Genomic DNA, 71,640 nt, shown 5'->3' with positions numbered 1-71,640 from the left:
TCCAAAAAAAAAAAAGGGGTGGGGCATGAGCGTTCCTGGATTTCACCTTGAAATATGTGCGTAAATAACTTACACATGCAGGCGCACGCCGGAGCCCCCGCTGCGTAACTTTACTTCTGCGCTGCAGGGCGTGTAAGTCGTAAAACAAAAAAAATCTAAACAGATCGGCGGGCCTTTAAGGGTCGGGGTTAACAGGGGAAAAAGTTGGCAATTAAACTAGGGGGGGGGTTGGAAGGACTGGAAATGAACTGGGAAAATTGGTACTGGCGTGGGGGAGCGCGCCTTTTAAAATCCCCCCCACTTACACGGTAGAAGTGGCATTTGCGTGCACAGGCACGTGCCCACTTAAAATTGAGTGCACGTGTGCGTGCGGTCAAGCTGTTCTGTAACGTGGCCGCATCCCTGCACACGCGTGCACCCCTGCGCTTGTTTACAAGTTACCATCCCTGATTGTAAACCCTCTGAGCACAGGGAAATAAACACCCACAGTACTGAATGTAATCCACTTTGAAGTGCCTGGAAGGCAGAATATAAATCAGAAAAGTAATAATAATAATCTTGTCTCTAAAACTCCCCAAACAGAAGCTGAGCCCTGTTGCTTCTGCCTGCGAGCCCTCAGTATAACTTGCAGTGCTGCATTCGCTTGGGATTTTTCTGGGATGCAAGAAAGCCCTGAGGAATGTATTTAGGGAGGTGTTTCCTATGCCGATATGGTAAAGCAATCCTTAGTAAATTAAGATTTAATTAGCAGCTCATCACTGGGGAGTTAATCATGACAGGTGCCAACCTGTGGCTCAGACATAGCATTGTATGCAGCAGCAGGAGAGACTTGAGCTGGTGGTGGAGCTCGGCGGAGGAAGAGACGGCCAGCTGCCGCTACGGCCATAACCCCTTGCTGGGGCAGGACCGGGGTAAGGGCGTCAGGTTCCTTTGCCAAACCTTCAATCTTGCGCCCTCCTGCTTACGCACCTGCCTGTCAGTGGCAGCCCTGCCATTGCATCCCCCTCTCCTGCCCCGCGTGGCATTCACCTCTCACCATCTGCATCCCCCTCCCTTTGACCCTGTCCATAGTACTCAGCATCTCTCGCTGTCCCCCTGCCCAGCCTCTCTTTTTCTCTCCCCTCCCAGCATCCTCCCTTTTCACGACAACATCAGCCCAATCTCAATCCTTTTTGCAGTGCCCGGAGTCCTCTCTTTCTCTACAAGCCACTCTCACCCATCCAGCACCCTCTCTCCACAACTCCTCCCCCCCCCCCCCAATCTTCCTCTTTGCCACCACCCGGCACATCTCCTCAGCATCCATTTCCTTCCCTCGTGTGTTGCCGTGCGTTAAAAGTGTGCAGGTAGCACCCGTCACATTTTGGCACTGTAGGCGACACCTCGTTTTCCTAATGAAAGACCCGGCCTTGCTTGGAAAGAGATTTTCCTTGCCTTCTAGCCTTTCCCGCCATCTGAGGAGGCAGGATTATAAAGTGCTGGAAGAATGAAGCATGCAGAAAGCATGGCAGGTGTGCACCATACTGTAGCAGCAGAGGTGCCGGAATAATATGGGGCAGATCTTAAAACATACGCGCGTCCCGGGGCTTTGCGCGCACCGGCGGCCTATGCAACATAGGCGCGCCGGCGCACAAGTCCCCTGCGTGCGTAAATCTGGCTGGATTTACGCGCGCAGGGCTTTTAAAATTTACCTCTATGTGTTTAGAAGACATAACAGTATGTGTTAAACTTTCTCACTGTTTCATGATTCCCATCATTGTGGAGCCATTGCAAGAAAATCTGCATGTTGCCATTTTAATGATTGCCAGAAATATCTCCTAGTTTTTGGTTTGATAAATCCAATCTAGGAATTCAGAAGAGCGTATACAAAGGAAACAAACAAAAACAGGATTTTTAAAACCAGAAACTGCCCATACACATCCTTTTTTCTTTTATTCTTAAGCTGAGATGCTCTGTAGTCCTCAAACATATAACTGGAGCTCTTGCATGTACAACGTTTATAAAAGCATTACCATAAAGGAGATTGAGAATAGTCTCTCTCAAGCTGGTCCTGGAGTATCGGGTTTTCAGGATATCCACGATGAATATGCATGAGCTTCTATAGATTCTGTCTCATGCATATTCACTGTGGATATCCTGAAAGCAAGGCTTGCTAGGACCGGTTTGAGTAACACTGATTTAGATACCATACTTCATGATTTTGTCTAATTACATACAATATAATTGCTAATCATAGTTTATCACTTTTCTATGTAGATTGCACTACAAGAATTTATTTCCTATAATACATAATCATTAAGACTTGGAAATGAATCTTCTGCAAGAGAAGCTCATCTCCTCGTGACTGCTGCTTCATTTCCTTACTGCACCTCCGCCGCGTCTTCCCAAAATTAGCCAGGTGCTTCTTTCCCTAGCTAGCCTCGGAGTAGCCGCGCTCTGCGATTCTGTCAGCCATGACTTATGAGGTTACTCTCACCTAGGCTCCAGAAAAATTCCCAGCGCTGTCTAATATTTTCTTCTTGAAGCTGAGATTACACGAAAAGCAATCATTTTCATGTAAAATGAACTGCATTGCTCTAGCCGTAAGCTAATGTTCGGTCTCAGATGATAGCTCTGAGCTCACTTTGAAGAACCGCAGAGAAAGTTGTAGGCAATCATTGTATCTCGCTGCACGTATCTGGCATTCCAACAGCACAGGCTCTGTCTATGCCATCACAGGCGCTTGTCTTTGTCTTAAAAAAAAAAAAAAAGCTTTTATTTTTGTTTAATTCTTTACCATTTGGTTCATTAGGATCCTCTCTGAAAATAAAAGGAATGGTATTGCTTTGCTCCTTCCGTTCCTCCTTTGCATTCGTGTCGAGGATCTGAAACCCTGAAAAACCCTTGGTATGTTTGTAAAGCTCTCCCCCCTTCTAGGTACAACCTTAAGCTACGGGGACACTCGATACCAGGGCTCAGTCTTGTAAAACCCTGCATGGATCCTTTGATAAGAGGAAGGATTCCCTTCAGGGCCCAAGGTGTTTTAATGGCTTAGCACTAAGGAGATGCTTGACCCACGGTGTTGGGGCTCCAAAAATTAAAGGCTTTACTAAAACAGTTCAGATCAGAAAATGGCAATTGATTCAACCCTTTCAGTATTGAAAATCCAAAAGCAGGTGCTGAGATTTCACAAGGGGGTTGGTAATCCACGCTGAGACACCCTCACTCCTTCTCCTGGGGTTGAAGTTTCCCTTGATGCTGGGCTCCCTGTCTCCAGAGGACCCTCTTGCGGTAGCTGAATCTTTCTCCTGCACACCTCTCTCCTTCTCCTGTTTGCACTCCTTGCTCGGATCAGCGGAGGGGCAGCCCACTCCTTTCTCTGTTCTTCTCTCTATACTGCTGGTTACCAGGCATCTGACACTCATGTCCGCCGCCCCTGAGAAGATCTTTATTCAGAGAACTCAGATTAGGTTCTTCTCTCCCCCCCCCCCCCCCCCCACACACACACAGAAAAGCAAACCTTTTTATTCTCTCGGAGTGGAGGATACCCTCCACCTCACCCACTGCTGGATGCTTCAGGAACAACTGCTTATAGTGCAGTATCAGAAGCACCACCACTGGGCCTGTGCTCACTAAAGGATGCTGGAGGTACTGGGAATGGAAGGCAGGTTTTCCCCAGTGATGTAGTGAGGGGACCAATGCATTTCTGCACCTCCTCCATGCCCCCACCATTACCAATCTTGGGGACCCCCAACCAATTGCCGAGCTCAAAACGTTTAGTCACCCCTACTCTAGCTCACTCACACTGATGCTGTAGCCTCCCGCCAATTTCTTCTATCTGTACCGACAAGACAGTGATCAATTTTAGATCTAATTCTCAGTGGATGACAGGATTTGGTGAGAGAGGTAACGGTGGTGGTGGTGCCGCTTGGCAATAGTGATCATAATATGATCAAATTTGAATTAATGACTGGAAGGGGGACAGTAAGCAACTCCACGGCTCTCGTGCTAAACTTTCAAAAGGGAAACTTTGATAAAATGAGAAAAATTGTAAAAAAAAACTGAAAGGAGCAGTTACAAAGGTAAAAAGTGTGCAAGAGGCGTGGTCATTGTTAAAAAATACCATCCTAGAAGCACAGTCCAGATGTATTCCACACATTAAGAAAGGTGGAAAGAAGGCAAAATGATTACTGGCATGGTTAAAAGGGGAGGTGAAAGAGGCTATTTTAGCCAAAAGATCTTCATTCAAAAATTGGAAGAAGGATCCAACAGAAGAAAATAGGATAAAGCATAAACATTGGCAAGTTAAATGTAAGACATTGATAAGACAGGCTAAGAGAGAATTTGAAAAGAAGTTGGGCATAGAAGCAAAATCTCACAGTAAAAACTTTTTAAAATATATCCGAAGCAGAAAGCCTGTGAGGTTATTTACTTTTTCGGATAGTAGAAGGACTAGGGGGCACTCCATGAAGTTAGCATGGGGCACATTTAAAACTAATCGGAGAAAGTTCTTCTTTACTCAACGCACAATTAAACTCTGGAATTTGTTGCCAGAGGATGTGGTTAGTGCAGTTAGTATAGCTGTGTTTAAAGAAGGATTGGATAAGTTCTTGGAGGAGAAGGCCATTACCTGCTATTTAGTTCACTTAGGGCCGGATTTTAAATGCCCTGCGCGCTGGCGCACCTATTTTGCATAGGCCACTGGCGCGCACAGCCCCGGGATGCACGTAAGTCCCGGGGCTTCGTAAAAGGGGCGGGGAGGGGGCGTGTCCGGGGACAGGACCGGGGTCAGGGGGCGGTTCGGGGCGGGACCGGGGGCGTGACATCGGCCCGGGGGTGTGGGCGAGGCCTCCGGACCAGCCCCCGGGTCGGGTGATGGAGCGCCAGCAGCCCACTGGCGTGCGCAGATTTACGCCTGCTTTCAGCGTGTTCAGAAAACGTGTGCCCAGTTTGGAGATACGTTTTTTACACGCTGATATTGCATCGGCCCGAAAGAGAGGTGTCAGCTCTGCACTAATTGCTGGACAGGGTCACCTCCATGTCTGCGCTGTAATCTTCCCACAAAGAAAGTGACCGCATCCTTATCTGCAGAGCATCCCTGCCAACAGGTGCGCGCAACCTCCACACCGACTACAGCTTAAACCTTCGCTGTCTGAGAAAAAATATTATCTGATCCAAGCATATTGTTCAGCTTGCAGCCCGTTAACCTGCATTAATGCGGCCGAGAAATGTAAAGCGAGGCCTTTAAAAAGAGGAGGTCCCCTATCACTGGATCCACCTGCTGTGACCGAGCACCCTTCTGGTCTACAGAGTGTTATGTTTCATAGATTAAAACCCTGATTCAAACCTGTGACATTATTAGGACAAATAGAAGGAGTCCTTTTTCTAATCACAATGAATTCTGATCAATAATAGTTGAGAAGTCAATAAGTTCTCAAACACTGCAGCTGTGCCACAAAATCACTGCTTACCCACATAAAAATGTCTTTGAAACGTGACTTCCCATTCTTAAACGGTAGAAAGACAGTGAACCAGATGGGATTAATTAAGCGGAGGGGCAGGCTTTGTTGAGCAAAGCTGTAAGGAATTAGTTTGCCTAATTGGTGATTTAAGTAAAAATTAAATCTTAGAACAAAGGAATCTGAAAGAATATTATTGACCTGTAACTTCGTTCTAGAGACCCGAGGCAGCACATGTATCATTTGCCCAAAAGATTTTCCAAAAGCAAACCGTTCTCAGACCTGAAGTAAATGCTCCCTTGCTATCTGATCAAAAGTTTTTTTCAGCATTTAATGAGATTGCTATAACTGTAACCTCTACCTCTTTAGCTTTATACGGAATATTACAAAAAACCCTTGAATTATCTGTGGAGTAACAACAGATAATGCAAGCCTGACTGATCATGTAGATTAAGCCTCCTACGACTTTGCTTAATCTTTCGGCAAATATCTTCAAATTCCTTCCTGGAGTCCACATTGATTAATAAACTAATAGAGGTAGGGCCTGTAATTTTGAGAAGCAGTGGGTCTCCTCCTGGCTTCTCTGATACAATAATCACGGTCCCGTCAAAGGCACCTTCAGTTTTACTCCGAGTGGGACTTGATATGGGAATCAGATTGCTATTAAAGACGATAAAATTCCACCATAAAATCTTCCAGTCTCTGTGACTTACTGTACAAGGAGTTAGAGATTTCATGGCTTTTGAAATTCTCTCTCTGTAATTGTAGAGTCCAATTTACTTTTTACCTTCAGATTTAACTGGGGCCAATCCAGCATATTAAGAAATGCATTCATATCCTCAGTATTACATATTTATGATTGACACAGATCAGAATAACACTCCATAAACTCATGGGCAATTTCATTGTCCCTTTAAATTAACTTATTGTGTGATGATTGTACAAACCTGATTTATCTCCTTATTCCTTTTTGCTTAGGGAAGGTAATTTTAGAACAGCTCACAGCAGACTTTAGCCTGAATTTTCAAAGCGGACTTATGTGAAATCAGGTTTCACATGTCCTGCTACTCCGAGTTGATTTTCAACAGGGTTTTACACACGTGAAATGCTTTAAAATCAAGTCCTTCATTATTATGCTGAGTGATTACTTTTATTACTCTCTGAATACTTTTTGCAATTAAATTGGTTTTACTGCTTGTAGTCAACCACTTATTGACTATGAATGGTATTATAAGGTGTTATAATGTGTTATAAGAGCAGCTGGGTCAGACCAAGGTCCATTGAGCCCAGCATCCTGGTCACAAGTACCCAGCAGATCCATTTCTTGTTACTCCAAGGGGTAAGTGGTGGCTTTCCAAAATTCTTTCCTGTTGATGTGTTTGTTCATTATTGGTCGCACTAGACATGTGCCTAATGCAATATTGGGATTAGCACGTCCAAAACACGTGTCCATACTGGCACGTAGCTAGAAGTGCTCAACACATGAGCATGATGTGCTGCACGAATGTCGGTAAATAAAAGTTAATAAATAAAAATAAATAAATAAACACATGCAAATGCCATGTTGATGAGGCTGCTAGTACCTCCAATGTAAAAAAAAAAAAAATGTGCAGCCAGCACACACGTTTTAACCCTCAAAAAGTAACACTAGCCCAGAGCTGGTGTTACGTTTTGAGGCACCCCAAGCCATGCTCAGAAAAGCAAAAATTACAGCTTTTCTTTGGCTCCTCCTACTTCATATTGTTGCGATACTAAGAAGGAGGGATCACAGAAAGCTGCAACATGACAGTGGCTGTGGCTGTGCACAGGTTAGGAAAATGAACGCTCAGAAAATTGAATGTCTGTTTTCCTTACCTGGATACAGCCACTTCTCCTAGGCGCTCGATGCCATGGTGTTGTAAACTTGGTGAATAGTGGACTCTTGGTTGCTCCAAGAGGTGGTACCTTCCACAGGCCAAGTCCTGTGGGGGCTTGCAGCGTTAGGCTACTCTCAGCAGTAAGTGGAGACAGAAGAACGGAAGCTTTATTGAACTGCAATGGTGCTGTCCGAGAGGCGGACAGTGCCAGTAGATCTGTGGTATTTCCAGAAGGTTCCAGACAGACTCTGGAAGTAGAAGGCTCTCACCCAAGCTGTAGATGTAGGTCTGATGGTGGTCTGCGGAGCGGAGTGACCTGTGAACCTGGTAAGGTGAAGCAGAATGAGAGTTGGGAGCGTTGATATACTCACAGGGTATAAATGGTAGCAGTGATGGTAACTTCCTCAGGATAGTTGGGTCGATAGAAAGGCCCGAGAGCCGAGGTGCAGGATACCCAGCGAGGTAGGCCCTCGAGGAGTGAGTACCTAGGATGGTCCGTAAGGGTACCTGAGAAGAGAGAAGACAAGACCCTGAGGAGCGGGTGTCCAGAAGGTTAAGCGAGGCAACCCCGGAGGGTTGATGAAAGCAGAGAGAGGCCCCCGAGGAGCGGGTACCTGAAGCTTCCAGGAATCAGCGAGACAACCCCGAAGTGTAGGAAAAAGTTCCAAGCAAACAGCTTAGAGGAGGTTAGAGTAGCTAGACCGAGATCCTTGCTAACTCGTTGAAGAATAGCAGGAAAAGGGTTTAAATATCCCTCCCTGGATGATGTCATCTGGAGGGCTGGCCCAGGCTTCCCGCCCTGGGCCCTTTAAATTCTTCTTGTGTGGCGCGCGCTAGCAGGCGTCAGGGGTAGAGCCCGAAGTCGGCGGCGGCGCTCTTGCCGTGAGTCAAGACCTGCAGCCTCCGAGCAGGCAGGAGGAGCAACGCGGTGTGCTGCGGGCGGCTCCAGCGGCCCGCAGTGGGTCGAGACATCGGCGGCAAGGGAGGTAAGTGCAGTCGGTCGCGGCATCCGTGTCCGACCGGCGTAACACATGGACGCGCTAGGACTAGCACGCCAGCTCATTTGAGTATTAAATTGAGCGCCCAAGAATGGGGATGTGCGCGCATTCAAACGTCGGAAGCGAGTTTTTTTGCACGCATGATATTGCAACGGCCCCTCTGTTTTACCACCACCTACACATTGGCCCTAGAAACCGAGACAAACGCCTCAAAGCACTGAGTCTTTCCAACAAAAATGATACGACTACAAACCTTCTCTTCAGGAAAATTACATTGGCACTTAAAATACCCACAGAGGAAATAGAAAAAGAGGAAAACCACCAAGCAAGGATTCTTGTAGTAGTAACATCCAAGCTATATGGCCATCGCTACTGGAGAAGGACTTGCCATCCATGCATCTCCAGCAAGGTTCCATGTTTCTAGGTGGTTTCTACATTTCAGCTTGTACTATTGCTAGCTTGCAAAGCATTACCTGCAGCTGCAGTCTCGCTGCTAGGAGGAGTTACTTGTGTGGAGCATTTTCCTAGTTTTCTTTTGAACTACTTTTAAAATTATTTTGTTCATCTGCAGATTCATGCCTTTATTTAACTTGGACATTTTTAACAGTTGATTCCTTGAATTCCTACTTCATTTTTTAACCATATTTTAGTAAGCTTCTATCAAACATCCCTTGTCTAGGAAGAAGCCAAAATGAATGCATGTGCCAGTTTGCTTTTAAGACAGAGATTATAGATGGTGTTAGTAATTCCAGCGTTTCATTCTCTCAGGGGCCAATCCTGTCCTCTTGTGAAAGAGCCGGGCTTTCAGTACCATTGTAACGCTGACGCTTCTGCCCCCAGTAACCACTTGCTTTGACTTTGTGCAGGTCCCGCACGTTTAACGGAATGTGCTGAATATCCAAAAGGATTATTGAGGGGGTGGAAAAAAAAACCAAGTCACAGGGCATTTGCATTTAAAGACAGTATTTTTTCAATAGCATCTTTTCCTTGAGGAAATGCACTCATTACCCTAAACAAAGCTTTGGATAATGGAAATGACATCCTGTTAAGTTTGGGGTAGCTGACCCTGAAATGTGAAAATTGCTGGAGTTACACATATTTGTGTAATCCGTCACATTTCATATCTATCTACAAAATGGCACACAAAATAATTCACAACTTCCTTGGCCTGTTTCTTGCAGTCATCATAGCTCAGATGATTGCACATGGGCATGAGACTTGAGAATGCTTTACTTTTATCACTTACAAACAATTCCGGTCATTTTGTAACAACGCGGGTGACTTGTGCAACAGCTACCCGCCTAAGTTACACCAGTATTCAAAGTGAATTTATATGCATAAATATGCATAAGAACATCCACAAAGTAATCTGTGCAAGGTTTCACCTGCTCTCTGCAGAGCATAACATGTGCGGATGTTTTCTAAAATCAAAAGCATGTACATGAATCCCAGTTCCGCCCCCTCACCCCCTGCCTCCCCGGAATGCCTAGGTCCTTTTGCATGCATAAAAATAATCAGGTCACCCACATACTGCAGAATTTGATAACAAACCCTTGATGTGCATATACCCGTGTTTTATGCGTGTAACTGACTTTAAAAGTGACCCCTTTAAAAACACAAATATTCTTTACTAAAGCCGATGATTGACTTTTTTATGTACAAGGCCCCACCCTATGGAACCAATTGCCATGGCATTTAAAAAGAGAAAATGTACTAACCAAATTTAGGAAAATGTTGAAGGCATAGTTGTTTCAACAAGCTTTTAATCTACAGCAACTGCCTATAAAATAGCAGAAAGCGGTGTGATTTTTTTTTATTGTACTGTAACGGTACAAGAGCAATATGTCTCTTGTTTATGGAGTGGTGAACAATTTGATTTTTGATGATTTTATAGCATGTATCATCTAGTATCTATTGTCTATCATGTTTTATATATTTTAACTATGTATTATTTTGATTTTAATTGTGGATATTCTCTTTGTAAGAGCCACCTAGAAATGTTAATAGGTGATATATACATTTTAAATAAATAAATGTTGTTTAGAGAGACTTTTTGGTCTGCTTTATGATATTCTGGTAATAAATACTCAGTTTACCGGTTAAGAACATTTTGATTTTTAGAAAAGGAAGACAGAGTCAGTGCAGATAATCCAACATATGGCGTTCAGCTTTGTTTATACACAGATTTCTACCGTTGTTGCAGGTATAATTGTATGAAAGCTCATGCAGGTGCAAAGTTTGTGGGAACTCTGTACCTGCAGGCAGTTTCCAAAGGGAAGGGTAGTTTTCATTTGAAAAACAGCTCCGAGGTGCACAAGCATAAAGTATCCATGGACTTTGTACCTACATGGCCTGTCTGGAAATTGCCCCTTTAATGTCTCCTCTTTATATTCAGCCAACGCTACAAAACCACAAGTACCGCTTGATCCGCAGATAATAAAGGTATAACAACAACACTTTACAGGATCAAAATATGTGTAATGAACTGGTATCATAAGGTGGTATAAACAGCCTATGTATGTGAACGCAGTGTCACCAGAGGTTTAATCATATGCCAGGCTATGTCTCACTTTCATGATTATTTTCTTTTGTCTTTGGCTTTTGCTTTTTTATGCAATTAAAATATAGAACAGTTCAAATCTGTTTTTGTTTTAAAAAAATGCACCTCGTTTTTATATTCATCAAACAGCATCCTGAGCTGACATGGACAAGCCAGAAAATGCATAGCTAGGAATGAATGGAAGCCTCAGCTGATGACTGCATTTGGAATTTATAGCTCTACTTTTACTAGAAATATTTCTGTTCCGCATATTATGAGAAAGACTTCAAAATCCCAAACACTTTCAGACTGGAATCAGAACCTGGAACTGGAAGATAATATCCCTCTGTTCCCTGACTCCCTTTGACCACTTTAACTAAACAATCCTCCTTCATTTATTGGCTTGAAAGAAGCCCCTAATTAACACGGGTAGCTGGTTAATTGCTACTGTTGTGTTTAACGACTCTCAGGCTGTCTCTGTGATGGGTAATGTGTACCGCCTGTTGATGCTGGTGTTTTCGCCAAGGGGCTGTTGTACTAAAGTGCCCTGAATTTCACACAAAAGTTGTGATTTTGCTGGGACTCATACACACACAAACCTGGTAGAAAGCGTATACACAGACGTTTTCCACAGGCAAGGCAAAAAGTGGCCCCCAAAGGCCCTTTTGCACATATTTTAGGGCCGCAAACATACTTAATGAGCTACTTTGCATGAGTTTGCATCCCAGCAGTGCATTCATTTGATTTTGCATACAATTTTGCAAGTAGAAACTTATGCTTGTGAGTTCACTACACAAGAAGTCAAAAAATAAAGCAGCATCTGCTTTGCATGCAAAAAGGGAGAATTGTGCACCTGAGCCCAGCTTAGGCACAAACGTTGTTATTTTTACTTGCAAAATCGAGTTTGTGAAATTTGCCACATTTTTGTACATTCCCCCCCCCCCCCCAAGAAACCAATGAAAATAAAGATAGTAACTTTTCAATAGGTCAATAGGTTATGTGAAAAGGGAGTAAATTCTGAACTACAATTACCCTTTAAAAGGACTTTAATCTCTTCCTGCATTTTACAAGACCCTCTGCTATAGTTTGCTTATGGACTGGAAACAGAGGAACATGTGCTTGAAGGGAAAGAGGAAACCAGCATCACATTGGTTTTATCAACTTATTTTTGAAACTTGGCACCGCAAGAGAAAACGGACCGAATGCTGGGTTGGATTTTGTGATTTTGGGGTAGAGACAAGAGAGGAGCCTGGATGGGTAAGGGGAACTCTGGAAAGAGAGAGGTGTTGGGACAGGTGAGGCTGGTGAGCAGAGAGGGAGAGAGAATTATGAGCAGGGAGCGGGTGGGGAGAGAGAGAGCGAGCGAGGATGCTGGGCACAGCGAAAGGGAGCTAGGTTGGGCTGATGCTGGTGTGCTGAGTAGGAGTTAAAGAGGGGGAGGGGGAGATGAGAGAAGCAATGCCTGATGGAGGGATAGCGAGAAGGGATGGGGGACAAAGGTAAGGGGATGCAGGACATTGCAGAGGGCGAGGCTGAGTGGGCGATGTGTGTGAGGAGGTTGCCCCAGTACCCGTGCCCCAACCCTGCTTCCATGGCAGCCCCCTCCGCATTGGACGCAGATCCTAAAGGTTTTAAAAGAAAACCATGAAGTAGAATACTTCCTTTCACTGTGCTCCAGCTGCTTTGCTTTTAAATAAACCCTTGCACACTATAAGAGAATTTCACTGGCTTTGCTATTACGTGCGTTCAGGCATGTAGATGTAACAAACAGTTTTTGATAGTGAAGAGTGATCTTTATTTTGAGATTTCTTCCAGGAAGCTGTTATGGTTTCGCAGTCACTAATGACCGTTCCGTCCCCTGATTTCCATCCATGTAAAAAACACTCTGACAGTCATGCAATCCCAGAATCCCTCCAAAGCATTATGACCTGTTCTATTTATATTCCTGAAAGAGATTCTTGTTCGTGTAAAAGCCCCTGATCAGAAGCTTGAAGCACTTTCTGTCCGTTTTAAGGTTGACAACAGTCTTGCTTTTGTTGAACCATTCTGACAATGACTTACAGATGCCAGGAGCACTGGAAAAGTTTGTCGCTGGAGAATGCTTGACCACCAGCTGCGTTCCTCTGGCACCTAAGGATTGGGGAGCGGGGAGGCGGTGGGAATAAAGAGCTCAATGAGAGGAAATCCTGTTTGAAACAACAATTGGAATTACTTGAAAAAAAAAAAATATCAGAACAAGGGGACTTAAAAATGAACAGCTGGTCATTAAAGACAAGGCTGGACGTATCTCGAGACTCTGTTCATGTCTTCCAAGTCCTGTTTGCACAGTTAGGTAGGCCTTTCTTTGGCTCAGAGGCTGGTGAGAGGGCAGAGGGTAAAGTCTAGTCAAGCAATGTTTGTAAAAGGGGGTTACCCCTGCTCCCAGAAGTGCCACTGCACTGTTACAGTGCGCCTCACTTGTGGCCACTAGGCAGCTATGGCAAAAGAAGAGGCAGGGCTGGTGCAAGAATATTTGGCACCTGCGATCATGCCCCCCCCCCCCACCCTCACCAACTCACCTGTTGGTGGCAGCTCCAACCCTTCTATAGCAGTAGTAGATCTGATTCAGAACCCCTTTATGCCAAGCGCTGGCATGATCTTGCTGCTCCCCAAATGTTGGCGCTCTAGGTGACCGCCTAATTTGCCTAATGGAAGCACCGGTCCTAGGAAGGAGATATTTGAACAGGCAGCAAGAAGGAAGATCATCATTCACATGGCACATCAGAATTTGAGCCCATTCATGAATTAGCATATGGGTTGTATAGGCCTTGCATATGTGCTGTGTTATAATCATCCTCAGTGCGAGCTTTGGGGGTGGGAGAGTGGTGAGAATTGACTCTCCATAAAAGACAATCTAATTTGTATACAGGGCTGGCTTTTGGGTAGGATGAGAAGGGCAGTCATCCAGGCTGCCATGTGACAAGGGGAATTGCCAGCTTTAGGTTACCATTAACACTCTTCCTGTGGTGTGTGTATTCACAGCAGAGCAGGGTCCTTCAAGTAGCCATGCATGCCACACCACAGGCTGTGCACACCCAGATCTAAACTTTGCCCTGTTGGGAGAGTAAGAAAAGCAGTAGAAGCCTGTGCCACTGTTTTTTTTTGGCCCTGCGAACATGTTCAGAACTTGTGGACTGGAACTTCCTGTTTGCTAATCTCATACATATAGGAGTTGCCTGCCCTCAAGGGTTCCTTCCCATCTGTGTTGGCCCTATGAGCATGTTCAAGACTTGCAAGTCGGCCCTTACTATATACTGATCTCATACTCTGTCACTAAATAGGGAGGAGGAAGGAGGAAGGGGCAGATGCAGTAGTAGCAGCTAGTGGGGTGGGGGGAGGCAGGCGGGAGATGCTATAAGGGAGGAGGCAGATGCTAGGGATGGGGTAGGGCGTTAAGAGCCTGGGGAGTGGATGCTGGGGGATGGGGGAAGTAAGAGATGGGAGTAGATACTGAGGGAGGGGGAGAATGCTAGGGATGAGAGGGGTTTAAGAGGCAAGGGGGATGATACTAAGGATAAGGGGGTTAAGAGACAGAAGAGAAGATGCTGGAAGAGGTAAGAGGCAGGGGACAGGAAGCTGGGGGAAAGGGATAATAATCAGTGGGGTGGATACTGGAGGAGGGAATAAGGAGGGGGGGCTGCTGCTAGGGGAGGAGGGATCCTGTCCCCACTAGTCACTTGTAAGGAAAGCTTGCATGCACCTCTATCCCTGCCTATTCATGCCAAGGACTAGGGGCGGGGATCAGTTTTGGGACACAGGGGGACGGGATCGCCAAATGATTTTCACCTAGGGTACCATTTGCCTTAGAGCTGGCCCTGCCAGCCTGAGAAACCCTATGGGCAAAGCAGCAGTGGCTTTACGATGAATGCGATGCTTGGCCTTCCTGCTCACAGCATATGCTAAAACCATATCCTTTGCTGACCATAGAATAACCTAGAGCAGGGGTTCTCTACCCAGCGCTCAGGACACCCCCAGTCTGGTTTCCAAAATATCCTCAATGAATATGCATGAGATTTTTTTTTCACTTTATATTTATTGAAATTTCACAATTATCAAGCATATAAACTTGTAGAAATGATTAACAATGATAAATTAATGAAAGAATACATCCCTTATTGAGCACAACTCAAATCCCATGTAATATAAGGAAAAAGGAGAGATCCAAGATGAAAGAGGAGTGGTATATATTAATATAATAAGCTACTAAGAAAAATTGGAAATAAGAGGGAACAGCTGATACTGAAAATATTCAAATGCCGATAAATAATAGATCATAATTATGCAGAATTAGCCGGAGGATGGGCATCCAAGTAAGGACGTAAATGGACTGGATCAAAATATACATGTTTAAAATACAAGGTGGATAACAACACATTGACAGGGAAATTGCAAAATACATTTTGCACCAAGTACCAAGACCTGAGAACGCATTGTAAGAAATTTTTTCCGACATTCCTGACGTGTAATTTCAGGATATATCCAGATTCGCTGACCAAAGAAAAGGGACAATCTATAGCGGAAACACATCTCTATCTTGAGAAAAAAAACCAAAGGAAATAAAGAGAGTCCCATGTCTAGAAATTGCATCCTTGAGGCCCAGACAAAATGTATTCTGTGTAGTAAAATAGGTCGAAGGAAAACCAAACATTGAAGATTCCAAAAATTGGGTCAGGTCCAAATCCGGCTCTTGAGCTTGGTCAGCCAAGTTCAAATCTAAAGACTTTGGCATTTAAGTAGGCATTGCTTCAGTAGGTATTTTCGAAACCTCGGATGTGTATTTTTTAAACATATCAATAGGAGAAATTAAATTGGATTGAGGAAAATTCAATATCCAGAGGTTTAAATAGCAAATGGAATTTTCAATATTTTCCAATTTTCTAGAATGAAAAAAATCAGATTTGACCAGCGTCTCTTGGACTTGTTGAAAAGAAATAGCTTGCTGTTCCAATGCAGAGATTTTCTGAGAATGAGAAGCCATTGTTTCAAGTACTTGTTTTTGTTACGGCCACAACGGGAGAGCCCTCGCCAGAAGCCGCCAATCCAGGGTTAGAATACCCACATAGCGGCGAGAGTTCACCCAAGTTCGCCAGCAGTGGGGGAAGAGGTGGACTCGTCAGGGCTCCGGGGCTGAAAGTGACTTCCAACTGCTCCGTGGCTCAAGATGCCAAGGACGCCACCCGGAGAAACATCAGGCGCAGGAGAAAAGAAGCCCTCAATGGTGAACTGAGAAGGGTCAGATCTAGGGGTGGCTGGGACCAGATCCCTGATCTTTGCCTTTCACTTGGTATGAGGCATGGAAGAAAAGGATTGAGGAAAATGAAGAGCTCCAAAAAAACGTGCCTCTCGTCAAACAGCCATCTTGGATCAGCCCCCAATATGCATGAGTTCGATTTGCATATTCAGTTTGCATAACCTGAAAATCAGACTGGCTGGGTGTGTCCTGAGGAATGGTTTGAGAACCTCAGAGAACCATCCTTTTTGGCTGCCTCAAGTTACTTTTTCTTACCATTATTTGTATTTGATTCAATTACAACCATTTGCCATCTTTGAGCCAATACAGGCTCAGGAGCTGCAGGGGTGCAGCCATGTTCCCGGGATGCTGCACGGTGCTGCAGGCACTTCAGACTAGAGGTGAGGGGCACTACATCCCTTTTACGCAGGACACTCTTCATACCCTTTTTCCACGTTCCCCCTCTTAAAGTGCTGCCATCATCAATGCATTTTTTTTTCTGATGGAGTGGGTCAGTCTTTAAAAATGGAGACAACAGAGATTGCAGAAATATCTTCCTTGTCTTAACTTTGACTTTCATGCCATCTTTGCTTATCCAAATACATTTTTATTTATCAGTTTCTTCTACTAACCAAGCCAACGTCACTGATGGAAGACGAGCTGTATTCCTTTCCTTTCATGCATCACTGCTACCAGTAAACATCCTGCTGTCGGCAGGCTTTGCCTGCAGCTGGTGATACAAGGAGAAAGAATATGGTTATGTTTTCCTTAGCTATATTAGCTGTGCAGAGTACCCACATTGAACAAAAGGGTTAGCTAGTAAACTAAGTGAAAGACACAGAAGAGGAAACGTATTGCTGTATACAGATTTTGTTGCCAGCTGGCTTTGCAGGAAAGTGTGTGTTTCTTTCTTGGCCTGTGATTTCAGGCTTGACAAGTACCAGGAAAATGTGTCTTCCCTTTCTGGCAATGCTTCAAGTCCCTGTAGAGTGTATGAGGGAGTCATGTTCCCCCACAGCATCTCCCTGCTAGGCTCTGCATGCCAAATGCATGATGCCGAAAAGCATGCCCCCATGTCATAGCTTCTGGAAGCAGGCCCCAAAGCCATGGCACTCCCAAGCAGATCTCAGTGCTGTGCCACCTGGAAACCACAGGGCTGGTGGTGGTAGCTTGCAGCTTATCTGTTTTTCACAGATTTTGTTGATCATGGACCATCATGTGGGCTTGGCATTCTTGGCAGGATGTTGCGGAGGTCTGCTCTTGCCTTCTGCAAGCTCTCAGCACCTGGGTCTTTCCAAGGGCTCTTCCACCCAGGTGCTGGCTTCCAGGATCTGACAGAACCCCCACAGTGCCAAGCATCAAATCCTGAAACGTAAACATTCACAGTCCTGCGAGAGGGGGCCCCAGCCACACATCTACTAGCTGCCCCAAGAATGTACGTGTATGGGGTCCATGCCTCCTCGAGAGTGCTGTAGGCCAGTGGTCCCCAACCCTGTCCTGGGGGCCTACCAGCCAGTCGAGTTTTCAGGATATCCACAATGAATATGCATGAGAGAAAATTTGCATGTTATGGAGGCAGTGCATGCAAATTTTCTCTCATGCATATTCATTGTGGATATCTTGAAAACCCGACTGGCTGGTGAACCCCTGGGACAGGGTTGGGGACCACTGCTGTAGGCCATACAGAACGGGGAAAGAGAATAAAAATGGGGGGAAATCCAGGTATGAATGAGTGAAGGCTCATGTTGGAGCAAGTTCTAGCTGAACAGGAAGCTCAAAGTAACAGGAGGAAGCTGCCAACAACAGCAGCATTAATTATTTTCTGAGTGATTTTATTGTAGCTTCCATCCTGCGCAGTGTTCCTGGGATGTCTTTAGTTTAGTGCTGGGATTGTCTCACTGTACCCTCCTCTAGTTCAAGGATTAGCCCCCTGAGAGGCGGCCTGCAGTCTGATCTGGCACACATAATGTGACGCTGCCGGAGGAAGAGCGTGGACAGCAAAGGAGCACCTGATCCTCCTGGTCCGCGCATTTGCACTTGCTTACTGTGTTGATCTGTGGTCTAAACAAACTGTAAAAAAAAAAAAAAGTGAGAGAAAATGCAAAAGAAATAAATACATTTACAGATATTTTTCCAGTGGCCCTATTTATTGGATCCTCTCAAAAGGAATGTAGCCACAGCAATAGTAATGCAAAATCCAGAAGCATGGTCCGTGTCAAGTCTGAAATAATGTGCCTGCTCTGTTCTTGGAAACCAAGAGGGGAAGTTATGTGATTTCAGTGTCCTGAACTCACATACGGGCCGATACAGTAAAACGCGCGGGAGAGCCGGCGAGCGCCCGCTCTCCCGAAGCGCGCCCAGGCCGCTCTCCTGGGCGCGCGATCAGTCAGTAAGCAAGAGCATGCAAATGAGGGCCCACGGTAAAAAGGAGGCGCTAGGGATGCTAGTGCGTCCCTAGCGCCTCCTTATTGACAGAAGCGGCGGCTGTCGGCGGGTTTGACAGCAGATGCTTAATTTTACCGGCGTCGGTTGTCGAACCCGCTGACAGCCACGGGTTCGGAAAACGGACGCCGGCAAAATTGAGCGTCCGTCTTCCAATCCGCGGGCCGATTTTTTTTTTTTTTTAAGAATTCTCTTTTTTTTTATTTTTGGGGCCTCTGACTTAATATCGCTATGATATTAAGTCGGAGGGTGTACAGAAAAGCAGTTTTTTCTGCTTTTCTGTACATTTTCCCGGTGCCGGCCGAAATTAAATTGTGCGGCTTGGCTGCACATTTTACTTTCTGAATCGTGCAGGAATAACTAATAGGCTCATCAACATGCATTTGCATGTTGCGGGCGCTATTAGTTTCGGGAGGGTTGGCCGCGTGTTTTCCACGCGCTATTACCCCTTACTGTATAAGGGGTAAAAATAGCGCGTGGAAAACGCGCGTCCAAATGGGGGCTAACGGTGCGCTGGGCCTGAGCACACTTTACTGTATCGGCCCGATAATTCCTGGAGTGTCAGAGAAGAACATTGTCATGATCCCTCTTACATGCTTCGGGTCATAGGCTGTTCATTTCAGCCTACCCATGCTGTCTGCAATGATGCTTCAGGAAACTAAAAACCTTCTGTCTTCAGCAAACTACTGCAGTAGCAAATAAGTGCCCCGCTGCTTAAGAAGCCCACCTGAACAGGAGAGCACGTGCTGTTATCATACAAGTCTTGTCACTGAACTCGTAATTAATGTGAAAATGCAAGGCATTACCGACAAAACTCCACTTTCAGTAATGACTCGCAGCATTTTGAGTGAAGGCAGAGAAAAAAAAACAAAACATTTGTTCACTCTTGTTGTCTTCCAGCTCTGAAATGGATGTTCAATGTATTTAAGTTTGCATTTACTATGATAATAAATTAAGCCATAAGTACAAAAAAAAAAATCCTCTGCATATAATTTTCAGCTTTTTGTGCTGTCAAAAAAAGTCCCCTTCTTGTTGTTACAGCTCAGTAGATAAATGCTGCACGTGATGGCTTTTTCTAATGTTGCATTTCTGGGTTTTTTTTGTCCTCGTCCTTGTAGTTTTATTGTTCGGCTTTGGGGCCCAGACGCGCGTCCTGCGCTCGCTTTCATTGGGCCGAGCGGTGCTCCGAGGGGAGCCCGGTTTCCTCCCGGTGGATAGCAACAGACACTGGTGGCTCCAGAGATGACTGGAAAAATGTGCCTGCGCAAACATTAGGCAATACTCAGTCATCAGATCATTATCTGAAGGATTTTTTTTAAACTCACTAGCAGAAATTATGCTGCTGGCTGGCTGTGGCTTTCTTATCGCTCCAGCACATCCTTTGTCCCCCTTCACGCTACCACTGTAATGCATTTTATATTCACCGCTAGTTTCTGGCAAATGTCAGCTCTTCTTCTGAACTGCTGCTCGTTTTGATCCAAGGAAGGGAGGGTTAACTCCCGAAAGCCAGTCAAGAAATGTATTATGTCAGTCCTAATAAAAAGGTTTGTTTCTTCTCTTGATCTTTAAATCTGAAAACAAAGACCAAGGATCGAATAAGATGAGACAATCTTGCCAAAACCCTGTGTTGATGTGAGTTCTTTCTTCGGATAGAGCTGCAGACAGCGGTAGAGGCTCACCTTATGAGGGCTTCACAACTGGCGGGCTTGCTTGGATTCAAAGCACAGGGCTTTGAACAAATCTTATTGAACCCTGCAGCCGCAAGTGCACGGCAGCGGCAGAATGCTTTAAAAAAAAAAAAGTGCAGAGACGCAGAGCCGTGAAGCTGAAGCACTCGCTTCGATTCCTCTGTCCTTCATGGTGTGACCTTGAGGCCGTAAGCCTCGGCGGGGGCAGATGCTGTTACCATGTGAATTATCTGCGAGAAACAATAAGCATTATTAGTATTGCAGCCAGCATGATCTCAAGTTTCAGCATTGGAAATGGCCCACAAGTCTGAAGGGTTTACCATGCTGGACTCGGACTTCGTCGCTGCAGGCGCACGATGAAAGAAAACAAAACTGCTTTTTTTCTTTTTTTTTTTTAAGCATCTGTCTCCATTTGTTCGCATTTAGGAATAAAACTGATTTCTAGAGTATCAGGAGAAGGTGCATTATTTATTTATTCTCTTTGAAGGCGGTGAGCAGGTGATTAAACGAGCTCTCTTGCATTACAGTAAGGACTCGGCGGGCTCGCTGCTCCAAAGTTCAAGGCAGTTTCCAAGAATACAAACATAATTAATACAAAAAAAAAATAAAAATTCAAAGAACACAAAATAAATACATACTTAAAAATAAGACGTAAAAGTATAAAAATCAAACCAAAACAATTAAATCAAATCTCTCAGTGAAAATAAGACTATATCATCACAGTCAAAAATAAATTCCCAAGGTGCTATTGCATCTTGATATAAATTAAACACAGTTTCAAGAGTGCTATTATGCATTTCAAATAGATACAGTAAGTCTTCAATAGTTTTCTGAAGCTCTTTGTGCATGCTCTCTGTCTGAGATGTTCTGGTAAGGTTATTCTCTTGTTACTTTCAGAGAGCACGCCATCTTCAATAATGGCACTGTGAGGAGCGTAGCTTAAAAGGGCTGTGAGTGTCGATGGAACATATTTCTTTAATAAGGCAGCAACCCATGGTGAGTCCAAATTCTTCAGAAATTTATGGATTGTCATAGCTATTGTATAGGTAATGTAGCCAATAAAATCTCTGAAGAACTGGCCTAATATGTTGCTTTTGGTCCATACCAGCTAGCAGATAAGTGGCAGTGTTTTGAGCAATCTGTAAGGGTCTCAGTGTTGAGGCAGGGACACCAAGGTATAACATATTACAGTAGTCAAAGCTTGAAAAATAGCTTGGCTTGCAAAATTATCCAAAACAACAACTCTGAGTAAAAGCCTTAGGTGTTGCAAGATTTTTATTTGGAACGTCTTAGTAACTGAATTGATCTGTGGTCTCATTGACACTTTAGAATCTAAGAGGACTCCCAGAAACCAGTGTCCCTCAAATAGAAAAGTAGATGGCTTCCTTTATCCTGTGAAGGTTCACATTCCAGGATCATTATTTCAGTTTTCTCTACATTTAGAGCCAGTTTTTTGTGACATAACCAAACTCTAATTGTCATCAGATAGAGGGAAACCATTTGAAATGTGGCTAGCCACGAAAATGAAATAGGTAGATAAAACTGGATATCATCTGTATATATCCCGTAATGCACACCTAAACAGGAAAACAGTCTTCAGATTGTGACAAGGCAGATACTGAAGAGGAGGGCCAATACCGTGGATCCTTGTGGCACCCTAGTATCAAAATTGTGCCAGGCAGATGTAGAAAAGCCAATCTGAATCTGTTGTTGCCGTTGAGAAAGGTTTGATTTAATCCATTCTAGAGCTTTCCTGGCAATCCCATGCTCCTGTAGGCGATTGAGTAATTACATTTCCTTGCTTCAGTAAACTGGAAAACCTTTCATTTTTACTGAACTGCAGAGGATCTAATTAAATAAGCTCCAATTTGGAGGAAGAAAGGCTCTTGCAGTTAGAGCACTTGCTCATGCATTATTTAACATGTTGGTCATGAGTTTAAGATTCACTTTTGCTAGTGATACTCTACATGACCTTGGGTAAGTCGCATCATGACCTGAGACTTTCCTGCTTTCTTCTCTCCAGTCTCCACCCAACTAACTCTTCATTACCCTAGTCCAGCCCCAGCCAGGTCTGCTTCCACGTTACTTCAGAACGTGCTACTGTAATTATACGATTCGTTCTCTTTGATGCCAAAGTTGCAAAATGAGCATCTTTGGATCTGAGTTGATATTGTGTTTTCATATCTAAGGATTTGTTTCATGAACACCTTAAAATACATACTGGAATCAAAGTCATAATGAACGGAGGGACAAAGCAAGCATTTGGCAGGATAATCCCTGATGATGAATGAGAAATCTACTAAGCATGAGCTCTTTGCCCTGCAAATTCCCATTTCATTGTATGCCAGTGGGAGATAAAGGTGTTTTTCTTCCTTTATCCCTAAAATGCTCCTCATTTTACCTTTCACATACTGGCAAATCTTCTAAAATTAAAACTATTCTACATGGTATTTTGGAAGGGGAAATTTTGGAAGGGGTATTTTGGAAGGGGAAATTTATCCTGGAAACTGTGTGAGTAGACAGGAAACCAAACCCTGTACAGTATGGCAGAAGAATGCAGGAAGGCAGGGAGCAACCACAGAGGATTTTTAATTGAGAAGAAATGAAGGGAAGCTGGAGATGAGGGATGTGCATTTGTTTTGTTTTATTACTTTTCATGAAAAGTAACCACATTTTTATGCATGTAAAATCATATTTATTGACTCTGTGTGTTGTGTTTGGCGGCCTACCACCCTTACCACCAGGCCGGGCCAGCCCTATCTGCCTCCTGACACCGCACCAGCTTTCGGGGACGTGGCCACCTGCCGTGCCTGCATCTAGGCTCTCATCCACTTCCTGGCGTCAGGCCCTCCTTGGAGTGCAACAAGAGGCTGTGCCCGACTACTCTCCTCTTCATGGCAGGACGCCACTAGATCCACAAGGTGTGCTCCCTTCCCTTAAGGCACATGCATGATGACTGGCCTAAATTTAAATTGAAAGGACCAGCAGCGGGAAACCTCTGGAGGCGCCCCTGATGATATCATCCAACCAACCCTACAAAGGGCTGAGACGGAGAACCCTCCAGTGCCTTGGCCATAGGTTGTCTCACCTTGAGAAGTGCTTTGCCACCGTGTTCCTGACTCTTGTTTCTGGCTCCTGTTCCTGCCATGTGTCCCTGAGCTCCTGTGTCTGTTCTCGTTCCTGTTTGGCAGTCCAGTTCCTCTTGAGTTCTTGTCTTTCTGGTCAATCTTTTTTATCTGTCTTCAGTGTCTCCTGCTCCCGTGGTTCCCGTCCTTCTCTTCTTCTTTCTCTGTTCCCTTGGTTTGGACTTCTGGCTTGACCTCAGACCAGCTCTGACTCTGCCTTGGACTGGATTTCTGGCTTGACCCTCGGACTGGACCTCGACACTACTTGATCTCCGTCTGCCTTTGACCACCACCTTCTTTCCGACTCCAATTGAATTCCACCTGCCTTTATCACTGCCTGAACTTGACTGTGTCTGCCTGCTGCCTGCCCGATTGCTGCTTGCCCCCGACTTTGCTTCTTTCTCCATGCTGTCCTAGAACATCTTCATCGCGCCGGATCATCACCTTCACAGAGGCCTGCATGTAAGACCAGCCAGTCCTGGCACCCAAAGGCTCAACCTAAGGGGAATGTGGGCTGGTATTGGTGAAGCTCCAGTTGGGCTTCTGCTCCAGCCAGCTTCGCCTGCCAACTGTGGGGATCTGCAGGGCTCCTCCCTGCAGGCTGCACCAATTCCACCTCAGTCCAAGGGTCCACACCCAGAACAGTGTGCATATGCCCGAAAAAATGCATTTTACAAGTGTAACAAAATGAAACTAAATAAATGTTAAAACGTAGCGAAAGGAGATCCCTAAGAATATCGAAATAAAACGATCAACTGTGGTGCATAGCATTGAAAAAGGAAGCTATGCTATGCTATGAAAATATGAAGTTATACCTCCTACTGTATAGCATTATGCAGAAATAGAAAGCCAACATTGTACACTATAAGGAGATAGAGCACCACACAGTAAGACGATGGCAAAAAACTGCCATTTGGCCCATCCAGTCTGCCCAATTATCCTGTCCACGGGTATTAAGGATATATCCCCGCTGCCAGCCACAGAAGCTTGGCTGCTTGTAGGATGTCACTTCTTATCCGAGTCAGGTTTTGTTGTTTTTTTTTTTCTTTTCCTTGGGTCTCCACCAATCCAGGCAGTTGAGTGTACAAGTTCCACGCCCAGTTCAACACTCATCACCCCCATTGCCATCCCACTTCCAAGCCTTGCAACCACAGCTGTCGAAATGGGGTGGGCCATATGGGCCACGGCCCGACCAACTTTGAGGAGGGCAGCATACATTTTCTCCAGTGCCCAAGTGAATCCAACACTATAATCACCCGTACAAGAGTGGGGCAGGTGTGCGAGTGGCTCTGAAGTGCTGAAAAAGTGCAAAATGCCTAATGCATTTTGATTATCTATACTGTCTATTTTTTGTTCTTCTATTGTAGTCGTTTCTTGGTTTTAGTTAATCATTGCTAATTTAAGGTGGATTATTGCTATAGTATTTTGTTCTTAACTATGAGGTAAGTATTGTGCTTTTTGTGCATTTTGGTAGGTAGCTGGATAAACTTATCTGGCTTAACTTAAGCCCATATATTCAGCGATGCGGTCACGCCACTCAATATATCTGGGTTGTCTTAAAGTTAGCCGAATATGCCCTCACCCTGCTCGCCACTTAGCTGGCTAATTATTTAGCTGGCTACCTATCAGTTCAGCAGAGTCGGATATTCAGCTGCTGCTGCTGCTTAGCCAGGTAAGTCCTAACTCATCTAGCTAAGCAGCTCTGAATAAGTTACACAGGGCTGTTTATTGACCTAAACAGATTGTCTGTTGTCACACCTTAATGTTTTTATCTGCCTATTGTGCTCTGTGCATTGCTCAGATTGTTATCCTCACCGAGCACCACTGTGAGGAAGTTATCTATAAACTGAAATAATAAATAAGAGTGTCTGTAGGAAAATGCTTAATATAAAGGCACTATAGTCTATTTAAAATGCTTCCGAGTCCCACAAGAAAAAATGTAATGGAGCAGCTGGCAGCATTTTTGGGAAGTTCCTTTTAATGAAATAGATTTCAGTACAGAATAAGCACAGCCTGAGAAATATGCAGCTCAGGCAGGAACAGTGTCTGTCCATGACCATTGTTTAGAAACTGCAAATCATGGAGCGTCATTCGCAGAGTCTGCAGCCCTGTGCAACTCCCAGTCCCCACTCCCATCCAACTGCTCTTGACAGAAGGGACCCTGAAGGAGCAACAGGAAACCCGGCACAAACGGCCCCGGCCAGAAAGGAAGGAAAGCAGGGTGTTTCCACGGCTCTTCCCCGCATTACGTGCACAACTACTTCTCAGTGCTTTGAAAATGAGTCTGCCCTTATCACAGAGCGGGGCAGGGCGCCGAGTAGCTGGAAGGGCTCACTCTGCACCCTGGGTGAGGCTTCGGTGTGCACTGCTGGATGTCAAAGCATGGGCCATGCGCTCCTCCACGGCAGCCCCTGGCACCTTCAGAGGAGAACGCGGCCTGCGCCCGGCATGAGGCCAGTGCACGGAAATATGACGGGAGAAAAAGTCCATGAGGCGGGGGCTTCCCAAACCTGTCATGGGGACCCCACAGCCAGTCGGGTTTCAGGAGATAAATTTGCATACCCCGAGTCTCCGTGGCATGCAAATACTTCTCTCCTATCTTGAAAACCCGACTGGCTGTGGGGTGCCCGGGGCAGGCTTGGTCTGCGTAGCCTGCCCATCCATACCAGCTAATTCAGCTTTGCCATCCCTACACCCCCGCTGAGAGATCCTCTGTGTTTATCCCTTGCTTCCTTGAATTCAGGCCCTGTCCGTGCCCCCACCACCTGCACGGGGAGTGCAGGCGGGTGTGGAGCATCTGGTCCTGAAAGAAGCTGGAATCTTTATAGGCCTCCCGCCTGTTCATCAGGGCAAGAAAATCAAAAGATTTTGCAGCACATCTGAGCTTTTCACCTCTGAAGAAGGGACCTGTGCGACCCTGAAAGCAACTTTTACCTCTCTCTGCTCTTCCTATATAATACAAGTCATACCCCGTAACTACACATTTTAAAGCAGCAGGGCTAGATTTACCCCCAAAAATACCCCCCCCCCCCCATTTATTTCTGTAGTGCTGTCAAGGGACGGATAATTTATGCTGCTACAAAGATCCTGCCCCAAAGAGCTTAGGATCTCAGCCTCGGCACAGGAAGACCGAGTGACTAGGCGTTGGAACGAAGGGCGCTGGAGCGCCACCCGGAGGGCGCAGGCGTTCATCGTTCATGGGTCAAAGACAGTGTTTCCACTCGAAAAATTGTTCCAGCTCTCCAAGATGTGTGGTGGACAGGACTCAGAGACTGGAAGGCCCTGCTTTCACCGCTGCACTTCCAACTCCAGCTTTCGCCATAGCCCCTTCGGTCTTCAGTTTCATCTCACGATGAAGGGGAACCACAGATCAGGTCATTTCGAAGGTTTCTGTGCCACTTTCTTGTATTCTTTCATCCATTTGCTTTTGGGCCCAGCGGTTTCCTCCTGCTGCTCAGCGGCGGCTTCCATCGGGCAACGGTGCTGGGAGCCTTGCTGCACTATTTTATAGCCCCCTCCCAAATCACTCAGCCCGGCCATTGTGGCAACCTTCTGGAACCCTGGAAATCCGGGCCTCTAAGTCCGGCCATTAAGGGTCACTGTTCCAGGATGACCGTGACCTGCTCCCCCCCCCCCCCCCCAACAGAGGCTGTGAACGCTGCCTCCGCGGGGCTCATCATCCTGCAGTCCCTACCCCAGACTTTGGAAGATGCCCCCCTTCTGTTGCCGCCGTCTCTGCCTCCTCCCTCCGGGTCCTCGGCTTCCGTGGAAATCCTCAAAGTGCAGCGAGGGGGGGGGGGGGAGTCAGCCTGCGCTCACAGACCCTGCCCTCCCCCCTCTAGGCTTCCATGCGGAGGAGGGGAGGGGAGGGGCAGGGCCTGGAGCGCTCGGTGCGCTGCAGCTGAGCTCTGGGCGCGTGCCGCACATTATCTTGGGAGGTTTGAGGGTGAGATGTGGGCAGCCTGGCAAAGTCCGTCCCTTCCGAGGGTACCACGAGTATCCAGCATCTGCTTACACAGATGTCCCTTTACGTATGCTCCACCCTCCCAGCTAACATTTCCCAACCGATTGTGCAGAGCACTTAGCGGCCCTCGTGTGCTGGAGAAACCTGCTATTCTGGGATAACCTTTTGCTGGCCAAATAATATGAAATTATACAAAATGATTTCTGTGCCTGATCATTTCAGATCACACAGTCACTTTTTTTTTTTTTTTAATATTCCACCTATCGTGACACTTCCCCAAAAGTCAATACCTTTAAACATTTGTAGGCATAGAAGGGCCCCCATCTCTACCCATATGGACTCAGTGGCTGAATGTAGCTAAAACTGCTGTAATTGAAACATTCAGTTGGTGTGAAAGGGGCCACATTTCAGTCTGGTTTGAGTTCCAAGAATACGCTGTTTCCCTGGAGATTCACTGAAATCCATTGGATTATGCATGGTGCATCGGGAGAGGCCTTGCTGCTCTCTTGCTGATAGATTTGGCAGGGATTTGCCAGCAGTCAGGTTTGTGGAACATAAGAAAATGCCATACTGGGTCAGACCAAGGGTCCATCAAGCCCAGCATCCTGGAGACTGACTACAGGTTTTGGGAGCCTGCAGGGTTGAAATGGTTTGTGAAAGAAATGTGCACCTCTTCAGAGCCAGCTGTACCCCCAGTATTACCCACTGCTTGCTGAAACCTCCAAGGTTTTCCTCCTGATAAAAGTGATAACCCTAGGAAAGCCTGGGGGGGGGGGGGGGGGGGGATCCGACTAAGGCCGTTTCCTTTCCTTCAGGAAGAAAGCCACTTAGCAGCCACCATGGCAAAGAAATCCCTTCACAGTAACAGGCAAAGAGGAGTCGAAGCAGCCCCGATATTTCAAAGAAAGAAACTTCCCAGGGGGGGATTTCATAGCTGGGTTTCCCCCCAGTGGACACATATTCTTCCATGAATACAGTTGTGAATTTTCTCTTGATTTTAATGCCAATAAACATTTATAAGATCATACAGCACTCGAAATCCCGGAGGAGAGAAAGCCGGAGCAGCATGGAGTCCTCCCCCTCCACCACTCCCCCGTGGCTCCCGGATCAAATGATTCATCGCAACGTGGTGCCAAATCCTCTTCCGGGTTTGCAGCACCTGCTTCCTGCACTCCCGCCAAACCCCGCGCAGGACGCAGGAAAGCCGCGGGAGTCCCGGGCGATCGGGCCACGCGCCGAGTCCTTGCCAGGCAGCCCCTGCAGGCTCCTCTGTCGTCGGACAGCCTGGGGGGGGGGGACTAGCGGGCGATCCGCCGGAGTTTCCCAGCGCAGCTCAGGGACGTTAACAAAAAAAAAAAAAAGGAGCAGCAGTTGCTCGGAAATATTTTTTTTTTTTTTTGGCTTCGCTGGAAGGATCGGTTGCTTGCAGCCCCCCCCCCCCCAGCGGTGCATGGGAGCCCCTGGCTGGAAGATGCCCGCTCTGCTGCTGGCCCTGGCGCTGCTCCTCGCCCGGGAGAGCCTGGCTCTGCCTGCGGTGGCGGCGATCGGGAGCACCGGGCAGGAGGAGAGCCCCGAGCTCGCCCCGGGGGCTGCGAACGCCACGGAGGCGGCGGCGGGCGCCGACCTGCGGAACGCCACCCTGGTGACCTACATATCCGGCATCCTGCGCGACCTGCCCGCCCTCAGAAGCACCGTGATCGCGGTGTGCAGCGTCACCGCCCTCCTCATCCTCTGCCTGGTGATCCGCATCTGCAGGTACTGGGGGGGGGGGGGGGGATCAGAGCAGTCCCGCTGCAAGTCGGGGGGGGGGGGAGATCAGAGCTGTCCCGCTGCAAGTCGGGGGGGGGGGGGGGGAGATCAGAGCTGTCCCGCTGCAAGGCTGGGGGGGGGGGGAAGATCAGAGCAGTCCCGCTGCAAGTCGGGGGGGGGGGCGGAGGGGGGGGGAGGGGGAGTCAGAGCAGTCCCGCTGCAAGTCGGGGGGGGGGAGATCAGAGCTGTCCCGCTGCAAGGCTGGGGGGGGGGGAAGATCAGAGCAGTCCCGCTGCAAGGCTGGGGGGGGGGGGAAGATCAGAGCTGTCCCGCTGCAAGGCTGGGGGGGGGGGGGAAGATCAGAGCAGTCCCGCTGCAAGGCTGGGGGGGGGGGAGATCAGAGCTGTCCCGCTGCAAGGCTGGGGGGGGGGGAAGATCAGAGCAGTCCCGCTGCAAGGCTGGGGGGGGGGGAGATCAGAGCAGTCCCGCTGCAAGGCTGGGGGGGGGGGGGGAGATCAGAGCTGTCCCGCTGCAAGTCGGGGGGGGGGGAGATCAGAGCAGTCCCCCTGCAAGTCGGGGGGGGGGGAGATCAGAGCAGTCCCGCTGCAAGGCTGGGGGGGGGAGATCAGAGCTGTCCCGCTGCAAGGCTGGGGGGGGGAGATCAGAGCTGTCCCGCTGCAAGGCTGGGGGGGGGGGAGATCAGAGCTGTCCCGCTGCAAGTCGGGGGGGGGGGAGATCAGAGCAGTCCCGCTGCAAGGCTGGGGGGGGGGAGATCAGAGCTGTCCCGCTGCAAGGCTGGGGGGGGGAGATCAGAGCTGTCCCGCTGCAAGTCGGGGGGGGGGGGGAGATCAGAGCAGTCCCGCTGCAAGTCGGGGGGGGGGGGGAGATCAGAGCAGTCCCGCTGCAAGGCTGGGGGGGGGGAGATCAGAGCAGTCCCGCTGCAAGGCTGGGGGGGGGGAGATCAGAGCAGTCCCGCTGCAAGGCTGGGGGGGGGAGATCAGAGCAGTCCCGCTGCAAGGCTGGGGGGGGGGAGATCAGAGCAGTCCCGCTGCAAGGCTGGGGGGGGGAGATCAGAGCAGTCCCGCTGCAAGGCTGGGGGGGGGGAGATCAGAGCAGTCCCGCTGCAAGGCTGGGGGGGGGAGATCAGAGCAGTCGCGCTGCAAGGCTGGGGGGGGGGGGAGATCAGAGCAGTCGCGCTGCAAGGCTGGGGGGGGGGGGAGATCAGAGCAGTCCCGCTGCAAGGCTGGGGGGGGGGGGGAGATCAGAGCAGTCGCGCTGCAAGGCTGGGGGGGGGGGAGATCAGAGCAGTCCCGCTGCAAGGCTGGGGGGGGGGGGAGATCAGAGCAGTCCCGCTGCAAGGCTGGGGGGGGGGGGGAGATCAGAGCATTCCCGCTGCAAGGCTGGGGGGGGGAGATCAGAGCAGTCCCGCTGCAAGGCTGGGGGGGGGGGGGGATGACTCCGGGGCCTCGGCTGCACTGCACTGTGAAACGTCCGGGGAGGGCTAGCAAGCCTTTGCAAAGGTGGTAGCCCCAGCCTTTGCTTATAACTGCATAGCGCTACTGGGCCTAGGCAGCACTATGTCCCTGCTCCTGGAGCAAGGGAAGCCCAGACTGGGACATTCAGGAGCTGGTTAAAGCTTACAAGGGGTTAAGATTTAAAAGCAGCCACCCTTGTCCTCCCGTGTCTGCACCTGCGTTCATGAGTCCCAAACTCCTTTCCCACTGGCAGGCTAGAGCTGTGCCCTAGGAGGGGGTGGATCCAACACTCCTGAACCTCAGTCAGGCCCCCTCTTCAGCAGAGTGGACAGAGCGGTGCTGCCGCTTGCTCTAAGCCGGGCTCGTCCCTTTCCCTCTGAGCTGTAGCGTTTCTCTCTTTGGATGGGTTTTGTGGCCTGGGGGAGATCGGAAGGGTTCCCAGCTCGCTTTTCTGCAGGCAGCTGCCCCAGCCCAGTCCTAATGTGAAGCGAAGTGAATGGGCTCTGGAGCCCTTCCCAGATGCCACAGAACCGGATTGCTGTGCATTGAATGAAAGCTGTGAGTGTTGGGGGGGATGAATTTACATTCACCACTGCCACTGTTGTGTGTATAAGTAAGGACTAAAGTTTCTGTTGCTGTGTGGCACATTTAAGACTAATCGGAGAAAGTTCTTCTTCACTCAACGCACAATTAAACTCTGGAATTTGTTGCCAGAGGATGTGGTTAGTGCAGTTAGTGTAGCTGTGTTTAAAAAAGGATTGGATAAGTTCTTGGAAAAGAAGTCCATTACCTGCTATTAATTAAGTTCACCTAGAGAATAGCCACTGCTATTACTAGCAACGGTAACATGGGATAGACTTAGTTTTTCAGGTACTTGCCAGGTTCTTGTGGCCTGGATTGGCCACTGTTGGAAACAGGATGCTGGGCTTGATGGACCCTTGGTCTGACCCAGTATGGCTTGTGCTTATGTTCTTATATTCTTAATTACTAAACTCCCACCTCCCCCCAAAAAAAGAACGCAAGACTGAAAAGCACAATTATTATAAAAGTGTAGGTAACAGAGGCCCAGATACTAAAGGCAGAAAAAATTTGCCATGGCCATTTTCTGTGATAAAATTTCTAAAGCACGTTATTTGTGATAGCTTACACTTTTATTTTATACCATTTAGCATGTAGTATTTTGCTAATTGCTTCACAAATACCTATTTTTCACACACAGTTTTACACGTATTAAATTTTATTTACAGTTGAAGGATTGTGGCGAAACATTATGCAAAGCAGCTCATTAACTATGAGCAGATAAAAGCATAAGAACATGCCATACTGGGTCAGACCAAGGGTCCATCAAGCCCAGCATCCTGTTTCCACCAGTGGCCAATCCAGGCCATAAGTACCAAAAACTAACGCCAGCACAGATAGGTTCGCAAACCAGATTCCACAAAAACTTCAACTACATCTGTCTAAATGAGGTGGAAAGCTTTGTAGCAAAGCTGTGTTTGGTATTCTGCAAACATTCTTGTTTGCATAGAAGTTTTGGTAGGAAAATATCCCGTGCTGAAACCAAAATAGTGTGCCCAGTTCTTCCCCTTTCAATGCACTGGCCCTTAAAGTCTAGCTAGTTCGCTGTATTTCACTAGGTGGAAGCAGGTGTGCTGAGCAACATCTGGAGGAGCAGCACAGGTAGCAGCAGCCTTGAGTTCTAATCCTGTTTATGTGCAGCTGTCCTCTTTGGGGCTTCTGCCACCTGTTTTACTTGGTGCGTGCAGTCAGTAGTGTAAAAATGACTGGATTTGTGATAATTTAAAACCTAACTTACTGCCAAATGGATTTTTCCTTGGTTTTTTTTTTGTTTTGTTTTGTTTTTTTGTGGCACTGCCTTAAGGGCTAGGTTAATCGTGGACTTCATAAAGCAGGAACTTTTGAACAGCTGCAGAATGGAAGAAAACCTTTGCTAAATCGGGCCCTCGGTATCTTAAATATTGCAGTTTTTCTACAGGCCTTGGGATTCAGCAGTGGCTTTCAATAATATTTTACTTAATTGCCTTTTACGCTAGTTAAAGGGACTGTTGGCAAGTAACAGTGAATAGAAGCCTTGTTACAGAAAACCGTGAACTCTCTCTTTAATGGCCGCTCTGTTCTTCTTGTGACTTCTATTTATGCATTTGGGTTAAAATGTCTGAAAGCTGAAAATTCCTATACTCTTGAGCTCTATGGGGTGGTACTTCCGAGCGACCCGGATGGGTCCCGGTGTCAGAGATAGGATGCTGGGCTCGATGGACCGTTGTTCTGATCCAGTATGGCGTATAGAGGGGAGCGTGTAGATATGTCCCTTGCACGAGACCGCCGTATAACTAACATGTTTGCTTGCTTTTCCACTTACACCTGTGATTCCTCTAAAGAGGAGCCCCTATTTTAATTTGCCGAAATCTCATCTTTCTGTTACAGAAGCTTGGGTTCTGAATAATTTCCTGGTATTGATGTCTGATGACCTGTGAAATGGGTTTCCAACTTTTTTTTTTTTTTTAATAGGAGGCTTAATTCTCCTCTTTTCTTATCCCCAGTGGGGCGAGGTTAGCCCCCTTCCCCCATCCTAATATTGTACAGTGTCTGTCAACCACAAAGGGGCTGTCCTCAGCTTGGAGGTTGCATTTGATCTTAAGGCAGAGAACAGGATTGTGCCCTTTTCTTTAGCGTGTAGCAGCCACTCCTAGGGTACAAATGTCCCAGGTTCTTTTTTCTGCTCTGGGAGCTGGTCAGGCGGGGCTCGCACTGGCACCAAGGAGCCAGTGACACGTAGGCTGCTGGCGGTGGATTTCAAGAATGTCGTGCTGCAGATGGAAGGGTGCAGGATGCAGCTTTTTAAAAAATGTTGAACTGGCAGAAATGTTCCCAGGTTCCCCTTTCCTGTGAACTGGGTTTTCTAGACACCAGAATTTCAGGTCTGGGAGGGTGGAAAGTCAGCAGGGAGATCCGGTGGACACGAACTGACAGTAGAAGATTTGCTGGAGTTCATAACTGAAGCAGCAGTTAAAAAAAAAACAAAACACATTTTAATTTTATTTTTTAAAATTCCCTTTCTAAAAGGGAGAGAGTGCTTGGGCGGCAGAATATTGGCTGTTGATTTTGCATGTCCATCTCCTGGATGTGAGCAGTTGTGGAGTCTACACTGTTGGAAGGACAGTTCCTTAACTCAAGCCCTTTGACCTTTCGACCATGCCTGAAAGAGCTAATTTGGCGCAGGCCTCGTCAGTAGATGGACAGCAGATCCAAAGGGCTTGGAAGGCACCTTGGAGATCAGACACTGGCTGCTACGGCAAAATCAAACTTGGCTTGAGGAGGTGGTGTTAACCTGTGGCACTGCTGATGGGGGGGTGACAGTGCTGGGAGTCAGTGCGTCTGACTTGTTCACTTGTCTTACACGTGATCTGAGTCACACTGGAAATATTTACTAGAGATCTACACAGCCTCTTGTTACCTTTACCTTCCTGCACATGCTAATGCACTGAGAAAGGGTTGAATTAACACTGGTTTGAAGCTGGTGAGCAGTGCCTGCAGCCGTTCAGCTTTGATAATTGGCACCGCTGCTCACAAGTTTCAAGCTTGTGCTGAATTAGTGTTCACCTTGGCTCAGCAGTTCCTTCCTGCTGGGTCGGAACCGGCCTCCGCTGGACCGTGGTGCCATGAGATTTTTGCACCTGGGCATGGTTTTCCCCCTCGCAGTGACCAAGCCTTGGAGAAACCCGTGGGCATGTGCCCTGGGTGGGTTGCTTGGTACGGCCATCATGCAAGGGTGGCGATTCCTCCTCCCAGAGCTTGTGAGCGCTGCCTCTGCAGCCCCAGCTGTCCTGAGAAATAGAAGCCAACCTAGGCCTCCCATGCTGCAGCGCCCCCCGACCTTCACCTTTCTTCTGCTATCTTCCTGGTGCTAGCTTGCCACGGCAGCTGAGCACACTGCCCTCGTTCCCAGAAGTGATGTGGGCCAAGGGCCGCGGCTGTTCACAGAATGCAGCGGGCTTGCTGCAGAAGAAGTTAACTTCAAAATGCACCTTTAAAATGCGACGCCTTGCTAAAGATAGAAAATGAAAGAGTCGCATCGTGGCTTAGGTGGCGAGTGCTCCAGGAGCCCGTGGGTGGGCCTTTGCCCTTTCCTGAGGGGCTTCGGAAATCCGCATGGGGTAAGTGTCTCCTGGATCCCAAACGTAGTTGCCAGCTTCCTCCCCGAGGAGCGCACATTCCCCAGCCTGTCCTTGGGTTCCTGTAGAGCAGCGGTTCTCAACCTTTTTCCCATCGTGACACACCTGACAGGCCACGCTCACATCCGTGACACACTGCTCATCACAATTCATGGCGGAAATAAAAAAATAAAGGCCCAGTATTATTTTTATTGTTCAGAATGACACAAGGGAAAGATAAATACTCTGAACAGAAATTGCACAAACATCCCATACCAAAACAGCGCCAATTTCCAGCACTCAGACTTACAGGGCAAAACTGAAAATATTACACCAGGCCCTAAAACTCCAATACGCCTCCTATTAGGAAAACGGACCAAGCCAGGCTGCTATAGAGTCCTACACAGAAACTACACGCCAGCAGAAAACCTGACCTCAGTCACACGTTCAGATCCTCACCTAACAAAGAATAAGGAGACCATAAAGCATAAATAGAAACATGCCAAGGAAAACTGAACTGGAAACCACAACAAGCCAGAGATTCTGTCTGCAGTGTTAACAGTGGAAAAAGAGAAACATCACCAGTGTCATAAAACAAATCAAGAAATATAAAATCGATAGCAGTAAAACCAGCTGATGAAGGAAATATCCAATAATTTAAAAACTCATATCAAAAATTTCTAGAGACCAATAAAATATTTCCAAATCGCAGGCACAAAGACCCAATAATGAAAAATAATAATGATAAAAAAAAAAAAATGCTTTGCTCTGCATATCTGGGAATGTTTGATATCCAGGTGCCCTGAGATTGTTTTGAGTTAGCAGGAGGAGGGGTGGTTTGCTTGGAACTTTCTCCTCTCTCTGTCACACACAAGCGCTCTCTCTCATACTGGCTTTCAATCACGCACATATACACATGCTTTTTCTCTGTCACTTATATACGCTCTTAATCACACACTTACACACACGATGTCTTTTCACACACACACACACACAGGCTTTCAATCACACACTTACATACATGCATGCTGTGTCTTTCACTCACACACACAGACTCTCATTCACACACTTACAAATATGCGCTCTCTCATTTACACACAGGCTCTCGATCACATAGTCTCTCACCTACACGCTCTCAGTCACATACAAACACACATGCTCTTAATCATACATACACTGTGTGTGCTTCGGGACCCACTGGTGTGTCGCAACACCGGTTGAGAACCGCTGCCTTAGAGGTCGGATTATCCATGCGTTGTTTCCAAATCCATCTCACGCATGTTCATGTTCGATTGCCTGAAAACCTGACCGGCTAGGGGAGGGGAGGGGCTTAGGAAGCACTTCCCTGACCCTTCTATCTTTTTTTTTTTTGCCTTTCAAAGTTTTAGTGCGGTAATCGTGACAGTTTCCTTTGGCAAAATGTTTTCATCTTTTTTTGAGCACAGAATTTTTCTCTGAAGGTGGCAAAATAGGTTTCCCGTTACTCTTCGAGGCTGTCACCCTGGGGGGGGGGGGGCGGTGTTTCGGTGCTCTAGGGCAAGACTTCCCATAATCCAGTTTTTCAGGTAACCATTGGCTTTGTTTTTAGATCTGACGTATGTAGATATATCTGATGAATGTTCGTTATGATTAGCCTAAAAACGAGGCTTGCTTGTGCCTTTTGGAAATCACTTGCGGGACTGGCTGCCTGGATGTCCTGTGCCGTGCATCTAAATCTCTTTTCTTGTAGGGAGCTCATCTTGTGGCTTAGGTTTGAGTCTGACCCATGCTGTGGAAATCCTGTGTCGTAGCAGCATAGTGTGTGAGAAGCCCATCTCCTTTTCTGTCAGATGGTACCGGCTGCTTAAAGAGCTTTAGTAGCTCATCAGGCCCATGGTTCCCAAATTTTGTCCGTGTGGGGGAAGGGGGGAGACCCCCGGCTGGTTGAGGTTTTCGGGATGTGCATGAGAGATGCACGCATTGCCTCCAGGATATAGAAGAATGTCTCATGCACGTTCACGGTGCACATCCTTAAAACTTCCACCAGGACGGATTTGGGAACTGCTGAATTACTTCTGGGGAGCTATTTATTTATTTAACCTTTTTATATACCGAAACGTTTTCGTTAATTACTTCAAGCCGGTTTACATAATTCTTTAAAAAAAACATAAATAATTAAAACATTCTTCAACAAATTTAAATTTAGAACTAAAAATTGACAGCTAATAAACATAATCATAAAACAAAATGACACTCAGTCAGTTACAAGTTTCAATAATATTCCACTCAATAAACAATTCATCTACACCATATCTAACACATTACCATAGACTAATTCTTGGTTAAAGTATACTAGGAAGAAAAGAAACAAATTAAAATGATCCTAACATACAGTAAGTAAATAGGGCGGGAGATGATACTCTCACTTTAACCAGTTTGAATATAAGCCTGCTCGAACAACCAGGTCTTCAAAGATTTTTGGAATGTGCTTACATTTGACTCGAGTCTGACATCAAGTGGGAGAGCCAATGCCGAAACTTGGTACTAACGTTGGTTCTCAGTCCCAGCCTTGCTACAAGGGCCTTTGCTTTTGACTGAAAGGGTCTCCTGCTTAGAATGCATCATGGTTGCTGGTTTGATAAGACTTGAGCTGGCCTTCCTGTGCTCTTAAAGAAATATTATTATACGACAGCCGAAATTGCTTCCTTTCTCGATGCCGTAGAGCGCACTTAATCTCTTCAGCTTGCAACGGAGCAACCTTTGTGCCTGTACCAGGCTTTGGGGGGAGCTCCGTTGTTATTGTTGTCCCTACCCTTTCCTGAAGAAACATTTTCTAACGTTAGTCCTGTGCCCCCTCGAGTCTCGTGTCATGACCTCTCATTACTGAGCTTCCCTTTGACTGAAAAATGCTTGCCTGCTCATTATGTCTACCTTGCGAAGACACCAGGAGTGGAACGTTTTGTACGTTCTCGAGTACTTGAATGCTTCTGTCGTATTTTTTGTTCTTCCTCTTCTCTGTTCTAGGGGAGACCGAATTTAGGGCCCTCCTGCAACTCCGAGGGCTGTAAACGGAGATGGTTAACGCAGTAAGTGAATGTAGACGAACACCACCAGCTCTTCAGGGTACTTTTCGGAAACGCCATTGAATATTGCCTACCTTTACCCCGGGTAAAGGCACACCTGGGAGCTGACAATGCACGTGACTAGGCAAAGGGTGGGGGGGGGGAGGCAGCAATGTGCGGAGTTTTCCATGGGGGGGGGGGAATTACCTGCAGAAGAAAAGCGAGCGCAGATCCCCCGCGGCTGCTTTGCCCATGCCCCCAGTTCTTCCTGTAGCTCTGCTTGAGACCCCCCCCCCCCCCCCTCAGTTTCATTTTCTCTCTTAGTTGAGACCACAGATCGCGCCTTCTCTGTGACGGGGGCCTCGCTTCCTGAAGAAATTAGGTGAGCAGGCGACGAAGCTGGCTTTAACAAAAAAAAAAGATTCAAAACGTGTTGGTTTGGGAAGGCCTTCGGCATTGATGAGTAACTTGTCAGATGAAGAATGGCACTGAAGCCTAATTATGTTTTTGGTTTTTTTTTATGTTTTGTCCTATCTCCCGCCGAGGTTTTGTGTTCTTTTCTTGTACTGTTGTTGCTTCTTTGAACTTTTTTATGAATGTTTTGCTGTAACCCACTTTGGGATGGAAATCCTTTTAAATAAATAAATCCGATGACGAGGGTTGGGATGCAGACGTGTGGGGTAGTGTTGCATGTTTCAGGGGCTGGGATGAGGAGTGTGTTGGGGCGGGGCTCGGGCACCACCAGCCTTCCATTGCTAATACCCAGGGATTTGTCCACCCCCTCCCTTCTTATTTTATATCTCAGTCACTGTAACGACAATCTGTGGCCAAGAGATCCTAAATCCGGCCACTAGGGGTCACTGTTGCACAAGGACAGAGACTCTCTCCTCCTCCCCGCCCAGGGGCTGTGATCGTTGCCACTGCAACATCCAGAGCCCCTAGCCAGATGTTCCCACCGATCCAGTGCTCAGAAATCTGCGATCCTAAAAATCAGTCCAGATGAAAAAAAGCCAAAACACCAAGCTTTCGGATTCAGATTGCAATGCGATTTGCAAACTTCCAATAGTACATCGCCACCCAAAAGTGGTATATTTATTTATTTATTTAAGGTTTTTCTATACCGACATTCGTTGTTGGACATCATATCGGTTTACAGGCAACATGGAGTCAGCAACCGAGCTTTACAGTGTAACCAATAGAACAGCTCTTACAGAGTGACTATACTAACAGATTAACAGAAACAGCTAAGCAGGTTATATTTGTTTAGTGCAGCAGTAGCAGGGTTATAATGTGACAAATAGGGGTTGCTAAATAATACAACAATGTACATGTATGCTGGCTGATACCTGAAATAGGCCCTGCCGCCTCACGGTCACGTAGCAGCTGTGATTGGGCCATAGAGCAATGGAACAGAACCGTGCCAAGAATAATAAAAAAAAAAGCTCTAGATTTGCAGAAGTAGACAGGAAAGGTGACAAAACATTTCAGTTGTGTTCACAGGAGAATTAACCTTTGTTGATTAGAAGAAAGATCATATTGATGTAAAAAAAAAAACAAAAAAAACCCCGTACAGATCTGATTTTGGGGACTGATGCTGTTCTCCGTTGCAGATATCTCTTATAGGAGGCAATTGGTTGAAATACAAGGAGAATATTTTCAGTTGATTTTTGCATTCCGGTTTGCTGGCAGGAAATGTCTTTTTTTTTGGACTACGAATGGCTGAAGCACGGTGCAAGGCGAGACGAAGGGAAACTGCAGGAGGCCGATGTGTGGATTGCGGAAGCTGGCCGTAGCTGTGCTGTTTCATGCTGTGTTTTGCCATCCAATGTTTTGAAGGAATGTTTTTTTTATTTTTGTGTTGGAAACCTTGCTTTGACCCACAGTGGCTTTGACGAACTTCATAGGATGTCTGCACGCCCAGTAAAATAGCTTGGATTAGCCAGAGCTGGCCTTAATTGTAAGCAGTAGTTTGTTTATTTTCTTACAGTTAAGCTAAATAATCCAGAGCTGAAAAATCAACTGGGGAGAGAAATCCAAACAGCAGGACTCCAAACACAGGTTGGCCACGGCGAGCACAAAACCTTGGCTCGAGACACGTTTTTTAAAGCTGATTTCAAGCATTTCTCCCCCCAAAACTGGAGCTGGTTTCGGCCTCGATCTTGTGAAATCTGGAGCTGTGCAAAATTTCATGCCCAGGTGTAAACCTCCGTGGGTCAGAGCCGGACAGCATCGGCCCAAGCCAGACCGGACTTTGCAACAAGAGGGCGAATACTGCAGTTCAGGAGGCCTCTGTCTGTGGGGTAGGGGGTCTGTATTGGAAGAGACCCTGGAGGATTTCGCTCCTCTTGCCTCGCTGTGGGTTCGGTAGCTGAACCAGACACCACTAGAGCGGCTGGACACAGGTGAACCAGAAAGTGTCTCCATCCATCAAAGTCACTATGGATTGGCCCCTGGGACCGGCTTCTTGTAAGTTTGGTTATGGGAGAATTTCTGCAACCTAAAATGGTGGTTTTGAAATTGGGGAGTATATTTTAGATGCAGGCCCTGTCCGCCTGTGTGGTGAAATCCCTTTTCTAACTCCGGCCGGGCAGCTGCGCCCTCTCTTGGCCGCCGCTGTTCATGCCTGCCACAACGCTCTGTACTGTGGCGCGCCGTTGGACGGTTTTAAGCAGCTGCAGCTCTTGCAGAATATTGCAGCCTGTCTTTTGGTGGGGGCTGAGGCCTGTGTGCAGATTTAAGTCCGTTCTGCAAGATCTGCTTTGGCTGCCTGACGTCCTCTTAGGCTAACTTTTACTGCAGGATTCCCATCCGGGTAGGACGCTGAGATCATGGCAGGCAGGTGTTTCTGGCCGCTCCCCTGCTAGCTTTGCCAGGCTGTCGGTAAATAGGTGCCAGGCCTGCTTTATGCAGCTCTCTCCCAGAGGATCTGGCTTCGGAAACATCCTGGAGCTTGGTGCTTGTGCCAGGCTTCTGGTTAGGGATTCCTGCCTTGGAATTCATTTGTTTACTGTGATCTTAGTTCAGGAATTGAGTTTGTTAGACATTAGAAAGGGATTAGAGTGAAGCTGGTAGGGGTAGGGTTTTTTTTTTTTTTTTGCTTTATGTGACTTGTTAGGCTGGCTTTTTGGAATGGTTATAGGGTGGTTTTTTCTTCCTTGGATTTATGCATTTTCTTTGAGCTGTTTGATTGCAAGAGCCACTTATTTGCAGCGTACACAGTTTAATAAATAAACAAGGGGGGGGGATTTTTCAGGTAGCCTGCAGGGTTGCAGAGTATGTGGAAGTGTTTGCCGTGCGTACTTTGTGGCTCAGTTTTAAGGAGAAGCTCCCCACGTAGCTAGTAAAACATCTGTGGCCTGATCGACTGTGTACTGCTGTTTGTATGGGTGACGTAAAATAACGCACAATGTTTGGAAAATTTCTATAGATTTTTATTTTCCCCTCCCTCCCCCTCACTCAGGACCGCCTCCTTTTTTAACTCTGCCAAAAGCAGGAACCGTGCATGCACTTGTGGCTGGCTACAGAGCTACTTCTCAGCTAAGCCAGTTTGCCCTGGAGGAACAGACTGAAGTCCTGGGCAGCACTGGTTTCTGTGTGCCTGAATAAAGCTGAAATTGTGAATTTCTGCGTGGCCTGAGCTGCTCTACGTGGCTAAGACCCTCTGTGGCCCTGTGCCAGGCGATTGTACTTTGCATTTATACAGGCACGGCGGACTTTGTCTGTTGTCACTCGGTGAGCCACTTTCGATGAAGATTCAGTTCTCGCTCCATTCTATTCCGCGTGACTCCAGCATTTCCGTGGGCTGAAAGAGCTCCACGGAAGGCCCTGAAGAGCTGGGTGCAATTCCCAGCCTCAGGTAGGCTACTGCTTGTATTGTGAACGTCAAGAATCCTGCTCGCTAACTGCAAAATAAGCCTGAATGGCTTTGCAAGCAGAAGAAAATGCTGCTGCTGCTGCTGCTGTGGTTTGTGGCCAACCCTGCTGGCAGGCCATGGTGAAGAGGAGGAGAAGAAGAGAGAGAAGCTGGAGGAGGGTGAAGGGGAGCAAACCTGAAACAAACCAGAAAAGCATCCGAGAAAAGGTAGCAGTCAAAAAAGCAAATAAAATGTTAGGAATTATTAGGAAAGGAATGGTTAATAAAACGGAAAATGTCATAATGCCTCTATATCGCTCCATGGTGAGACCACACCTTGAATACTGTGTACAATTCTGGTCGCCGTATCTCAAAAAAGATATAGTTGCAATGGAGAAGGTACAGAGAAGGGCAACCAAAATGATAAAGGGGATGGAACAGCTCCCCTATGAGGAAAGGCTGAAGAGGTTAGGGCTGTTCAGCTTGGAGAAGAGACGGCTGAGGGGGGATATCATAGAGGTCTTTAAGATCATGAGAGGTCTTGAACGAGTAGATGTGACTCGGTTATTTACACTTTCGAATAATAGAAGGACTAGGGGGCATTCCATGAAGTTAGCAAGTAGCACATTTAAGACTAATCGGAGAAAATTCTTTTTCACTCAACGCACAATAAATCTCTGGAATTTGTTGCCAGAGGATGTGGTTAGTGCAGTTAGTGTAGCTGGGTTCAAAAAAGGTTTGGATAAGTTCTTGGAAGAGAAGTCCATTAACTGCTATTAATCAAGTTTACTTAGGGAATAGTCACTGCTATTAATTGCATCAGTAGCATGGGAACTTCTAGGTGTTTGGGTAATTGCCAGGTTCTTGTGGCCTGGTTTGGCCTCTGTTGGAAACAGGATGCTGGGCTTGATGGACCCTTGGTCTGACCCAGCATGGCAATTTCTTATGTTCTTATGTTCTTATGTAGCGGGGCTGAGGGCAGCAGCGAGGGAGATGGGTCGTTTGGAGCCCTCGCCAAGTTTTTGGTGGAATTCTTGAGAGCTAATATTCAGTGTTTTGTTTTGGGTTTTTTTTTTCATCCAAAGCGTAGCCAGCATTCTGTACAGCTATAATATTTTTAAAAATTGTCCTTAGCCAGCTCTGGGGCAGAAAATCGGGCCATCGTTGTTGATGCTTCCAAAGACGAGAGGGAGCAACCATGTTGTTATCGCTCATTTCCAAATTAAGCCACAGCAAGATAGTGGTTTGGCTCAGGTCCCTTAGGGCTGGTGGAGGGCAGTACTGGAAACGAAGTCTTGGAGGCTCTCTAACCACGAGACCATGTGTCTTCCTCCCCGATCACCAGTGGCGGCTCCACTCCATCGACCCTCGTGTTCCTTTGTGCTTGGTGGCTTTCTCATGTGCGCTGTTACTCCAACCAGCAGGGCCATTTGCAGGAGGTCGGATGCCCGAGGTTTGGCATCTGGAGCCTGCAATTGAGACCAGAGGAGGAGATTCTGGTTGTGGTCAGGAGAGAGACAGACTCTGGGCCAGAGAAGTTGTCATCTGAGGTCCGGGAGGAAGAAGAAGAAGAACTGGTCTGCGGCTGAAAGAATGACATTAAAAGCAAAATAAAAAAATATATATACATTTTCCCATGGCTCCTAAAAATATGGATTGGCATCCAAGTTTTCCAGAAAAGTTTCCACACCTACATCTGAGTATTTTTTTCTTATTTAAAGTTCCCCAAACACAAAATTCAGGGCCATATGGTTACACCTCTGTTAGAACTGGATCAACCCATGAAATCCAAACCGAGAATGCATTTAGAAGATGCAAACATTAAGAGGCTTTTACTTAGCTGTTGGGACTTGGGGACCCCGAAACGGTTTGGACACCAGTAAAGACTTGTGCATGTCATACTTCCTTTAGCTTTATTTTATGTGCTGTGAACATGAGGACCTATGAGAACTCTTTTGCAGCTTGTGTTGAAGTTTTTGATGGTGAGCAGTGATAAGGACTTAGTGCAGAAAAGTAGAGCTTCTGTGTTGGTTGGTGCTTATGTCGTCAGGACGTCATTCATTCCCAGCTGGGGAGATGCTGCTTGAATGCTAGTTGGACTCATCATGTGCATCAGTTGGGTACCCTTGCCATAGTTTTACTAATGCTGAAGGATACCTGAAAGCTGAGATTCAGCTGGGTGAATGCTATTAGAGGGGACGCCGGTTAGAGTTTGTGTAATAAATACGCACATTTGAATTCAAGTGTTGTACCTGGGACAGCTGCTGGTGAGTTTCAGATTACTGTAACAAATTAGTGTTTTAAATAAGAACAATTACCAGTACTTTGGGGAAATATTCAAGGCCTGAGCGGAATTGTTAATTGCTAGCATGAAATAAACCCTTGATGGAAGATTTAGAATTGGAGGAATTCGGCTTCATTAGGCTAGCCTCTAGTTTCATTAAATTAGCATTACTGGTTCATTTGCTGTTTCATGGAAAGGCACCAGTAGCCGAGCTGAAGCCTTCGCTGGCTTTGATTAGATTGCCAATGGTGGTGGTAGAGGAAGAAACGGTTATCGGAATTCAAGAAAGCTGAGAGGAGTACAAAACTGGAGATGGAGTAGGGTCAGCTTAGATGGGTTCTTGTTTGTCATTGTGATCCACACTTGTGTATTGTGAGGAATTCTAGAAGCCATATAAAGACGTTGCCAATCAAAGGGTTCCTAAAGCTGACAGTGTGAGGTCTTTCTTCTTGGCTGTAGTGAATTAATACTGCAGTAGGGTGGGTGTAGGTTTTCCACCAAATGTCTTGGGGATGATAAGGGTGAATATTGATTCCACCGAATCCTCCTCCCTAAATGCTGCACAACCACTTTTTTTGTTTCTGAAGCAGTATTCGATTTGCAATTTGGTTCTTAACTAGTCCTCGAAGAGGACCTGAAAGGCACAGAATTCCCCCTGGGCCACTTGCCACAGTTGTGGTATTTACTTTTAAATTGTACCACTGCTAAGCAAGTGGGATATTAAGAATAATAAAATGAAAAAAACCGAAATGAAGATTTGGGGAAATAGTAGGAGGTGGCTCATCCTGCTTTTCCTTGGAACCCGGTTGTAATGGGAGCTCTGTTTCCAGGGGGGCAGTCTCGCCTCCTTCCGAGTTGCCTCCTCCAGTTGTTTTTCCTTTGGCACAAGCGTATCGCTGTAGTACTGCGTGCCTGTGGATAAGCATTGCCGTGCACCCAGTGGCTGCTGATTTTTGCTTCTTTCACGCCAGAGGTCCAGCAGAAGATATTGTGTTGGTATAAAGAGAATGCAGGTGTCTAGTTCACCAAATACCACCATGCCTAAAAGGGTATATTTTCAATTTGTACATGGGGAGGGTAATTTTCAAAGGGGCCTTCTGTGGTTAGAGCAGTGTTTTTGCCTGCAGGAATTGCCCGCCCGATATGCAGGAAAACCTGCACATGTATGTCACCTTTATGACTGAGCAGAGGCATTCCTGGGAGGTGAACTTTGAAAGCTTTTCATGCAAATCTATACGCATACTTTTGAAAAGAAGAAACGTCTATGTGGATGATTTAGCAGATCTAGCTTGTTGGGTAGATTTGGTGGGATAATTTTCAAAATGGACTTGAGCATATAAGACTGCTTTGAAAATTGGTGTAAATTATGAGCATATTTGCCCACTTTTTTTTTTTTTATACATGAAGTTACAAAATGATCCCCATAGATCCCAGCTAATTTCCTGTCTACTAGACAAGCCCCCATTTGCCCGGGTGAGTAGAATTGCCTTCAATACATACAAATATTTCATGAAATGAAAACACAGGGAAGATTACCTCTTGTTTCCTTTCATCGTCTTCACGGGCCTGGTTTTTCCTTATTAATTGCCTGAACTGAACCGCCTACTTGGAAGAAATTGGTATTCCAATTTCTTCAGCTAGGCGGACCTCCGCCAAGAACCCTGCCCTTGGGTTTTCAAAAAGAAACTGAAAACATGGCTCTTCTGCCAGGCCTTTTCGGAGAGATAATTCCTCGCACTAAGGCTCCCCTGGTCTATGTCCATCTATAGACCAGATTTGTGACTCTAAGCCCTCTTATCTATACCGGCACTCTATATATATCCCCCAGACCTTCGACTTCTCCGGGAGACAAAGGTTACATTAATTCCCTAACCGCGGACATTCACACAACTACAAGTCACTTAGTCCCTCTATGAATCCTTTTAAGTTAAACGTCTAATTGCACTTTGTGGACTTCTTCTCTCTTAACTTGCCCACATGCTTAGTTAGTTCTCTCCTGTTACCCTTCAGCTACGCTTCCTTTCCCGTCACGATGGCTTTCTCCTAAAGATTATTTGGAAGTTTCATCAGGCATAGCCCTATGTTTTCTATTTTATTATTAGTATTATCTTATTATGATTTTATTATTATTATACTATAGTGTACTTCTAATGTTCCCATGTTCATTGTTTCCGCATGTTCATTGTATCCGCCCTTCGGCGACAGTTCTGTTTCATGTAAACCGGTGCGATATGTATCCTATACAGGAACATCGGTATATAAAAGTTAAAAATAAATAAATTCCTTGTGGCTAAGGGGATCCAGTTGTCAGAAATGCATGACATCGCTTGATTACTGCCAAATCCAGGTTGCAACGCATACATGAACTGAGCTTGGCTCTGCTGTGGCTTTTCTTACAATTTTATGGATTGGAAATGGCATGAAATGAATTATTTTGGTGGTGAGATTATCACTCCGTTTTTCAAATCCAAGGGTCTCATTTCTAGCACAATACCAAGTTTTCAAGGGAATAGGAAATGTAATTTATGAGGGTGGAAGGGAAATGGAAGCGTTTCTTTCCTGCAGCCTTTGTGTGCGTGCGTGTGGGGCGGGCGGAAGCAAGGTCTCCGGGGCTCTCGCCACGAGGGTTGATAGAAATATTCCCGTTGCCCTGTTGCTGCTGACCTAAAAATAGGATGGTGCCAGAAAGTGGATAATGAAGCCAGTGAATCAGTTTCTGTCTTTCTTCCATCACATGATGCTTCAACAAGGAGTGTGAAGAACTTGCATATGATGAGGGATTTGGCCAAAACACCCTTGGGTAAAAATGAAAACAAAATAAAATAAAGGCACCGCTGGATGGGAGAAACAGGAAACTGAGTCATCCCTTCCCCCAACAGGCCCATGAAACCACTTTACGTCTTGTTAGTTGCATGGTTTATCTCGTATGGAACTACGTACTCAACTTAAGTCTTCGTCATGCTCCCATTTTTAAAAGGAACAGGTTTGTCCCGTCTGCCTCTCAAATGTTGAATTTTTCTCAAGCAGATCATGAATTGCAAGAATCGGTTCTTAAATTCTTCCTAACTGGCCTAGAGGTTTTGCATTTCCCGCCGTTTTTTTATGAGGCTCTATTGAAACTTACCGTCTTTGGGTAGTGGAGTACTGAAGGGTTGGGTTAGATCATGGATTGACATCTTCAAACGCCCGTCACTGTTTCGGTGTGGGGGTCACTGGAACACCTTCAGATTTGTCAAGATCAAGTAGGGTCTTAGCCCAGCACCTCTGCTATCTGGACTATTCCTTAACCCTTTGTGCTAACATCTGTTACAGAATAAAACTTTGCCAGTGCCGGGGTGTGAGTGACTGGAGTTTCTGCAGGTACAGGCTTAGATCAGGAATGATTTCACTTATTGCCTTAAATCTCACACTTTGGGGCATACGTTTATGAGCTTCGTTTCTTTTGTTTTGTGTGCATGTGTGTATAGATGTGAAATTGTTCTTGTTGTGACTATAACTTTTTTCTCTCTTTTTTTACCACTTTTTCGGATAATTTCTACCCCTGTAGGTCCAATCTAGCTGCCTAACTACAGTTAAGATGACCAGGTGGGCCCCTTTTGAAAATCTGCTGCCACAGGTATAGGCAGCTGTTTTTACTGTGACTGTGTTTAAGCACTCAAATTCTGGACAGTCCCGGGACATATTTGGATTGAAGAAAGTAACAACTTAGGCCTGGATTCATCATTCATCGCTGAATGATGAATCCAGCAAAAACGGGGGGAGGGGGGGGGCAGTCTGCGAAAGCCCGCAGCCTTCGTACCACCACGGTGTCTTCGCTGCCGGCTTTCGCACCAAATAGCGCTACTGTGAAAGGTGGCGCTATTTGGTGCGCAACTGGCGATGGTAATGTTACTAACCTTATCGCCGCCAGCGAAGACACCACCCACTCCGCCTCGAATCAATTTTGCATGCTATCGCACGCGAAAAGGGCCTTTTTGCATGCGATAAGTCTTTAGAAAATAACCCCATTAGTTGGCCAATGCTAATTGTCAGCACTAGCCGGCCAAGTCAGGTGGGAGTCCCTATGTGCAGGCAGAACTTGTTTAAATCTAGGTGTCTATATTTTTTTGCCTGCTAGATTCTGGAAACATTTCAGCTGTGATCTAACTGGCTATATTGCCGTTCAAGTGGTTTTCTGAAAGTCAGCTCCATAGTTGATATGAGAGAATAGTCACATAACATTACCAGGAGTCGCACATGGCTCTTTGGGGCTCATGATGCCTTTTATATACCTTTTATATGTAAACCGTGGCTATTTTTCAGATGTCACGGAGGGGAGTTAGAAATCAAATTTCCAAGCTCAAAGTAGATAAGAAGCAAATGTGTCTGTCTGACTCCACTCCCTGCTGAAGTGGTTTATAGATTGGCAAATGATTTGGCTGCATTCTGAATCCGAGATTTAAAATTGTAAATGATACCATTTGGTGACATCTTGCATACTGCCTAAGGTGGTCATTTTGTCCAAGAAAGCAGTCTAGAATTTTTTTAAAATAAAATAAATCCTTATCAAGTGTGGAGACTTCCTTCTCTGACCTGACATTTTAGGGAAGTTGATAATTAAATAATCTTATTTGCAAAATGGACCTATGTGGTTTTGAAACACCCAGTAAAAAGAATTGCATAATTCCTGAGAATCAAATAAGAGTGAGATTGGTCACTGCTTCTGCAAACCTGTGAATGAAGGGCGCCAGGCAGGGAAAGCTGTAGTGAATTATTTACAGTATTTGTGGCATTCGTGGCAGGACTAAATAACTCTGAGGGGATTGAGAAGCCTTTTACCTGTTGACCAATGGTTCCAGTCGCGCCCAGGGTAACAGTGACAGAAAGTGGATGCTACTTGATGGTGATGTGGGGCTAAATCTTCAGAAGGTTGGGTTGGAAGGTAACCGTGTAAACGCTGTTCTTTCTTACCTATTGGCCTTGGTTTATTAGGTTAGACATCCAAAAATGTACAGATGCTTCCCTAGTTCTGCAGGCCGGTTAGCCTCACCTTGGTGGTGGGGAAATTAATGGAGTCTCTGCTGAAGGAAAGGACAGCGAACTATCTGCAGTCTGGTGGGTTGCTGGACCCAAAGCAGCATGGATTCACCAGGGAAAAGTCCTGCCAGACAAACCTGATTGACTTTTTTGATTGGGCAATGAGAGAACTGGGTCAAGGAAGAGCACTTGCTGTAATTTACTTGGATTTCAGCAAAGCTTTTGATACAGTCCCGCATAGGAAGCTCGTTAATAAAATGAGAAGCTTGGATGTAGGTGCCAAGGTGATGGAGTAGATTACAAACTGGTTAACTGACAGGGTAACTGGAATCCGCTCTGATGAGAGAACGGTGCGAAGTGGAGTACCTCGAGGACCGGTTCTGTTCAAAATCTTTGTGGGTGACATTTTTGGAGGGGTTAAAAGGAAAAGTTTGCCTTTTTTGTGGATGATGTTAAGACCTGCAAGAGTGGACATGCCTGAAGGAGTAGAGAGAATGAAAAGTGATTTAAGAATTCTTGAAAAGTGGTTTGACGATTTGTCAGCTGTGCTCCAAGGCCAAGAAGTGCAGGGTCATGACCCTGGGATGTGGAAAGCAAGGCCTGCCAAGATTACGTTTGATCTTTGGGACACCGGATTTGAGTCTTACCCATCAGTCTCAACCTGGGGCATGACAGAGGGAAGCTGCTCGGCGTTGTAAGGGGCAATACCGAACACAGTAGGAAAGGAAATACTTGGAGGTGAATGAAATTACTTTAATGAGAACCATATATCCTTGCTTTCTTGAGGTGCAAAATCCAATGATATTTCGTAGGAGCAAAAAGGGTGAGGAGGAGGTATTTGGGGGCTGGAGATAATTTAGGCTTGAGAATAAGCCTCCGAGAGACTCGATCATGCCCGCAAAGACAGCGAGAGAGGTTCCGTCTTGCTGGAGGGAGGATTTTCAGAGCAGACTGCTCTGGAAGTCCTGGTTAAGTGTTGCTTCTTTTTGCATCGATTTCCTGCTGGTTTTCCATACTTAAGATGTAGAGAGTGAATTAATGCCTTGGCACCGCACTGATGCTGGAGCACCAGGGGAGGATCCTGCCTATAGGGACAACTGAAAGGGCAGTATTTTGCCACTTGGTTTGTCTTCCTTTGGTGGTGAATTGCTAATGTTTGCTCTGCTCCTCCTTGATATCGGCAGGGGAGAATTAGATGCTGTTCTCTTCAAGTTGTCAACTTGTCAAGCGCCTGCATTGATTAAACATCAGGATTACTGCTTCAGAAAAGGCAGTAGGGAGACTCATTAATGTGCAGTGCCGGTACATTGATCCCGGGCACCGAAGGATCATTGCTGTGTATCCCAGCCTGGAAAGGCTGACAAACTGAGCTTAGTAGAGATGAGAAAAAGTGGTAGCTCCAAAGAAAGAAAGAGAACGAAACCGGATTTACGAAGTCCCGCTGCGCTCTAGATCTATTGAGCCCTGCTAATCTAGATGGTGGGAACGTCTGCTCTCTCGGTCTTTCAAGCCACGTAAATACAGTTTTGTCACTTTTTTTTTTTTTTTTCCTTTTAAGGTCTGGAAAAAAGATCAGAAAAACCCGAAAGTATGACATCATCACGACACCCGCTGAGAGAGTGGAAATGGCGCCGCTGAACGAAGAGAACGACGATGATGAAGATGCGACGGTGTTTGATGTGAAGTACAGGTACAGGTAGAGTACAGAGTGCCTTTAATTAATTATAATATTTTACCCGCTGGTGGCTTCTCCTTCCCGCGCCTTGTGGCGGCGGACGCGGCCATAGCCCTTGCAGAATCTTTGGCGCCTGTTTTAATATTTCCCCCACTCCTTTTGGGTTTTCAGCTCAGCAGGAGCTGGGCCTGAGATCTGGCACCATGAGGTTTAGATGTCATCTGCCTGCGGATTTATTCCCTGCTCTTCCCCTCCCCCTCCCCCCCCCCCCCAGTGTTGCATCCTCTCCCAGTTATGGCAGTGACGGCCCTCGGCCGGTGGTGGTGGTGGGAGGGGGGCATGCACCAGGGCTCCTTCTGGAACCTGCAGTCATCTGCGTCTGGCCACTAGGGGTTGTATTTATGTGATGAGACCCCAATCCCCCCCCCCTCATCCAGCGGCTCTGAGTGCTAACTCTGCAGCATCCCCTGGCCCAAGGAGCAGGAGACAACACTGCCCCGAGCCTCCAAGACAGCCCCCTAATTACGCCTTATGAAACATGACTGCTGCCACCGTTAGAAGAGGGGCAATGTGTTCAGTTTGGAGAGTGAGAAATTGCGGTGTGACTGCAGACGTACGCCACAAACATGGTGCTGCGGTCCTGTGCTCTGCATTCATGCACATCAGACACAGTTTGTGCACAAGTGAAGCTTGGTGCACAAAGAATATGCTTTGTATGTAATGTTATTTTAATGCACTCAGTTTGTGTGCATGCATCACGTTTTATGTGCAGAAAACACTATTTGTGTGCTGAAACCTCTTATTCTGTGCAGAATGTTTAACGCGTTGCATTTTCTGCGTGCTAAGCATGTCTTCCGTGCATTTTCTGCGTGCTAAGCACGTCGTCCGGGCATGTTTCTGGGTTAGCCTGCCTTTTTCTCTTTTTTTTTTCCAGCACTGATGCATTAGCATGCCATTAGCTTACTGCACTAGGCGTTAACTCTCTCTTGTTTTTCCCACACGAGTAAAGAAAATGTAAGCTTGTATGTATTTTATTTGCGCTTCATTGCATTGGTCTGGCAGTTCGTTGCTCTGGGTTGTGTGTAGGATGTTTTGAGGCCACTGGTTGATGTGAACGCAAGATAATGAGCAAAACCTAGGCCAGGAGCCGAATCTGAGCGGATTTCCGGCCTGCTGAAGGCGTTCATGTGATGTGTAGGTACCGTAGCTGGACCTCCTCTGTGGACGAGCTGGCCACTCTTCCAACAAACACGTCCTTTATGTGCATTAGATCTGTCACAGCTTCTGCAACATACAAGGAGGAGTTTGTGCTTATTTCTGCAAGTACAATTTTAGACACAGGGATTTTGCTGTTTCCAGTCTCTGTCTGTATTTAGCAGTCTCATCATTTCTGTTTATTTTTCTGTAAACACTTTTTTCTTTAAACTGTGCAGTAAATGCATATTTAAGTTAGACAAATTGAATATCATGTCTTAAGGGTTTTTGTTCTCTGCGATGTTATAGGCGCAGGGGTGGCCAACTCTGGTCCTCAGGAGCCACACAGAGGCCTGGTTTTTAGGAATCTACAATGAATATGCATGAGAGCGCTTTGCATGGCACTGCCTCCTTTGTATGCATATTAATTGCATGGATCCTGAAAACCAGGCGGGCTTTTGTGGCTCTTGAGGATCGGCTTCCACCACCCCATTTTAGGGTATTTCAGCTAGCCTGGGGGAGATCTGAGCTTCCTTTGTACTGGGGCACGTGGGAGGGGGGCTTTGCATAATCTGGCCACAGATCAAGGTACATGCAGGCTTCTTGGATCTTGACTCAGCTTCGCCGTTACCTGGTTTGGGTGGGTACCTGTGCAGATTTACCCCGGTACTCAAAGTATTCACAGGTCTGTAATAGCTTCACGTGCTCTGCACGTTTTGAATCTGGCAATGTTTGACTAAATTTGAGCTAATGCAAATTTTTAAAAAGAAATCTCCATCACAAAACAAACTACTCTTCTCATCTTTTAAATAATCTTTCGGCTTCAAGTTAGGCAATTCCAGTCCTTCAAAGGTTTGTCGATTTTGCATCATTAAAACCTTTCAGGTGTCTGAAGGTCTGTACCATATCTTCCCTGATCCAGGGTTTACATATTCAGGTCCTTCTCATACAGACCCCTCACCATTTTTGTTGCCCTTCTCTGGACCACCTCCATCCTGTCCCTGTCCCTTTTGAGATACGGGCTCCAGAACTGAGCACAGTACTCCAGGTGAGGCCTCGCCAAGGCCCTGTCCAAGGGGATTACCACCTCCTTTTTCTCACTGGCTATTCCTCTCTGCAGCCCAGCAATGCCTTGTCACATTGCTTTGCCATCTTTAGATCCCCAGCCACTATCACTCCTGCTCCCAGCACTTCAGTTTTTCATCCCCCAACGTTGCAGCTCTCCTGAAAGCCAGACCTGGTTGTGACTCCCTCCTCTTCTCAGCAGGGATCCAGGCTGAACTGCTTAGCTGTGGCTGGATAGTGCTATTGTGCCTAAAATCCATTCTGGGCCCTGTTCCCAAGTAAATTACCGGGGTAACGTTATCCAGATATCTGGCTGACAGGGCTGCTGGATGCTTCCAGAGAGCTGAAGGACAGCTCTTTATCTGGATAGAGTTACCTGGAAAGCAAAACTGCGCCCTAGGAACAGACCCTGCCCAGTCCAGCCGCCTGGGTACATTTTGTTTCAGGCAGGCACTGATTTCCCCCAGACAAAAACTTTAGCTGGGGAGGGAGGGGAAGTAATCAAATATCTGTTTTGTGTGGATAATTTTTTATTGTGCTTTTAAATGAAGGTATTTGTGAGTTCTGGTTTCTGCCGCTCAGAAGCTTCTGGAGGGATACTCTTAGGATTCGGGGACTGAGTTGAAAGTTCTTCGTCTACGCAAAGCCAAACCAAATCTTTTCCTTCAAAGTGTGTGTGTGTGTGTGTGTGTGTGCATATCCCCCTCTCCGATCTTTTCCAGCACAGACAAATGATTGGCTGGCAGTCTGCAAAGGCAATTTTAATAGTTTGTCTAGATGCGTAGAAACATAAAGGAAGAATTGATGTAGTTTTAGGCAGACACAAAAGCATCAGCCAGTTCTAATGTTGCAATCAGAAAGCGATTGTGTATTGTTTGGAGCATTAAGTCTACCGGGCATTGGTAGTCTCTGTTAGACAGAAATTCATTTCCAAGAGCAGATATGCCCATGGTGTGTTTGTCAGGACGGCCAGCTTAGATTTAGGGGAGCCAAACTGCCTGAGACACAAGCTCCAGAGTTCAGGGTTTTACAGGAAAAGATTTGCTTTCTAGCTTGACGGCTGCGAGCGCAGTTGCACTGAATCACAGATAGAAGAAGAGCGTTGCGGGGGCAGGTGCCGATGGTTTAACTCCTCGCCAAAACCTGTCCGTTTCATAGTGATGTGTCCGAGATCCCAGCAGCGCAGCCTGCAGTGAAGAAGCAGTGGGGAGAGAGAGAGAATGAACTGACCACAGCCGTGGAGGAAAATGTGGAGAGGAGGCAGCGCAAGGGATGCAGCACTGCAAGCCCTTCAGGATGAGCCGTGGCTTTCCTCACCCAAAATGACTTGTACCTTGTGTAGTCGATGCCCCTTCGTTTCTGTTTGTGCCACATTAGGGTTTAATGGAAACAGTCTGATTTTTTTTTTAGGTTACTTCCCGAGATTTCCTTGTCCATTTGTGCATCTGTGTCCCTGAGAGTTTTTTGTTTGCTATCCTATCCACACCCAGGTTTCCGCCCCCCCCCCCCCCCGGACATGTCGGGGGGGGGGGGGGAGTTCTGCAGGATCTCGCTAGGTTACCTTTTTTGAGATCCGCTCACACACGCAGGCATGCGTGTCCCACAAAACAGGCCCCGTTGGGTTCCACGTGGAACTTGTGGTTCGTGACGTCAAATCACGTTGGCTTTATGGAAAGAAAAGGCCTGGGCCCTCTAGGAGCTCTCGGCAGCTGAAAAGAGCCAGGTCCGGACGGCGCCCCTGCAGGGAGTACTCATTCAACCCCACGCTCTTGGTGAATTTTGATAGCTAAAAAAGTACCCTGGGACGCAAAAAGGCTTTCGTCGCACTTGATTGTCAATCGACTGCATTTTGTTTGGGTCCTGGTTCCAGCCCATTGTGGTCCCGCTTTTCTTAGACAAACTGAAAGCACAACGGAACCAGGCGACGCGGTCTAAGCTGGCGATTCTGCGGCCTGCCCACCCCTGCTTAGGAAGCTGCCTAGAGCTTTATTTATCCTTTTTTTTTTTTTTTTTGAACCGTTCCCAACTTAATTTGCTTGCTGTGTTAATGGTTCAAGAACTAACGTGTGTCTCTTTTTTTTTGGCCACGCATAGATTTTATGTCTAACACGTATGGTGCCAGCTCACTTTTCAGCCGAGAGCCCAGATGCTTTGTTCGTTTTGTTTCCTGACACAACATCCCCGATTAACACATCTCCTGTGAAACAGCAGGAAAGGTTGGGCCTTGCTTTTAAGATCCTGCAGTGTTTGTTTATCAGGTGTGGCAGAAAGAGAGAGGGATCCAAGCACACCTTGCCTTTAGAGCTTTTCATTTTTTGTATTTGGCACCGACCACGCGCTAACGTCAAGCAGGTTAACGTATGAGAGGGAGAGGAGTCGCATGCCCCTTCTTAAAAAAATATTTTTTTTTTCAACTATATACGTAGCCCTGTTTACAATTTGCATTTTCTTCTTGGCAGCAGGTGTTGTCTCTTTAAGATTCATGTTGTCCATCTGTCCGCAGTGACACACGGACGGGTGTAGGAATAGTGTGGCTGCAGATATCCTCCTGGCGCATCCTGTATCTCTTCCCTTGGGATATTTTGGCATGCTGCGGTGCTGTATCCCTCCAGATGAGGATCCTTGAAGGGCTGTGGAACATTGTACAGCAACGTTTGGTCAAGTTGACTAGACCTGGATGCTTCTTACAAGGATTTGTTTTACTTGCCCTTCTGCCATAGTACTTGGAGCGATTAGGTGCTGTGTACACACTCTCACACACTCTCACACACTCACTTACTTCCCGTCCTTGAATGCAAGGTTGTTCCTGTGGCAATATCCTTCAGACCTGAGCCCGCACATCCGGCAGCTGACGAATAGGAAGAGGAGCCTGGAAATTGCCCTGCAGCGATGGAACATTCTAGAAAATACGGGAAAGAGGAAAAAAAGTAAAGGTTTCCAGATACCCGCACTTGAGCACAGATCTGAGGTACTTTTTTTGTCCCAGGCTTGGCAGTTTCAGTTGTGATCTGCGCTTGGACTTTGACACTGTAAGGCCCTCGTTTCACGGAGTCATTTCTTATTTCAGTTTTGGTGGATTGATAAATTCTGGTGTCAGTCGACCGTCTGACAGAAGCCTGTTCTCGTTCCAACCCTCCTCCCTGCTCCCAAGAACCTTATACAGATTGCACCATGAATTACAGTCCAAAAACGGGCTCATTTTTAGTTTCAGGGGGGAAGTCCAGCAGCCGTTGCTGTTGAAATGCTTAGAATGATCTTCGTGGGTTTTCAGCAGGCCTAAGGCTGAAGTTTGAGCTCTTCCTGCATGGTTGCTAGCTCAGATCTAAAGTTCTCCCCTCCCTGCTTTTAGGCACTGCCATGGCCTTTGCTCTTTCCGTCCTCTGAGGTTCACGTCCTGTTCCTCTGCGCAGAGGGGCGGTGGCTTCGCATAGTGACCTTTGAAAATGTGGGGCTGCCGGAGACCACGTGCAAACTGCGCTACTTTTCCTTCCCTTGGTTGGGTTCGGTTCTTCAAAACGCGGAGGTGTGCAAAGAATTGCACACAGGAGTAAACCTCAGTGGGACAGAGCTGAATAGTCCCTGAGACCCTCTCAAATACTCTTTCTGGCAGCACATCTGTGAGAGATCTCCAGATGTCAGGACTTTTTCCCCATAGAAACAACAGTGACTTGAGTCTGGTGTGTGCTGGCTCCTTTTCTCCCGCTGTGTAAAACATCTGTTTGTTATGTTCACTGCACATCAGTACCTTAAAGTAGCTTCCCAGGTTGCTATGCGGACTCAAAGCTACAAGTGCCTTTTTTTTTTCCCCCCTTGGTGCCTTCAAAGTAAAAATGTTATGAGGGAAAATAGTTACTAGGCAGTTGACTGAAGTTTTCTCTAACTAAAACTGTTGCAAAACCTTTTTTGTGTAGCTGAAAGAAAATGATTAAAAAAGTGGTTTTTTTTTTTTGTTTTTTTTTTAATTCTCTTTCCAGGTAAATGTTATCTCGGGACTGTGAGCGCAGCAAGACAGGGGGTCACTCCGCTTTGAGTCGCGTGCGAAGAGAAGATGGAGACCATCGTTTCTGTAGCATCTGAAACCAAAACCGATGTTCATGTGTGCACCGTGTTTACTTGTACAGCATCTGGCAGTGGCTCAAAAATCTCATTGTTAAGCGCCCGGTTTGCAAACTGCCACACTGGAATCGCTGTGGTTCCTCTTAAACTGGACCTCCTCTTTCTGAGGTGTTTTTGGGTTTTTTTTAATGTACGTATTTAAATGTCTAGGCTTTGTATAAAATCTGTAAGATGCTGAACTGTATTTTATTGGTGCTTCAGGGAATGCTTAAAAAGTCTTAACATTTACGCGAATCAACATTTATAATTTGACATTGCCTCCGCTTACTGTTTCCCCTCACAATTTATTAGTTAAGGACACCAAAGGAGGGACCCAGTTTAGCTGCACGTTTAGAATTTCATGTCAGATTCTCCTCCAAAGGTCGTGGTCCTCTGCTTTTGCCATCGTGCTTGTTGGCTCTTCGACCGTCTTGGATGTCAGAGCAGCGTATTACGACTGCAGGGGAGCAGCAGGAGACAACACATTCTGGATAACAAAGATCTTGTTCTGCAAACTTTTTAAAAAAATTTTTTTCCCTTCTGTTTGTTTGAGCTTTCACCTCACGGGATCTGGTCTGTGCTTGGGCTGTGGCACCATTGACCTCCATTTGCAACTCCCCAGGGTTTGCCCCTTATTTTATGCCATCCCTGTTTGCTCTCTCTCCTTCCCCCCCCCGACAAACCCAGACAACTCAGTTACAGTCTGACCACTAGGTGTCGCCTTTGTGCAATAGCTGGGACTCCCTCCCCTGCAACCCTGGCAACCCTGGCCGAAGATGGCCTGAGGACAGAAGCCGGGCTCGGGAATCGAACCCAGGTCTCCTGCCGTGGCAGCACACAGCCTTTTCTCTGAGCCACCGGCTCGGCCCTTGGAAAGTGGTCCTTGCTAGGAATGATGCAGGTGGGAAAAATATGTAACTGCAAGAGCCAGGATGCCACTAAATGTCACCATTTTATCTGAAGCACCCACTGCTGAATTGTTTCTCGCGCTCTGTCATTTCCCGCCTCCCTGACATCCCAAAAGCCCGCCAGTAGTCTTTAATGACACAAGCAATGCACATTTTACATTTAAAAAATTACAAAATGTTTTGTTTTTCTTCTTATAATCAGTTTCTTTACCCACTTCCTCATCCCCGCAGGCTAGCAGCCAGTCAGTTTTCCCGGTCCCTTGGCTGGTGCCAAGTTGGAAGGAAAACTCCGGAGATGGAAACTCTTGTGTGCCAGCAGGGGTCACCCCAATCCTAGTAAAAATCTACTCCCTCCGCCTAGATGTCCCTTCCAGCAAAGCCCTTGGCACCTCACCAGCCACAAGAGAGAGCCGAGCCAAGCCCAGCCGTCCAGCACGGTAGTGTCAACTGACCCGTGATTACACTTTAATTGGTATTAAAAACAAAGAAAATGACCTAAGGAAGCGGAGGATTGCTCTGCATAAAACTGGAAAGCCCCCTAGATGTGATGCATTCAGCTTTTGTTTCCCCATAGACGGAGAAGAGGAAAAAAGCCTTGGTAAATCAGGTCTGCTGGGTGCCTGCTGATCTTGTTTGCTCTTTCGTGTTCTCTGCTGCATGTAGTATCTTCCAGGTCCTGTGCTTTACAAAGATCTTAAGGCTTTGCAAACCACATTTTAATGTCTGTGACCCTAGTGGAGCTTCCAGGTTGGCTATGGTAATGGGCACAACTGTTGCCCACTGCTGGAAATGAACAGGAATTGCCATGGCACACCCCGATTTTACCAATGGCGCTCTGTCACCGCAGGTACCTTCCAAATATTTTTGTAGCTCAATGGTTTACAGTAGCAATAATGCACTCGTTGCCGAGTTTCTCCTAGAACTGGAGACTCTGTGTGAGGGTGGGTTGGGTGTAACTCAGGGGGGAGATGGATGCTTCGGCAGCTGTTGCTGCTTATGTTCTGTGCCTTTTCTGAAAGCTGGACGCTGGGAAGAGTTAGCCCCAGTTTAGCAGTTCTGAGGGTGACCCGATGAAGAGCTGCAGCACTTCCTTTATACCTGTTTTATTTTGAAACACTCCTGTGGTAATTTCTTTTTTATTATTATTATTTTTGTGGGAGAAAGGGCTGATGGATTTTAATTGTTTCTTTACTTTTTGCTTGGGGTTTCTCAACATTGGCATAAAACTCTCTTCCCTGATGGCTGGTGGAAGGTGGAAGTGCAGTCAGAAATGTGCCCTCCATGCAGGGGTTAGAAAGCAGCCCAGGGTGATATTAAGCTACTGCACTTCAGGTCCCAGCCCGTGCATTGAATCCAAGGCCTCTCATCTTCATTCTGAGGAGAGCAGAGGCTGTCGTGATTGGCTAAACCACCTTGAGAAGAGGGGGTGCACTGTGACACCGCACTGCACTTTACTCCACTTTTGGTCTCCCAGGGAGGGCTGTAAATTCTGGAAATGCATTTAACCACTGAGAAACCTGGGAATCATCACTCGTAAACTGCTTTTTGGAGTAGGCTCAGCATTTTCTCGTTCCTTCAGTGCTTCTCCAGTAAATACATTCTTGACCTCTCTTCGGTGGTGGATGCATTGTTCTGCACTGTGGATTATCAAAGCAGCCCAAGCCACTGAAGCTTTGTTTGAAAGGTAATAGTCTAAGAGTCCCTCGCTGGAGAAGGATGGGAGGTCATCTTTGGCACAATGCAAGTATTAAGAAGAGCACCAGTAGTAAATCCGAGAGACTGAGATCACGCCCAGCGTACCCTGGCTCAAGAGTGGCATTCACTCTTGTCATGGCATGTGCTAAACAAATCCATATTGACTCGAGAGACAGAAAATGTGAAAGTAACACAGTATTGTAAATCGTATTGTATAGATCAATTAAGGAAATCTATTTAGATTGTAATGTATCTTTTCTGTTGTATTGCTAGATTATCCGAGCCCTTGTCCTTTAAGAATATATCATAGGGGATGATGTCAGTGTAACTATAGGTGTGTAATGTAAGGATACGCAGTCTGTGAGTGCATCACTATTTTACATGCATAGAGTACAAACTATGGTTGAAAAACCAAAGGCATGCGCATAAAGTAACAAAACGAATGGAAATGAATTTTAAAAACATGATGGGGGGAAAAAATTCAGAAGAAAACAAATGAAGTGACCAGAATACAATTTTGCCCATGTACAGCCCTATAACTGGGTACTATCGGGGGAGGGGGGAAGCTGAATTAAACCTTCATTAAGGGGAGGGAGGGGCTTGTCCCAGCTTGGGTATCAGATTTGCAGCCTGCTGGTTGGGTTGAGGCCTCTATAAAGGTGGTGAGGATAGTTGTATAGGTGACAGCGAAGTGGCTGTGTGGAAGGCCCTCTCAGAGGAGGCTTCCTGCTACTTTGTCCAGCAACTTGAATTGCCTAATTTTCTGCTCAGGGTAGAAGGGGGCTGGGCTGTCACATGGGAAGGGCAACTGCTGCGGGGGGGGGGCTCGCAGTTCTGCTCTTTTGAATCAATCTGTGAGTCTGCAGGCCTACAAGCCTGAAGAGAAAGGGGGAGAAGAGAAGCGGTCTTTACCTGGAGAACTGCCCTGAAGGGGAAGAGGGAGGGGAGCCTGAACTCTGGCAGGGAGATGGGGAAATGCCTTGAAGACAGAGCTATTCGTAAAGCTCTTGCTAATGTCGTGTATCTTCCATGCGTAGAGAAGACTCTGATGCATGCGTTGCTAAGGGAGAATTCTCTGTGCTACCTGTCTCGAGAAATAGAAGCATTCTCACCATCTCTTTAGCTTTTGCATTTTCTTATGGTCTTTCAGTGAATGCACTAAACTATTACAATATGCGATTAGAGGAAGATGATGGAAGAGCAGTGTATGTACCAAAACATAAACTAACCATCTGAACTGTCGCGTGAAATGACATAACCTCCTCCCATTCATGTGCAGTATATAAACTGAGGACTTGACTGTTCATCCAGCTCAAGAGAGGTCTTGAATTAGCTCTTCCTCGAGGTGCAGGAAGGCAGTTTATAATCTGCAGCCAACAGGGTTCTTTGGACATCTATCCCAAGGATGCCCCAAAGCAGCAAACGTTATCAACGTTTTCATTTGGGCAGGCAGCTGGGCCACCGACTTTGAAGGCTTCGTCTTGGCTTGGTGGGGATGGTCTTTGACCTTGCAAGATTTTTGACCTTTTGTCTCTATCCGAATCCATTCTAAGCCTTTGGCTTTCTTTCTCACGGCCAGCTGTATGCTCATATATTGAGGGTCTGGATGCAGTTCTCTCGTCTGTTGTGTTTTTTTCCCCCACTTGGGGTTAGTTGGATTGTGCTGCTGAGCAGAAAGGTGCATTAAAGGCGGAGTGTAATGGATTGAGCCTAGCTGCGTCTAATGACATATGGTGCTAGTGCGTGGAGATTGAGAGTCTCTGATCCTAAGCAGCTGTAAGAGTACTCGGAAATGCAAAGCACTCCATACTGATCCTAATCTATAGAAATAATGTAAACGGTGAAATGTAGCTGAGCCTCTTTTGAGTCTGGGGCTGGGAGAGGGGGGAAGTATCTGGTCTAGGAAAATGAGCAAGGATAGTTTCGAAAGACGCTGCCTGGGAAGAGGGAACATTGATGATGATATGAAATGCTAATAACGGTGGGGAATATTTAGCTCCATGTTAATTTGCTATTTTGGGTGGCGGGGGCGGGGGGCAAAATTTACCTCTTCTAATCAGTATTGCTCTGAGCTTCTGATTTATACATATTTATATTGTCCTTTCAAGCTATAGTTTCTATAATTGAGAGTTTAAAAAAAGCATTTTATGTGAATACCTATATAATATATGCATTGAGTCTAAGTAATAGATATATATTTATATTTGTATTTTTGAATGGGGTTACGGTGTAGCGATGTTGAAATGGTGATTGGAATGTATCTTTTGAAGCAACTTTGACCTTTTGCAGATTGAATAACCATTAATCACTAAACTGTTGTAAGCTACCCATGTTTTCTGACCTGTCGTCTCCTGCCAGGAACCCACGAGGATGCAGTTGTAGTGTGAGAATCTGTATTGCTGCTTGGTGGGTGAATCGTCCTAACAAATGCTCTGTTAGAGGATTTTTTTTTTTTCAAATGTTTTGTTTTTCGGGGGGGAGGAAACACAAGAACTGAACACAGAGGAAAGGCATCTTGTCATTCTGTTTTTGATTAGCTGTTGAATGCTACAAAGTCATGATCTGTGTTTCAATTACCAGTACATTTAATCGAATAAAACAAGAGTCAGCTGGTTGCGGGTTTTCCGGCTGCAGGCGCTGTGCAGTAGAAAAGTGGCCGCCAGGCTAATATTCCGACCTCTGTGCTTTTCCCTATGTTTCTCATTATGTTTTGGTATAATGAGGTCCTTTTTTTGTCTGCCTGGGTGGTTGGTTTTTTTTTTTTTTTTTTCTTTCTTGCTGCTACAATAATTGTGTAACCTTTCTTCCCCCCTTCTTTTGTAACTTAAATTCAGGAAAACATAAGAATTTATCTCAAAGTTGTATTTTTATGATTAATTTATAACACTACAAAGTGTATATATGACTCTAGAAATCTTTCCGAAGCACATGACATTTCCAAAATAAATGACTATCTTAACAGAAAAAAAAAAGTATTCTAATATTTAAGTGCCATCATGCAGACAGTGCTGACAATCTGTATTTTCACAGGAATTTTTGGAATTATTATTATTAATTTTTTTTTTAACAGGTCTCGTATTTGTTACAATGTCTTATTTTCAGCTTTGCTCAGAACTTAGCTATGGAAATTTGTATTGATTCTACAAAGCTGTTGTACAAGGTTTTGAGAACATTGTTAATATGTTTTCTTGCTAGACAAATGTCTTATGTTACGGGGGATGCATTTAGTGTTGGCCTTCCAAGGCTTTGTTACAGTAAGAACGGTTTCCATTAAAATGTTCTTGTCACTTCAGTTGTGCTTTGGTCTTGACCGTAGGATGGGAAAGTCACAGGGGCCGAAACCTCAGGAGCCAGGGGTTTGCAACCTCTGCCTCCTAAACCATCGACGGCTTATTGAAGAGTTGAATGCAGTACGGTAATGATGGAGCTGGTCCCCAATGGCATGAGCCGAAGCAGTGGGTGGGGAGTCAGACTTGAGAGCGTGATAGCTGGGGATGAGTTTGGGGGAGTGTGAGAGAGAGAGAGGGGATGTGACTGCTGCAAATAAAGAGGGATTGAGAGAGAGAGAGACCCACCCAGTACCTGGTAGGGTTGGGGGTTAGGGAGAGTATGAGGGGGAGATTGAGAGACTGCTATGATGAGGTGGGGGATTAACAAAGTGAGACTGCTGGGGAGGATTGAGAGAGAATGAGGGGGAGTGGGAATTAAGTGAGTGACTGCTCGAGCTTGGGAGATGAGAGAGAGACGGCTGGTGACTGCTTCTGATGCCTGGGCCTCGCACTGGACCTGAGGCCTGAGCCCAACCTGGAAGCCATAGCCTAGGCCAGAGCTCAGCCTAGGTTGGGGCATGGCCGGAGGGCAGGTCCCGACACCGAGCCTTTGACCCAGGCCTCAGAGATCTTCCAACAATTTCTTTCTTTGCTGTCCATTCAGGAAGGGGTTAATTAACTCCGGTACATCCTCCTGCAGAAGGCACCATTTTATAACAAAGTGCAATATAACTCACATGTTCCAGAGTTTCCTATCCAAGCTCGAGGTGTCCTCGAGTTCTCACCGGTGCTGTCTCTTAAGAGCGGCGGTCCAGGCCAGCACCCTTCGTCTGCGCGGCTGGGAAAGTGCAGTGACATAAGGTGCGCTGTTACCTATGGATGGACAGCTGGACAGAATACTTTCTGTGGGCACGGCTCTTTTTAAATACACATGAAACCATTTTAAAAGTGCTTGATGATAATTGTTTCCTTAGGTTTTGTAGTAGCTTCAGCTGAGCCAAAGCATCAGTGGTTATAGAGACGGGAGCTCCATGGCTCGCTCTGAAGTCAGACGCGCTCATCACAATTGTGACAGCGAAGGGTCAAGTGTAAGTTCTGGGCAACTCTCTGACCCCACTGCCCCAGCACCCCAAAAAATATTCCTGCCACAGGCTGACAAGTCAGTGAGTTGGCACAGTTTGGAAATTGTGCATCTTTTGATCATGAACGGAATCTGCTATTTATGGAATGGGGGAAAAATAATCCGCAGGGGGGATTATAAACCTGAGAATGCTGAAAGTGCCCGGCATGGCAAATGCTGATCCTCGAGGTGTTTGCTTGTACCCTTTAACTGTTAATTTTTCCCCCCTTCTTCGAGGAGAAATTTCAGTTTGGGGGCATAAGTCATGTGAGCTGCGTTTGAGGTCTTCTCCCCTTTGTTTTGGCCTGCTCTGCTTTTGCTGGAAACTTACATCTGGCCTTGAAGCGGTCCCTGATTCACTGGGATTTATGTTCCAGTATTCCTGGAAATGGAGCGGCCATCCAAAAATTATCCAGCTGGGCTAACTTAGCTGCCGCTGCTGCTCCTTCTCTTGGCAAGTCCAGGACGATGAAAAAGGCCTGAGGTTTCCAGGAGTGGTCACAGCAAGCCCAGGCAACACCACCAGCTCCTCCTCTTTCCTTCTGACAGCCAGATGTTCTGCACCGCCTGGTCCGTACTGACGAGTGCTAGACAGACCGAGCAGCTGCCGCCCTCCCGCTGCACCAAGAGCATGGCCTGAGCCAGTCTGCTTCAGCAAACCCTCTGATGAGGCGGTTTGACAGCTTAAATATTGCAAGATACCTCCCCAAACTCTTCCTGTATTTTGACAGACTGGGTAAGGAGGGATCACACATGGGGCGCTCTTTGCTACATGAAGAGCTTGGAGCTGTGATGCGCATCCGAAATCATTCAGCTGTGATCAGAGCCATTCAAACCCCCCCCACACACACAGATACACACACACACGAGGGACCCCTGTCTGTTACAGGACTCAGTAAGTGTTGAAAACAATTCCCATGGGTCTCTCTGTGTTCAGACTTGAGAATTTGTTTTCTGCTCCTTTAAACCTTGTCACCTTTTGTTTAATTTCACTGGCATTATCACATCTACACTCTTTAAAAGCAAAAAAAAAACCCAAACCACCAAGTCTTGTTAACCGAGGACAATTAAAGAAGGTAGAAGAGGGTGCATGATGTTGTATGGAGTGACTAGCACTGTGAAGCAGAAAGCTGCGTGCTGTCACACTCAACCAGAGGGGCAGAGCTTGCTGGCAGGACAAGAGCGAGCTGCAGAGCAGTCCTGCGGCCATAGGAGGGCGAGAGGCTGCTTGCCCAGGAGAGAGGCTGAAGGCCCATCTTCTGAGGAGCTTCCCTGGCCCATCCCTCCCTTAAGAAAAAGTCCTCTAAATCTAACCCAGGACGTTGGCTGCTGGGGCCCGTCCCTGTTGGGCTTTGCCTAGGCAGTTAGGCCAGAAGGAAGTGCAAAAAAAACCAAAACAAAAATGAAATGCCTGTACTGGCAGAGCAGTGCGGGAAACCTCGTTCTCGAGTTCACCTTTATGAAATGTGTCCGGCCTGCTGCGAGTGGGAGCCCCTGTAAAATGGAATAGTGCCGGAAGAACGATTTTATTTCTCTCTCTTCTTGCTATGTAATAAATGATGGATTTAGGCCTTATTGATAGGGCTTCTCTGCTTTTTGCAGCCGCAGGGTGGGATTAACTTGTGGGAGGAAAGTTTTTATGCATGGACTATTTTCCGGTTTCATCTATGACCTGTACCGCTGATTTACCTGGCCATGCTCCACCATCAAAACCAGGATCCGCGCGTGGCCGGGACAGTTTGCCTGACTGGTTTTGATTTTCTAGCTTTCGTTCATTCTTCCTTTGTCCCATCGAGGTTTTCCGGGGATTTTCACCCGGTTTTAAATCTCCTCCTAACTCGCTCAGCCCAGTCGGAGCACAGCACTATATAATAGTGATTCATTTTATTGCGGCCAGCTTTCAGAATCGTTGCTTACATTTTGTTTCCTTTTGGCCCCTAGAAAGAGATTTTTTTCTCCTTTAAAAAAAAAAAAAAAAAGAATTGGAAGTCTGCTTGCCTAAAATGAAATAATTAACAATACTCGAGCATATTTTAATTTCATTAAGCCTTTTTAATGAAAAAGCTGCTATTGGATTAAATATTCCAGTCAAGAGCCAAGTCAAAGTTGCAACAAAACCCAAACCAAAATATATATATAGTTACAGCATATTGTTTAATATATCCCCAGAAAAAAATGAGTTGCTTCTAATGCAATACCCGCCAGTAAATTATCCAATATTCATTACACTGAGTGTCACAAGGGACACTGGGATTAGTCATTTCAGACACTTTCTGTTTTTATAAGCTGGAGGGCTTTGCTTTTTATGCTTTTGATGCAGAAAGAATTCTCGAGTTGAATAATGACGTGTTTTGTGTATTTATTAATACTGCATGGTTTATTAATGCTGTATTTCAGCTGCAGGTTTAGCTTTCCTCCATGTGATAAGTCTTCTTTCATTGATGTAGATACACACAAGAAACATTTCTTCTCGGGGCTTGAGATTGGAAATTTGTCTGGCCTGAGAACAGTAACAGGCAAGCACGGATGAGGCAACGGTGCAGGGAAGAGGGCTTTTGATTTCATAGGAACGGGGCAACATTTTGGGGGAGGGGGAGAGCCTATTCTGAAAGGAGTGGCTCTACCTTTACCAGGTGGAACCAGGCTGCTGGCTTTAATATTTTAAAAAGGAGGTGGAGTAGCTTTTAAACTGGATCCGTGGAGGAAAGCCAACCCTTGCTTAGGAGCACAGGGTTCAGAATGAGGTATCGTCGAAGGATACTGGCATAATGGGGAAAATTAAAATATCCTGACAGAAAGGCAGACGTAGCCCAGGTGCATTTCAGTTAAGAGCATACAGAGGTAAAGGATTCCAATCTACCCATTTCAACTGCTAGGCGTGTTGTGAATACAATTAAAAACTTTCTTTGAATTGTCTATGTGTGAGTGCCAGAAATCTAAAATAATAATATTGTAGAGTTAGAATGCATGGCACTGGACAAAGATGCAGACGTAATCGGCATCTGGTGGAAGGAGAATCATGACTAGAACACTGTGATACCAGGGTACAAATTGTAACAAAATGGTAAGCCAAGTCAAACTGGTGGAAGGGTGCACTATGTGTTAAGGATGGCAGAGAACTAAACAGGGTAACGGTCCTACAGGCAACAAAATGCACCGTGGAATCTCTGTGGATGGAAATTCCATGTGGGTTGAGAAAAAGTGTAACAGTGGGGGTATACTACCAGGATGAAGAGACAGACAGTGAAATTAGGACACCTAATCAATTAAGCAATATACTAATAATGGGCGATTTCAGTTAGCCCAATATGGACATGCTAGAGAGAGAAAATCTCAAGGTGCCTTAAACGACTGCTTCATGGAGCAACTCGTCCTGGAACTGATAAGAAGGGCTACCTATTCATAATACAGTATTATCAGATTTAACAATCACAAGGGGAGGATATTAAGGAAAACTACTGTGTTTGTATTTAACTTTGAACAAGGAAATTGAAAACAATTAAAAGGAGTAGTTGCAAAGGGTAACAGTTTGCCTTTGACACGGATGCTGTTTAAAAACACTATCTTGGAAGTTCAGACTACATGTATTTCATTCGTTAGAAAAGATAGAAAGAAGAACAAATGACTGCCAGCATGGATAAATTATGAAGTGAAAGAGGTTATTAAAGCCAAATGCACATCTTTCAAAAATTGGAAAGAGTATCCAAATGAAGAAAATAGGAAACAGCATAAGCACTGGCACGGTAGATGTAAAGCAGTAATAAGGCAGGCCAAAAGGGAATTTAAAAAGAAACTTTCTTGAGTGGCAAAGGTTCAAAACAAAAAAAAAAATGTTTATTTGAAGCAAGAAGTCTGTGAGTGAAGCAGCTGGTCTACTAAGGTAACCCAGAGGTAAAAGGGGTACTCGGGGAAGACGAGGCCATAGCAGAAAATCTAAATGAATTCTTTGCTTTGTTCTTTGAGGATGTAAATCCCGGAGAAGTGGGAAGATGGAATGGAGCAAATGTTGTGTCTGTGGACCCGTGAGCCGAGGTGAGATCGGCACTACCTGCAGGTTCTCACCATTGGCAGGTGGACCCAGGCAAAGCAGCGGCCACTCAGGACCTTTATCTATACCAGCCCACACTCCCCTCTGGTTAAGCCTTTGGGTGTTGGGGCTGGCAGGACCTAGGTGAGGTCTTTGCTGATGGCAGATGAGAAGGTCCATAGTTAGCCAGAGTTGTAGACGTAGAGAGGTGGCAGTCAGACGTATCCAGGAACCAATCGGTAGTCAGAGGCAGATGGCGGTCAGATAAATCAGCTCCAGGCTGAGGTCAAAACCGGGTATCCGTCTGAAGGAGGAAGAGAGGGATGAATAGGTAGGGCAGGCAGGATGAAGACTGAAGACAAGCTGGATGCTGGGAAGCCACACGTGCTACTGAAGAGTAGGTGGACCTGCTGCTGAGGCGAGCTGCTTCCAGGAACCTGCCTTTATATAGGGCAGTGCTGATGATGTCATATCTAGGGGCCATGGCGACTTTCGCAATGTGGTTCCTTTAAATCTCGAGCAGTGGTGCTTGTGTGCCTACGGGAAGGCGCGGCATGGCACATGTTGTCAGTGGCTTTCGGCTGGTAGCGTCTTGGGGACAGCAGTGTCCTGCTGCATGTTTGGTACATTCATGGGGTGTGAAGCCAGCCTGACCTGGGGAGGTAAGTGAGGCTGTTTGTGCGTGCAGCCCGCGGACCGCCAAATACATATTGACCAACAAATCACCGAGACCGGCTGGATTACACCCCAGAGTGTAAACCAGAACTAAAAAATGAAATTGCAGACTTATTACTAGTAATCTCTAATTTGTTATTCAAATCAGCTATGGTACTTGAGGATTGGGGGTGGGCACCATAACGCCCCTTTTTAAAAAGGGCTCCAGGGTTAATCTGGGAAATCACAGACCAGTGAGCTTGTCATCTGTGCTGGGCGAAATGATAGAAGCGATTCTGAAGAGCATGATTTGGATTGACAGAGATTAATGTGGCAGAGCCTTACAGGTCTGTTAGATTTTTTTTGAAGGGGTTAATAAACATGGGGTCAAAGGTGAGTCAGTTGATGTAGTCCACCTGGATTTTCAAAAGGCATTTGACAAAGTCTGTGCAGAATAAATTGGATTTGCGGAATGATAGATAGATAGAAAAAACAAAGAGAGACATTAGGAAATTAAAGATTCAAGGGAAGCAATAGGGGGCAATGTCCGATTCCAGGTTGGTAATTGGCTAGAAGACTGGAAACAGAGAGTAGGACTGAATGGCCACTTCTCTCAATGGAGAAAGGTAACTCAAAGACCTGTACTGGAACCAGTTAATATGTTTATAAATGAACCAGTTAATATGTTTATAAATGACATGTACTGGAACCAGTTAATATGTTTATAAATGACATGGAAAAGGAAGCTACGAGTGAGGTGATCACATTTTCAGATGACACTAAATTATTCAAAATCGTTAAATCACAAGTTGATTGTGAGGAATTGCTAGAGGACCTTGGGTAACTAGGGGATTGGGTGTCTAAATGGCAGCTGAAATTTAGAGAAGAATAATCCAACCTATTGGTAGATGAGGCTGGGTTCCATATACCCAGGAAAAGGATCTTGGAATCATTGTGGACAAGACTTTGAAATCCTTGGCTCAATGGGCAGTGGTGGTCAAAAAAAAAAAAGAATATTATTAGATATGATTAGAAAAGGAATGGAAAATTAAACTGAAGATACAAAATGCCTCTGTCTTGATCCATAGTGCGACTGCATCTTAAGTAATGTGTTCAGTTCTGGTCACCCCCATCTCAATAAAAATGTAACAGAAGTGGGACCAAAATGATAAAGGTTGATGGAATGGCTCCCCTATGAGGAAAGGCTAAAGAGATCAGGGGCTGTTCAGCTTGAAGAAGAGACGGCTGAGGGGGGATATGATAGAGGTCTATAAAATTATGAGTGGGGTGAAACTGATAAATAGGGAACAATTATTTACTCTTTCCAATAGTTCTAGGCCTGGGGGATACTCCATGTAGCTAATAGGTAGGTAGCACATTTAAAACAAATCAGAGACATTTTTTCACTCGGCACACAATTTTTTGCCAGAGGAATTTCTTACCAGAGGAAGTGATGAAAACAGCTTAGCTGAGTTTAAAAAGGGTTTAGACAAGTTCATGGACCACTGTTAGCCATATAGACCATGCTAACCTCATATGACCAGGTACTTGTGACCTGAATTGGTCACTACTGGGGCCAGGGTGCTAGTCTTGATGGATAGTTGGTCTATCCCAGTATGGCAAGTCTTATTAGTCCCAAAGGATTAAGAAATTGCTTATAATTTCTTTATTTAAATTTTCCCCAAATTACATGAAAAAAAACCCCTCTGTATTCAATGCGAGCTGCAATATCTCAGGAGTCGAATAGGAAATGACAGCAGCAAAATTGCTCTAAATTACTCAGTTGGCAATGAAACAAAATTGTTAAGATCCATTCTGATTTTGACTTGATTTTTGAGAGGAAACAAGCTCTTCCTGCTTAGTTACGTCCATCATTGCAAATTTAAGCAAAGTGGTGTATTATGCTCACTGTCTTCAGAAACCCCCTGCAAACACCCAAGATTGTTGAAGAAAGGGAAGTAGCAAAAACAACCCATGTGATTACCTAAAAAAATAAAACACTTGTGCCGTTATGTAGGAGCTGTAAGCATGAGCTGTGGGAGTCATAGGTTAGGAGAAGCTTCTTAAGCGACACAGAAGAGAGAGATTGTTGGGAGATGGAGCAGGGAGAGTCAACAGAGTAGGCCCATCAGGAAGAGAAGTCTGTTCTCATAGAGATTTCAAGCTCAAAGTGGCAGGATAGGACTCGTTGCAACCTTCGATGGGGGATAAAGAATAAGGTGGGGAGGAAGGCCCAGAATACTGAAACAAGAGTTTCAGAGCTGGGAAGCAGTAAGGGAGCAATGAGAAGGGAAATAATTTAAGACTGAAAGAGGGATCCGACTATTCCTAGTGTTTTCCAGTCAGTACCACACTGATTTGCTATGTGAACGCCAATGCAAAACCGGTTTCCTGGTTGTGATGGTGCCCTGCTATACGACGGTATAGAAAAGTTTTTAAATAAAATAAATAAATAAAAATAAATAAATGCGGCTGTAGCTTAAGCCAACGTGTGGCTCTCCTGGTGAGAGTAGGGAAAGATTGTCTACTTCAATGTGCAGATCTCTTTTCCGTTGGCCAAGGATGGCTTCCTAAACCGAAGGGGGTCCTCTTTCATGCCATTTCCTCCTCCCCTCTCCATGTCCCCATATAATGGAGAAAAACAGACGGCAAAAGCACTACTCGTCTAGAGCCCAGTGTTGGTGCCTTTGCAGGGACACGTACTGTTGTAGCTGTTCATATCATCGGTTTTCCTCCACGCAAACAAGGATGTCATCTAAAGGCTCCCATGTGTCCCCTCGCAGGAGACTGGAGGCTTAGTGGTGCGGTTCTACTACTCTCATCAATCCTGGAACAAAGATTTGAAAATCATGCAAAGCCATATTCGCCTTAGGAAACAGTGTAAAAAGTGCTTTGAGCTACAGCTTGTACCTAGTTTAGCATGCTTTCCCTATTTCACTATAGCCCAGAGCATTTATCTTTTGGGGATGCTATGGGTGTGATCTTTAGATCTCTTCATTATTGCATTCATATTATAATTGTTGCAGCTGCGT

The 71,640-nt window shown here is 46.1% G+C and overlaps 1 protein-coding gene across 1 annotated transcript; it reads left to right on the top strand.

Moving 5' to 3' along the window:
- Window positions 1-28,421: 28,421 nt before the first annotated feature.
- Window positions 28,422-62,830, top strand: LOC115074877 (membrane protein FAM174B-like). Its single transcript, XM_029574825.1, has 3 exons — window positions 28,422-29,071; window positions 50,465-50,602; window positions 56,815-62,830. Exons 1-3 carry the CDS (start codon window positions 28,428-28,430, stop codon window positions 56,816-56,818), a joined length of 786 nt encoding a protein of 261 aa, XP_029430685.1. The 5' UTR covers window positions 28,422-28,427; the 3' UTR covers window positions 56,819-62,830.
- The last annotated feature ends 8,810 nt before the right edge of the window (window positions 62,831-71,640 follow it).

This window comes from Rhinatrema bivittatum, chromosome 13 (genome assembly GCF_901001135.1).
Source record: "Rhinatrema bivittatum chromosome 13, aRhiBiv1.1, whole genome shotgun sequence".
NCBI classification, from domain to species: domain Eukaryota; kingdom Metazoa; phylum Chordata; class Amphibia; order Gymnophiona; family Rhinatrematidae; genus Rhinatrema; species Rhinatrema bivittatum.
This window is presented reverse-complemented; position numbering and strand designations above follow the sequence as displayed.

Coding starts and splice junctions, on each gene's coding strand:
- LOC115074877 (XM_029574825.1), top strand. CDS start 28,428: ATGATTCATCGCAACGTGGTGCCAAATCCTCTTCCGGGTTTGCAGCAC. Junction 29,072..50,464: donor CTGGTGATCCGCATCTGCAG/GTACTGGGGGGG, acceptor TTTCCTTTTAAG/GTCTGGAAAAAAGATCAGAA.